General features: G+C 44.4%; 1 long non-coding RNA gene across 1 annotated transcript; it reads left to right on the top strand.

Annotated features, from left to right (window-relative positions):
- The first annotated feature begins 16,497 nt into the window (after window positions 1–16,497).
- Window positions 16,498–37,774, top strand: LOC108507000. The gene is made up of 2 exons (XR_001877926.1): window positions 16,498–16,616; window positions 34,452–37,774. It is a non-coding gene; the product is annotated as an uncharacterized LOC108507000 (long non-coding RNA).
- The last annotated feature ends 14,601 nt before the right edge of the window (window positions 37,775–52,375 follow it).

The raw sequence follows: 52,375 nt of genomic DNA, 5'->3' as shown, positions 1-52,375 counted from the left end.
TATTTATAGTTCTATTAGAATATATTCTTCAGCTTCCAGAGGAAATGAAACATCAAGAACAGAATGAGGATATGGGCAGTTCGTAGGTGGTGGTGAGGAAGGGAATGCCTGGAGATGCAGGAGGAAGATGAAAACTGGGAGGTGCATTTGGCTGTTCTGTTGCCTGGCAAAGCAGTGCCAAGATGCTCTGGGTTAGGCTCTTCCAGAGCAGCTTCAGTTACCCCAAACATACTGGTGAATCTAAAGTTGAAGCTCAGATAAGATTTGTGATTTGCATTGCGTGCTTTCAAATCAAAAGGAATAATAATGAGTGCTATTGCAGTTTATACATATATACACCTGTCTTTATTTAATAACAAAAAGCAAGGAAAAATTATAGAAGTTAAGACTAAATGTTTTACACTTGCATTTCCAAAACTTTGAATCTAAAATTTTAAGAGTGACTAATAAAGTAAGGGAGAGTAGGTTTTACTGTCGGGGAGAAAGGCAAGGTTGTATTTCCTCTGTGCTTTTGCTTGTGCAAACAAATTAAGACTAGGTATACATTCAGGTTTTGCTTTTTAATGCAGTTAGAACAGAAGCTGAATTTCTGTTGCTTGGAGCCTTCTTAACCTCCGAACTGGCTGAAGAAGCTTTTACTCAGGAAAAAAGAAACTCAGGAAAATACCAACTGCCTTTGCTGCTCATCCAGAGAAAATGAGGCAGCACGTCTTTACGGACAAAGCCAAGAGAAAGGCCGGGGTATGGAAGTATGAAATGGCACATTCTCTAGGAAGCTGATCCCAGCTGGACTGCAGTTCCCAGGCAGGATTAGTCCATCCCTGGCCATAGCTGTGGGTGGGCTGCTCCCCGTGGAGCTGCCCGGCCCCAGCGGTACATTGGACAGCGCTGGGCCTGCCGCGGTGCCTCCCCTGCTCCCTGCTCCGCTTGGGGCTGGGCAAGGACAAGGATCAAGGGCATTCTGCTGTGCTGGGGAGGACAAGTGGTGACTGGTTCCCTGGGCAGAGTTTCACAGCAGTGACACCTCAGCCCAGCTCTCAGCTGATGGTAAATGACAGGGTATGGGGGGGGGGAAGTGTTCTGGAGCTGGGTGACTGTAGGTGAAGCCTGCTGGGCACTTGCATTTCTAGGGACACACTCACAGTGCTTTCAGTTCCCCAGGAATTGCTTCACAGACAGCAGAGAGGCAAAACAAAGGGAACCTGAAAGTAGCACTTATGACTTGAAAATATCTTACCCAGTAGACAGACCCTGTCTTTTAGTTCTGGAATTTATTCTGTAACCATTTCAGAGAGAGGGGAAAACTCCCTCTGTTGATCTTCCCCACTTGCCTTTGTTCTTTACTATCCTTGAGGTTTTGAGGACTTTTTGCAGGCTCACTAAACTATACTTTTCTCCAGGCACACGTTTCCAGAAACTGGGTTTGATTGTGTTCTAGTTCTCCTCTCAGCCATTTCCAAATTGGGAACTGTTAAATTCCTGCTACTTTGCTATGGGACTTTGGGCGGGTTTGTTTTGGGGTTTTTTTTTTGGCTTAGTCTTCGTTATAACCCTAAAAGCACATCCAGTGTGGTCAAGAGAGCAGTTCTCTGAACAGATCTGGCATCGGGCTTGACAGCTCTGGAGGAGTTATCCCTTGAGTTAGGAACCAGGGAAGAGCTGTTTTGCTCCAGAATGATTAACAGGGTGATGCCATGGAATATGTGCCCAAGCAAAGGTTTTGGATACCATACATTTTTTTGCTCCTGTGACTTAATTTAGGCATTCCATGTGGCACTTCAAAATAAAGAGCACCATTATGGAAACAGAGTTTCTCTTGGCCTTTGCCCAGTATTATACTAAGTGATCGCTTTTGAGGACATCTCTTGTAGCTATTGCCTAGAAAAAGAAGTTCAGCCATAATAAATAGGTTGTGTACACATTCAACAAAACTTTAAATATTTATGCTTTCTAATTTATGGTGTGTGCTCCGTTCCTTAAATAAAGACCTATCCAGCTCCTCCTAAAAAACAAACCAGAGCAGTAACCCAAACAAAACTGTTCAATTGTATTGCTATTCTTAGTTTACCCCAGTTCCATAGTATTTAAGAGATTTCTCCCTTTTGTGATTGCTTGGTGATTGTCTCAGACCACAGCTGAGTGGTGAGAATGGTGTTTTCTAACATGCTTGTGCCTCTGAGGCTGTGATTCAAGTATGATGGCCCTCGAGTGACCTCAAGGGATCATTGCTGTCTTTATTCTCAACTCAAACATAGCAAAACAAACAATCAGAACTCCAATTTTGAACCCTAACAGCAGGTGGGTTTATAAGAATTCAGTGTTTTGCCTGCATCATGTCTACAGCCAACAGTCTCCCACAGCTTTGTTAAAGTTAATTCAAGCCTTTTACTTTAGTTTTAACGTTGTTTGCTACAAAGATAATTAATTTTTAAGTTGGACCAAAGAGGGGGAGTAAAAAAATGAGTGGACTTGACAGCAGAAGCAGGATGAGGGGATGTAATTTTTAAAAAGCATCTCTGTTTACTTTGTTCTCATTTAAGGAGACTCTCTTCAATTATGTTTGGTTTTTTGTGGCATCCTGCTTAAAAACTGCAGGCTGTACCAAGAGCAAACAATTTCCAAGCAGTGTCACAGACACCATGGCCCCTTTCCCACACAACAGCAAATTAAACAGACACTTTGCCCCTTCCACAGACTTTTGAGTCGAAAAATAATCAGACCTAGCAAAGGAGGGGGCTGCTCTGCTAAGCAGCCCAGGGAGAGCCTATTTTGACTCACTCAGTGGGCACTGTCAGGGCTGGGATGTTTTTCTTGTGCCACTGCACAGCCCTGATGGGCACGAGACACTGCAAGTTTGAATTCAGTGCTGTTCATGCTCCATTATCACGTGTGGTGTCCAGCAACTAGAGAAAAAATACCCTGTGCTTGGCATAGCACTGTTGTCACATGAAGGTCAGGTCAGATCTTGGTTCTTTGGGCACAGACATTGCCTCTGCAGCCCTGTGGGAGCTTTGCTGTGGGTTTGAGGGAAATGAGAGACCTTAAATTTGTAACAGGGTCACTGGCCAGACCAGGCTCTGCTGTGCATTTGGTGCCTGCAACCAAAGATATTCTGTGTGAAGAGGTTTATGTGGAACAGAATCTGTGGAAACACGTCCACCAGATGGACATAGGGACAGGATTTAGATTTGTGCCATGAGGATCAGCTTTTACCAGAGTCTGAGGCTGAGGTACTGCTGAGGACAAAGACACTTGTGTCTTGTATCATGGAGTAGTCCTAAGAGTTATGTTCTACTTCATAAAAATACTTTAAAAGTATTTTTAAAACAAGCTATTGTTCTATGAATAGTAAAAGCTCCAATTTACACATGCACATTTGGCTTAAAATGTATGTTCGGGCTTCCTTTTATTTAAAAGGAAGAAGGGATTTCTCTGATTTTTCATTCTGAAAAGGGGTGCTTGGTATTTTTTCCATAACTGTTGCGCTCTTCTCAATAATGACATAAATACTGTTTTTTGCTACTTCTTTTGGATTATTTTCTCTCTCCAAACTTAATTTATAGCCAAGTAACAGAACTTCAGGACTTATCACTTTCCTGGGTAACCCTTTTCTATGCCAATTATTTTCACTTACTCTGCTACCTCTAGTCACCTCATTAGCACTGTCTCCACTATGATACAACTGCTGCTCCCTGTGTTTGGCTTTCCCTGCTCATTTCCCCCCAAATAAATAAGATTAATATGTGATGGGATGATTTCCAGCCAGCATCTGTCACCTCCTCCTCAGTGTACAGTACACTGTCAGACTTGCTTCTCTGCAGGCTTTTTGGGCCCTGCTTTCTCACAGCCTGGAGGATTTGTGTTTTACAAAGCTTTCTGTTCTCATTTAGAAGAGTTACTGAGTTGGATGTGCCTGCATTCGTGCACCACATGGAACCCTCCCGAGGGTCTGGTCCTGAACGTTCCCAAGAGGAGCTGCTGGACACTTGAGACTTTTAACAGCTTCATTTATAGGTGCCAAGCCCTTGAAAAATCTGTCAAAGCTGAGTAGATTCAAAATGGGCTTGGGGACCACTTCTGAAATGAAGTGTTTTCAGAACTGAAATTCTCATTGACCAGTACTTTGACAGGAACAAAAACTTTGCTAAAGCCTGAACTGCAGGACTTAAGCCAGACTTCAGGTGTGAGAGGTCGGGACCAGGAAGGCCTGCGGAAGGTGGGAGTTATTTTATCTACTCTTTTGCCTTTGTCCAGCATCTGGTCCTGGCCATGGGCAGAGGCAGAGTGTGGGTCTGATTCAGTCTGGCAATCATGGCTCTCCTAAAGCCCTCAGCAATTTGGGGAGTCTGGTCTGCACTGACCAACTGTCACTTGTAGTATTCCCACATACCTTCACGTTGTAGTTAGAGCAGAAGTTATGTCATTGTGCTTATCCTGTAAATATATATAAGAGACTTTGAGCATCTCCCCATGACCTTTCCTGTATTTGATTAGGAACCCTACGTGAATTTTGTCTGTATCATGTCTTTATCCTTCTCCTCTAGAGCTGACATGTTACTGCCATCATTATTTTTCATGGGGTGCCAGCATAGGAGTGTTTGGCTCTTCATTTGGTGTCCGTATGTAAACCAATAACTTGTAATTACTTCTGAGAGTGCCTTTAGGACAGGAGGAAATGACACTTAGGCATCCATATGCCCTGTTTTAGAAGGAAGTGGGAAGGCATCATGCTAGTGCCCTGCTGGAACAGATGTGCCTGGTATGCAAAACGCACACGCCACATGTGGGGGAACTATGAAACAAAATTAAAATTTTAATCAAAGTCTCCCTGCATTTCCCAGGCATTCAAAGAGCAGATTGCTGGGCGTGTAAGTGGGTCACACGTGGTGTTGAGCGATGGCGCTTTGTCCTTTGCCATCTGGCAGCATGAATCAATGTCAGCTGGATGCAAACACAACTCTGCAGAGGTGACCTTGGTAACGGAGTCGGTCCACTGAGCAGGGACTACAGGAGGGTTACCTGCAATCCCAGGAACCCTTCCAGGGAAAACCCAAAAGCAAGGTATCTTGATTCCAGGAAACCTTGTGGCCACCAGCAGCAGTTTGGTTTGTCCTGGCTGTTTGTCGTGGCAGCCACATGGAGTTTCAAATCATGGATTACTCTAATCACTGTAATGGCCAAGAACCTACTGAAATTCAAAGTATAAACGAGATGGAAGATGCCAGGTAACTGGTTCATTATGGTCCATTTCTGCTAAAAAGAGAGATTCCGGATATTCCCCAAGGATATGTGTTTGAGGAAACGTAGCTTATGAAGCACTCTGTCTTTAAAAGCCTCTGAAGTTTAACCCAGCAAATGGAAGGTATTTGTAGCTCAGCTGAAATGACACTATCAAGACAAATTAAGCTGTAAGTTTTAAATCTGTGTCTGAAATACAAAAATTAATAGAAAATTCCGAAAGGAAAACTGTGTATAGTAAAGTTTCCCTCTGTTGTTTCCAACTCAAAGCAGTACAGTGTTCTCCATGTACTAAAGGCTTTGCTGGAGTGCACAGTTAACTTGCATTTTGCTGCCTTACTTTAGGTGTCAGTGTTTGGAATCTTTGGCTTAAGCATCTTTCAGAGTGACAGAATTAGAATCCGGTTCTGATGGTTCCCAGCCCCGTTTTGAAACCACTAATCCCACAAAGGAGTTTTGTGGTCTGCTCAAGCTTTCCTAGTTGCCTGCACTAACAATGAAGTCAGAGTTTCCCTTGTATGGAAAACAAAGAAGGAGACAGGCAGATTTATGGATTTCCAGGTTCCGTGCTGTCTACAAAATGGATTTAACACCTGCCAAACCTGCAGCAAAGGGCTTCACCCCTACACTGTGCTGAGGGGAGGCAGCATTTTGTTTCTCACACGGGGGAAACCCTGGGAATGATGGAAGCCATCAGGTTTGCTCAGCCTGCCTTCCTCACGTTATGACTCATGTGGTTAAAAACACCAGCACCAGATGAGAACACAGTGCTGTTGTCTGCACACAAACACACTAATTCAAGCTGTGTGTTCACAGACTGAGACATAATTGTCTTCAGCATTCAGAGTCGTTTGGCTTCTCCAGTTACAGCCAGGCCCTGTTGGAGTTTACAGCTTCTTTTATTATCATTGTTATTATTGTCATTATTATTTCTGAAAGCATTTTATGGGAGCATAAAAACTACTCTTCTTGCACAGTAAATGTATCAAACCACATTTATTTCTGTTTCTGTAGTACTAAAGCAAAGAAAATTGCTGCTTAAAAGCGTGTGAGGCTGTTGTAAGAGAGGATGCGAGCAGGAGTTTGCCAGATGTTTATACCTGGTCATTGTATGGGAAATATATTCCCAGATATTTACAATATATGAAGGAAAAAATCACATTTAGTACTGAAACTGTTAAGTAATTCACCTGAATTCCTGTGTCTCAGAGAAAGTTTGCAATAACTCACAGCATATGTCCACAATATGTGGGACAAGCATAGCATCTAGTTGTGCTTTAAGCTTTTTTTGCTTTTTTATTTTACATAAGGATTATAAATTGACCTGCAGCTCCGGGCTGCCTTGGGTATATCTAGATTTGGGATCAGTGTACAGTGTAAGTTATTTTTAGATGTGAAATACTCTTGCATCCACAAAGAGCGTGGTTATTCACTTGCTATAAATGCACTAGGGAAATAAGTTATTTCAGTGCTTTTTAGTGGTTTGCAATCATCTTCTTTTACTTTATTGGATTGAAATCTTTTTCCAGTTCTCGGGAACTGTTCAGTTGGATGAGTCTGTTTCTAATTGATCACCAAGTTCAGACATGGCAATGAGATCTCTGCGTTCCAGTTTGTGTGTCTGGTTTAATTTCAGAGACATAATTTGCAAGACTTCTCCTAACTTCATTGAGGATTTCATTGGGCCCAGGACAGAACTGTGGTTCCCTCCTGAAATTGGGAATTCTTGATTTCTGAAGATGTCGGTCTGAGTGGCAGTGTTGGAATCAGGGCAGCAGCAGGCATTTCCTAGGACATTACTGGGTGTTGCACAAATTCAGGAAGTTAGATCACTGCAGAGGCTCTTGTGACAGATTCATATTCAGAGCAGAACTTAAAACTCATTAAAGCCCGTAGTTCAAAGTGCAAGCTTCCATGTAAGCACTTGCTCATGGCACTGTGTGACAGAAACCGAAGGGAACAGTAATTCCCTAAGAATGGAACAGACTTTTGGAGCTCATGTAATTGTTTCCAAACCAGGCAAAACTGAGCAGACGTTCAGAATGCCAGACAAGGTCTGTAACACCTGGATATTGGAGATGGGGAACGTTCCTGATCCTGCTCGTGTAGGTGTATCCTCAGTCATTTCCCAGAATCTTATTAATTTTGTGGGGTTTGGATAATACTATTTACAAACCAACTGACTCTAACTTTTCTCTCTTAATTAAGCAAGTTAATTGAAAAATGTTTTTAGAAATTAGGTTTCTCCCTTGACACGCCGTAAATAAATAAGTTATGTTGGAAAACAAGAGGAAGATTAACAATGGGCTTCAACAAACAGGAACAGCTTAGTTCTCTAAACAACAAAAGTACATTTCATCCTCCAAATATCAACACGTGCATTAATATTTATATCCACTTTATTGTGATTAATTTGATTGCATTCTTTTAATAAGAAATGCAGAGAGAGTGAGTGCTGTTGCAGATATTCTCAGGAGGGAGGGAAGTGCCCGCTGTCCCTTCACAGTTCCCTGCACAAGGGTATCAGCACTGCTGGTTTTATCACCTTGCCAGGCATGTAGAACCACTGGAATAAATGAGGCTGCAGGGAACCAGAATGCTGCAGTTTGGTCAGACTTCCCAGGCCCTGTGTGGGTTGTGGTTCTTTGATCCCTTGGAGAACCGTGTCCCGAGTCACCTGTGTCCCACACCAGCCTCGGATTTCTGCCCTGCTCTTCCCTGCAGTTTGCTGGGTGAGATAAGTGACCCCCAGCTTTTCCTCCTTATTTGTGGTCCTGCCTGTTCATGTAAATTCCAGTTGGCAGCAGATTACATTAATGCACTTAATTAATTTAAACTACAGCCATAGCAAGCAGATGCAGAATCTGCTCAGCCACGCCTGCAAGAAGGGCATCATCTTTGGGAGAGCAAAGAAGGATTGCTGGGGATACTCTCTGCTTCAGCTACACCAATTGAAGTTAGCCATAAATTTGAATGGAAATGCAGCTCAGGCTGCTGTGATTGATTAAATCACCCTAAAATGAGCCTAAGCAGATTTTAGCCTTTTGCAGTGGGAATGAGGCACTGTGGAGAAGAAGAGGAAAGCTGATTCACTGCTAAGGGAAAGTACTGCACACTCTTGCTGGACTTGAATCTTCTTCCAGTTTATAAGGTTTAGTGAAAAGAGACAGGGATGGCCCAGTCCTTCTCCTGCTCCCTCATGATGGAGCCCAGCGGGTGCTGCTTTCCTGGGAACTCTGCAGTTCAGATGGAGGCTCAGACCTCAGGAACACGAGTGCTCAGGGGCAATGTACTGAAAGCACTGGGCGGAATCTCCCTTAATTCAGGACCACTCCAATATATCCTTTTTTCTTAGCTGTTCCCAAGCTTCCCTGACTCAGCTGTGTTCCACAAGTGAAAGAATTGGTCTGTATCTGCCCAGCACAATCAGTTGAAAATATTTTTGTACAGACCTGACAACAAAAGTGTGGGTGGATAAGGTTAAGCCCAGATGCCACCTGCAGATATCCCCTTGGCACACAGCGGGGGTATTATTCTCTTCAAGGCCGGAAAGGGCTGGAATTGAGACAGAACTGGGTGGTGGTCCTCAAATTTAATGTGCCAAGAAAGAGTTCCAGTCCATGTGCTCCTGGTACCTCAGGCTGGAGATCAAAGCCCAGTTAAGCCATTCTGCACTTCAGAACGCTGAGAAGACAAACCTCAGCGAGCGTCTCTGTTTTCCCCTCGTCACCTGACCTCTTTTTGGCCAATTTGTCATTGCTTAGAGGAGTTGTTTTTATAAACCTCAGAAGTAGGTGGTAAATCTAGACCTAGTCCACCAGCTGAGTCAATAACACGCTGGGTTTGTGGCTCATTTTTCAGGGTTATAATCTGTTTGGAACAGGAAATCCGTGATTTTAATTAGCAATAAAAAGGAAATAGTCTGCTGTGAATTGATCTTAAACAGGTACTGCTGTACTAAATTAGTTCAAAATAAGTAGGATTTTCCATTCAGCAAATTGATATTAAGACATCTTGAGTTTATTAGCAGTTAGCTGCATTATCTGTCTGAGGCCAACTTTGGTTTCAGAAAGGAGTGAAGCTGAAAATCTGTTCTTAGACGCAAACAAATGAGCTTATCATAGAGTACAGAGCATCAGGACAGAAGGGACCTCCCCCATGTAGTCATTTGAAGAACTAATTGTCATATGTATTCTGTCTTACAAAGTAAATGGAACTAATAACAATTTGTCAAAAAGCCCCAGCATTTTCTGTTTGTTTATTTCACAAGCGTTTAATGTTTAATGAAATTTTGGGAGGTGACGTTTTCTTGATGTGTTTGTGCAGAAGATCCTTTTATCTGACACTTCATTAGGGAAAGGATTTGGATTTGGAACATTCTTAGGAAATAAATCTCTTTTTACTGCAGAGAAAACTGTGCAATCTGCTATATTTAATACAGAGCAGGACCTCAAATTGCCTAACCTGTCACGTTACCTTTGTAAGACAGGACTATGCTATTGCTTTCAGATTCTAATAGCATTAAAATTTGAGCTAATACCTTGTGTTTCCTACAGTTTTGCAGATGGGAGAGTTGAGACCTTGGCAGTGAAATGGCTTGGGGAAAGTTGCAAAGGAAATCAGTTTGTCATATAAGACAACTAAACTGTTTCCTTTGTGTGAGGCAGTGAATCAGTGAGATGTCCATTCACCTGATGCTTACCTCAATTTCCCTGGCATTTGCTCCTAATCTTTTCAGAGATGTTACTGGTGTCACTTTGAACGTGTACTGGTGTGCTTTGGAATGACATTTCAGGATAGGAGAAGAATTTTCTTTAATTTGCAGTCTTTTAATTTTGAGTATCATTTACAGAAAGGCAATTTCTGAGGCAAGGAGCTACTGTGGAGGCCACAGGGATAATGAGGGGTCAGGAGCATCTCTCTTACAAGGAGAGACTGCAGGAGCTGGGCCTGTTTAGTCTGGAGAAGACTGAGAGGGGATCTCGTTAATGCAGATAAATATCTCCAAGGCAGGTGCCAAGAGGATGGTGCCAGACTCTTCCCAGTGGTGCCCAGTGACAGGATGAGGAACAATGGCCATAACTAAACCACAAAAAGTTTTACCTCAGCATGAGGAAGAGCTTCTTTCCACTGAGGATGGCAGAGCAGTGGAACAGCTGCCCAGGGAGGTCATGGAGTCTCCCTCTCTGGAGACATTCCAAACCCACCTGGACGTGTTCCTGTGTCACCTGCTCCAGGTGACCCTGCCTTGGCAGGGGGGTTGGACTGGGTGACCTCCAGAGGTCCCTTCCTACCCCAGCTATTTAAGATCAGAGGACTTGGTCCTTTACATCCCCTGAAGATAATTTACTTTCCAAATCTGCCTGTTAACACTTCACACTTTAAAGCAATCAAATACTGCGGTGCACTTGCGAAACTGGGGCAGTGGGTTCATGTCAGTGGGAAGCCTTCAGGCTTTACTCTCTGTGACCTGTTTAAGGACAGAGGGAAGCTGGAGCCATCCCAGGATACTGCTGCAGGCTGTGTTCTTGCAGAAATAACTGGGTTAGCTGATGCTTAGCTAAGCATCACACAGGTAGTTCCAGCTTTGGGTACTAGGTACCTTGTTTTGCATTTACGCACTGTGTGGAAAGAAAGCTGGGTTTAAAATGGAGCCAAGCTAATTTCCCTTATTTTATGGTTCATCTCAGAGAACAGAGGTCCTCCTGGGTCCTTGTCATGTTCTTTATTTATATACATTCTATACATGTTAGTCTTTGAAACACTCAAGTTTTAAAGGCTCGGTGAGAATTCATCAGTGCTTAACATGAAATATTGAGATGCTTGGTCTGTATGAGAGGAACGTTTGAATGTGTGATCAGGACAGACCGAGGCTTTACAAGAGGGAAAGTGTCCTCAGTAATGCAGATTGTTGAGTAAAGTCTTGGACAGCTGAGAGCTGTCCTGTGGTAAAAGGGTTTGGTAAGCACTTGAATGTTTTCTGCAGAGGAGCCTTGGTACTCAGGCTGCACGGGAACAGGGCTGTTGTGGGACAGCTGAAAAGATTTCATTAGCACGTAAGAAAGAAGGCAGTGACTCCTAAAGCTCTCGGTGGCCGTGTCACCATGGCCAGGAAAAGAACTCTTTGGTTATTTTAGTGCTTACTGAAATACTAACAAAAATAAAGTCATTGTTACTCCTTTGTGATGAGCATCAAGGGGTGCCCGACTTACCCCTCAGATCAGACTAAAGCAATTTGCCAAATGCATCCATGGAGTGGGGAGTGAACTTTTCATGTATTCTTAGGAAAATTCAGGCTGACTTCGAGGGGGCAGCCTGTGTCCTAAATGAGTAAGTCTTGGAGACTTTCAATTCAGGGCCTCCACTGAGACACTCACAAAAATTTGTTGGCCTCATAACCACAGAGCATTAACTCTTCGTGCAGGACCAGAGGAGAAGAGTCCCAGATTGGACTTTTTGTAGCTAACGTTCATTATATTAATGGAAATAAGCTTCTGAGGAATAAATTCCATTCTCTTGACCTACGTCTAGCTTACAAGCCAGTAAGTGTTATACTACATGTGGTAAAGGTGATAAATAACATGTTTTGTACATATAGAACTGATCCTCTGCATGGACCTTGTCTAGAGGTTTGGGAGTTTTGTTTTGAGCTTAAAGGTGCATATTCTGACTTAATCTTCTGGCATTTATGGGCCTGCAGTATCATGGCAGTTGATTTTTTTTAAAGGTAATCTATTATTGATCAAAAGTAACCAATAGCAAGCAGGAATGGAAATGTCTCGCCCGGGAGTGCATCTGAAGACTATTCTTGCTGCAGTTGGATTGTGTTTGTGTAACTTTAAGGTGAAGTTTCATAGGGATGGGTTTCCCTCGTGCTGCTGTTAAACTGGTGATTTTCACTGACGTGCAGTAGAATTAATCTGAATAATTTTTTTTTTAGTGTCTCAGTGAGTGAAGTCAAAGCCAGGACCATGTTATTCCTCATGCATTTCTCCCTCTGTCTGTTTACTTCACAGTCAGTCTTGGTCAATGGATAAGCAAACCTCCATGTGCATTGTCTTTGTGACAGGGATGTGAAGGATCTTTGCTGGTCCAGGGAAGATGAGAGTATAACTTGATTTCACAACTGTCGAAAAAGGAACGCAAGTTGCTGCCTTAAATGTTTTTCGTACTGTTTCTGTGTTGCCATGGGGTGGATTTTGTCCTAAATGTCTGTTTGTGTGACCTTGCTGTGGATCACACCCGTCCTCTGCCCTTTGCTTTTCTGTTTTCCCTGGTTTGGCAGTTCATCTTGTCTGTAGATACCTGTAGAAGAGCCCTCATGTAAAGCACATCTGGCACATTGCATTGAACAGGAACTCTACAACACACAGCACAGCTGGAAACAAATTCTGAAGAGGAGCAATGGCCTAGGAATTTCTTCTTCCATAAAGGACAAGGAAGTTCTGCTTGGTCCATTTCCCCTCAAACTGCTTTTACAAACCTCTTCTGCTCTCTGTAACCTGGTGATGTTGTGCTGCTGTGGTCTCACCCTGTCAGTGTGCCAAAGGCAGAGCCAGCAGCAACACCTTGAGCTGCTGAGCAACTGAGAGCTGTGGGAATTATCAGGAGAACTAAAGGATATGTTGGGAGGCAGCTCTTGTGGATAAGCAGCACTCCCTTTTTTTATTTTCCCTGACACAATACACATTTCTTCATTGTAGCTTTAAAGATTCATAACAGATAATTGTAAAGAACAGTCACAGTAATGAGGTTTGATGTGAGGTGTTAGATCAGCACAATTTGCTGTGGTGACTGACAATATTCTGTGCCCCATTTCTGCATGCCAGTAAGAACAGAAATTTGGACTAATTGTGGCAGTAGTTCTTTATAGTAATGGCACAGTAAGTGAGAACACAACACAGCTTTTCATGACAGCTTAGAAACCAGAAATATAAAATGCAGCCTTTTTTGTGGCCCTTTGCACAAGTGAGGACACATTCAGGACCATCAGATAATCCAGAATATATTCAACTTCAATATTTTAAAAGCTTCAACATGCACTGGATTGATTGCTGGACTTTCTCTAGAAAGCTTCTGGGATATACCAGCATTAGGTAGACAGTGACTGTGAATAGCAGATGGTGTTTTAACACTCTCCCTGTCATTAGTATTCTTCTACAGCGTAGTTTCCATGTGTGTCTACTCTAAAATGGTTATCTCAGCACTAATAAAAGCAATGGATACTTGGCTGCTGATTTGGGGAAGTATTTCCTGTGTTGTATTATCTCTGCATTGGAGATTTCCCCAAGAGCTGCTTAATGCAATGTCTGCACACACAGAAAGAGGCTGCTCTTACTGGAGTCCAGAAATACTTGGGCATTTTCAAAACCAGGTGATTTTGACAGGTACAGCCCCGACCATCAGAATAGAAAAGAGCTTGGAATTCAGTGTTTGTTTTAATCCCCATGTTTCTCTCTGACTTTCTCTTTCTTGTGCTGCAAGACCATGCCTGGAGCTCCAAAACTAGAGAGCACCCCTGTGGCAAATATACAATATATGTCTGCTGCACTGCCATCATTTGGATCAGGAGCATCCCAGTGGTGCAGGTGCCCAGACTGTGTTGTCACAAGCTCAGTAAACAGCCCAGGTTGTGAGTGGTGCATACCCTACTTACAGCTCAGGAGTTGTGTCCTGTAACCTTGAAATTCCCTCCATGTGGAACTCATGCTATCCAGATATCTCTGCTACTTTCCGTGGACTGTGTTTTGACAAACAATCAAAGGGAAGCTCCTCAGGTTGATTAAGTACGAGGGGGTTTTGTTGTTATTTTTGAATGTTGCTTTTGTTGAAATGCTCACTTATTTCTGATGTTCATCCTCCAGGTAGGTAAAATCTGCACTTTGGCAAATGTGTGCCTGCTTTACACACCCAAGTCCTGGGGTGTGAGCACTGGCCAACACTCACCTGTGTGCAAAGTACACTCACACTTTCCCAACCCAAGCTGTGTCCTTTAACAGGGAGCTGCCTGAAAACGGTGCCAGAAGTAAGGAGAAGTAATAATGTTGCACAAACTAAGGAATTCAGCAAGAGGATGCGTAGTAGTGTTTCCCAAGACTGGTTTTAAGGGAATTTTTAATCAAATCTCAACCTGCTTTCAGTAGTTTCAAGCCTCATTGAAGTAACTAGGCCAACATCCACAGTAACAAAGTGTTTGTGTGCTGCAAATGTATGTGTAATTTTGTAAAAATTGCCAATTTTATGTAATTTGCTTTATCTGATTTGTCTGTCAGTGGGAGCACAAATCCAGTGAAGTGCATAGATCAAAGGGACAGAAAAATGAAGTGCATCAGGAGAAGTGATAAGGGACTATGCAAAACAAATTAGCTTTCTTTTTTCACTTTACATTTCACCTTCTTGCTGCTACATTTTTTTCTGCTACAAACTGTCACCTTCTGCTTCCTCAGCTAATCCTTTAGGTTCATTTTGCATGTCAAAATGGTGCAAGCTGCCACAGTCACTGGCACCCATTTCCTGACTGTCTGAAACCCCACATGTATCTTAGAACACCATTTGTGTCAGTGTTAATGCTGTAGCTTTCCAGCCACTGCTGCCAAGGTGAGAAAGAGTTCGAGGAGAAAATAAATCAAATGGTTTCATTCATTTGTTGCAACACAACATAAGAAGGTGGCAGAAGTCCCCTTACACCGAATTTCAATCAAATCCAGCTAATTATATTTTCTGCCTGCATTGTGACTCAATTAGAAGGCATTTATGAATCTGCATGAAAGTAAAATGAGGACACAGTGCTCAGACATATTGTTCTGCTTCTTCACCCATTACCAAGGAAGTGACTCAATAATTATATTCAGTTTAAGAAAATGCTTTGGGAGGAAATGTTTTGTAACGAATTTTAAAAGTACTGCTTCAGTTTTTAAGCTATTTCATCTTTAAATATTAAATGAGAAGCTTTGTTTTGTGTTATTGTTTGTTTCTATTTTTTTTTTAAAGGTTTCCATTTTCAGTTTGATTTGTAACAAACGTGACACCTGAGACAAAGCACAGGTTGCCTCAGTGAACTCACAGGCAGTTATTCCATGGCTGGCTCTCACCTAGGGTGTGACACGGGATGCCATTCCAGCTCTGACTCCCAGACAGTGCAAATACAACCCTGACAGAGCATAAAGTGTATGATGTGGGAAGTGGCGAGATTTTGGTGGCACCCCTGTGTCATGAAAGGTCTGTGATTTAACTTCTGCAAACAGAACCGAGTTCAGGGACAGGCTCATGCAATTACTGTCCCTACAGAGCAGTAAATCACTTAATACTGAAATAACACTTCTTTTAGTGTAAGACAAGACAGCTACCACAATAACATAACACAACAGAGAAGGAAACACACTGCAGACACTTGAAAATGGCCTGGAAACGTTGGTTAAAGGCTGCACTTAGCAAGAACAAAAAGTCACCTTTTTTTCAGTTCCTGGCTATAATTTCATAGCCATCTTCTACTAACTGCACAAACTTATGTCTTTTTGTTGCTGCTGGATTACCTTCAGGACTTCTCTGATCCAGACCTTAGACCTCTCCAAGAGAGAGAGAGTTTAAGTTCAGGGTGCTCAGAGTGGTGCGTGATGAACCCAGTGAGTCAGCTCCCAGTGGCTTCAGGGGGGACAGTCTGACAGTCCTGCTGCTCTCCTGCACTACCAAACCCAAGTTTCAGCTCCAGAGACAAACACCAGCTCGGGATGGAGGCGAGTGAACGGTAGGAACACCTCCAGCAGCAGCGTGTCCCACCCCTTGTCCTGCCCAGGCGCTCGAGCAAGACTGACCCAAAGGGAACAGGCTGGAGAAGGAGCAGCACCACTCTTGGGAGCACTCGGGGGTGTCCTGGAAGGTTTTCCATCCAAACTGCCCTGAGTTCCTGGGATTAGACCAGAGCAATCTCCTCAAGCACACACTTAGGAGGCGTGGCTGACGCTCATTTTTCCTTCAAGATGCCCTTCTTTCCCCTTCCCAGAAAAAAGTGACACTTCTTGCAACGTGCAGAAGCTGCAGCTACACTTGGATCTCCCACATAACACAGCTGAAATATTGTCCTTTTTTAGCACGGAGTGACAGGTTGTGATAAACAGACTGGTTTCTCTGGCTTACAGGTGCCTAGTCAAATATTAAAGAGCCAGCACACAGAAGCATGAAGTAATCTTTTGTTTTTCATTAAGTGCATAGATTAAAGAGATGTTGTTTTACTGTAATGCACAGAATTATGTCATTTCAGCTTAGAGTAATTGTTCATCACATCACATTGAAATGATCCTTGGTTTTGTTTTAAAGAGCATAGAAGAACAAGAAGTAGAGGAAAAACAGAAGTAGAAATGGAATGTGAGACTATAGTGAAAGTGAGTGAAAAATTCCCCTTTTTATCCAGTAATGCTGATGTTGTTTTCATTTTACATGTCAAAACTTTAAGTCAGGAGCATCCACAATTTACTGCCTGGTGGTTTTTCTGAAATCTTTGAGCAATAACAGCCCTGATTATTACCTGCTAGCTGCATAACATAAGCTGCCACTGACCATTACATCCTTTTGATACCGTGAAAGCAATTTGTGGCTTCTTCCTATCATACCCCACCCCATTGTCTCCCTGCCTGTTTTATTTACTGCTGCTTTTGCCCCACCTCAGTGCAGTGGTCAGGGGCTGTGTGTAACAGCATGATTGTACCAGCTTCCTTGGCACAGCCCTCTGGGTCATGGGAATGTCCTCTGTTCTCTGCTCACAGTAGCTGCAGTACTCTCAGGTTAGAAAACCAGGCACCACCAAACATCTCTCTGAAAAGGTAATTGATGTGGGGGTAGGAACTGAGAGCTTCTGAATGTGGAGGTATGAGATGGGCAAAGGTATTGAAAGGTAGGAATTCTGGGTACCTCTGAAGATTAAGCTTTCCAAGCAGATAAATTAAGGATTTGTCATCTGGGACACCAGAGTACAGGGATAAAGAAGGGATTAACCAGGGCATCACAGCAGAAGGAAGAATTGGGGTACAAAGAGAAAGAACTGATGAATGTGAATCAGTAAAACAGGATTAGTGAAGCCTAAAGGGGAAGATTTAAAGGTAAGAGAGTGAGTTTTTCAGGGAGGGGGAAGGGAACAGAAGACAACTGGGGAAAGGCAGGCAAAGCCTGGAAGAAAGATTAAAGTAGATTAAAGCAAGAGAGTTTCTTTCATTGCTTTATGGAAGGCCTAATGATTAGAAGATGCTGATAGAACAGAGTATTATTTCAGGTGTATCTGCTATCAGGAGGCATGATTATGTGTAAGCAAACTTCCTGTATCCTCCTGTAAACACAGCCGTGCCAGGAGGTCTTGGGCTTTCACTGTCAAGGGGGTAGTGCTAAGCCACTCACCTTTGTCACTGAATCAGGGAATCCTGCTTGGTTTGTATTTTTATTTATTATTTCACTTTATACTGCTTTCTTCTGGAATGCTTTGAGATGCTTTGCTTGCCTTTGAGGAGAGAACCACCACAGTTCTCAGTGAGGGCTGTGTTTGGTAACAAATCCTGCCTTCCTGCTGCGGTTACCTGGCTGCAGAGGATTTTGGTTCATTGCCAGGCAGGCAGTGTTTGCATTTCAGTGTCCTGGGGTGCAGCTCACTCACGTGTGCAGGAGGAACAGGAGCCTTCTCAGGAGAGCTGCAGCTCCTCCTTGCTGTGGAACATCCCCCTGTGGCTTTTCACCCCCTCCCACAGGCTGTCCTGTAATTCAGTCCTTCCCAGGGACAGCTCAGGCTCCGTCCTGGGAACTGCTCCTCTCCCTGGGTGCTGCTGGTCCCAGTGTGAGCAGGGAGGGCACAGGTTTGCTGGGAGCCCTGCTCTGCTCCCTGGCCAGCACCACTGTGGGGGTTCCTCGGGCTTTCCCCTGGGTTCTTTTATTTGCCTGTCTAGGGGGGTTGTATTGGGGGTTTTGGTTTTTTTAAATACTTACCATGTCTGTATTTCTATGGACGTGTGCTGGTAAGAAAGACAGAACCAGCTGTGACTTGCACAGTACAGATTGACTTCTATACTTTACTGAAAGGCAAGTGCTAAGTTGGATTTATAAAGCAACTATAACTTGATTTGTCAGGCTTTTTTTGCTGTGAATCACCCTTCTCTGGCCACACAAACCCCCACGTGTATCTATACACACCATGACATGCTTATGGTTTATTTGAAGGTTTTTACTGTTGCATAATAAGGATCGTTTTTTTCAAATGCTTGTTAAAAATAACACAATTGCAAATGTTGTTCAGTTCTCTCATTGTGGCAAGGTTAGAGATTAAAACTGTGAGGTGGGGCCTTGATTTCATGTGTTGTTTTCCTCTTGGACACAGGCAAGGCAGCTAAAAGTGTGTGTTTCCCGAGCACAGTAGTTGTGACAAAAGAAAACAGAGCCCATAATGAATATGTTGGCACCTTGACAGTATTCAGAAGAGAGACTTACTGAAGATGGCAAAATTAAACTGGCAATTGCTCACTAGGGAACTGGGATTTCTTTGTTGTTTGTGTGTAAGTGACAGGAGAATATTGATTTCTCCTCCTGAGGGATGTGCTGTCTTCCTTTCCTGAAAAGCAGGAGGATGGGAATAGAGATGAGCTGCCTTGAAACAACTCACTGAACATTTGAAAAAGCAGAAGTACTTGTTTTAACTCTGTTCTCCTCATACATCCCTTACACTTTAAATAATATGAGGCCAACCTCACATCTCCTGCCTGCCTCAAATTAGGATATCTTGGGAGGATGGTGGGGACCTGGGCAAATCCAATTGCTCCTGCCCAGTTAGAAGGAAATCAGACCTCAGAGAAGAACCTCCTGTGGCAGCAGTTAACCACTTCTGACACCACTGGAGTTTTTCTGTCCTCGGCCTCATCCTGCTCTCAGGATTTCAGCCTTATAGACTGTGCAAAGGGAATGGTATTAGGAGAAGCTCTGCATGGTGGAATTACCATTCAGTGTATCCGATGTATGCAAGGAAACTGGGAAACAAAATGGATTGGCACCGAGTACTCAGGGAGCTCTGAAATGGGGGGAAGGAATCCATCATGCCGAGGTCTGCCTCGCTCCAAAGCAAATACGAGAATGGTATGAAGAAACATTTTTTTTATTCCACCCTTTTGTGCTCTAAGCTCTCACTGCTGCATCCACAGGACGAGGCATCTGGAATGCTTTGAAGTACCTGGACAGGAGAGGGCAGGCAGAGAAGAGAGTCAGTTTTTCCTGCAGGCCAGAAAGGAGTGTCTCAGCTCTGGCTCCGGTGTAGAAAACCACTGGCTATGGGCTGAACAAACTGATGACCTTAGAGAATATTTCTGTGCTGGAAAGGCACAGAATCCTTCTAAGCCACAATAATAGCTGGGCAGAAATCTAGAGAATTGCCTGAATTACAGCTTCATTCAGGAACTGTTTGAATCCTCTAGTGACTACATGTTAGAAAGCTACAGGAGGAATTTAGTTCACAGTTTTGTTTGTCAGCAGTAGAAACTTAAGATCAAATTTTGAGACAGAAAATAAAAAAGAATGTAGAGTTACAAGTCTGGTCTTAACATGCAACTTTTTTTTTAAATTCTGTGCAAAATGGCTTTTCTACGAGGATGTTTTTGCCAGTTCATCAGAACTCTAAAAAGTAGGGCCTAAAAAGCTACTGCTGCACTTCCCTCACCCTTTAAGCTGTTTCATAGGAACAACTTAAGTGCATGGTGGCTTTCCAGCGGGGCTCCAGCCATGTGTAGGTGTTGTCTAGACTGAAGCTGTCCTTTGTTCTAAACCTGGAATGTTGGAAGCCTTTTGCTGGCTGTTGCACACAGTTCAGCGCAGTACAGTGTCAGCCTCCACGTTTAATTACTGCATGGCCTGTGGGAATGGTGCTGCAGTTGTGGAAGCTCACATTCCAACAGCTTTATTTTCACAGAGTAGGTGTCAATGCCTGAATAAAACATACGGTGTGGAGCTCATGGGGGCAAATTATTTCACAGCCTGCTGATACCAAAGGTTAGTATTTCTAGAAACAGGTCACAGTCACTTATCTGTGGTCCTTCTTTAGATTATTTCTATTAGTATATTTAGAAGTGCCTTGTTTGGATCAGGGTGTTATATAGGTTGGTGAGATCTCTGTAGTTAATATTTCTGCTCTTAAAATGCTCCTTTCTGCTGAGAATTTTGCAGGTTCAGTTTTCAGGGCAGAGTTCAGGTTTCAGAAATCAGTGCTCCTGATGGGACTGATGGCCTTGGCAGCAATTAAATGTTTCCCTGTTCTTTTACTGACACACTTTATATCCCATAGCTTGGATGCTGCTGGAGGTGTGAGAGACAGACGAGCCTGTAATGCCAAACAACAGGGAAATGGCAGGAGCTCCTGGGAATGATGGCTCACTGTCAGTCTTTTTCTCAGGGAATCATTGTAATTCCAAGCAGGGGCTCGTGCTCTCCATGGCATAATGGAATAAATCCTGCAGTAACTTCTCCCCAGTTCCATGTCAGTGTTAACATCTCCTCTTGGCCTGGAGTACCCTTCATTCCCATTTGTATTCAGACAGGCACTACTGCAGCTCCCACTTGAAAATACTAATTGGTTGAAAATTAATTCAAATTTTTAAATTATTACTTAGCTTTTTTACTTTTGAAGTGGTTTTTGGTTTTTTTTAAGGACTGGAGTTAATTTCTTGTAATATCAGCTGCCATTTAATGATTGCAACTCATACACAGATTTAGTTCAGAGATATAAACCCGTGCTTGAGGATTCTAATTTCTGTGGAAGGAAGACACCATTCCCAAGATGTGTTTGAGCCAGCTGAATGCTGCCTTTGGCTCCTCATCCATGCTGCAGGCAGAGAGGATTTGGGGAAAAAACACCTATCGGTGAATGGCTGCACTTTTTAAAGTAATCCCTTCCCTTGGTCAGGCCCTGAGGACAGGCCCACGCTGTGCCTCTGGCAGGTGCCAGCAGGAGCCAGCTGGAGTGGTACAAATGCCAAGCTGTAGTTCCAGTGTTATCAGGGAAGCAGTGTGTGACCAGACAAGAGAAATCCAGTTGTCCTCAGATCTGCTCTGCAAAGACAGCAAGACTTAAAAGAGTGGTTTGAAGGCTTCTTGGAGAGCCTGGAGCCATAGCAGCAGGAGAGAGAGAAGCTAAAATTGCTGTCTTCTCCTGATGTATGGACCAGGTATTCCTCTGCATCCAGCCTCCCCCTGACTTCTGAAGGAGTAACTTAACAATTTAAATTCCCCATCTGTTGCATTTGTAATGATCCCATTGCAGAATCTCCTTAAGCAGCCCTGCTTTAGGTTATGTATGTTGCTGTCTTTCCTTTGCATTAATCACTGGAGTGTTTTTCTCTTGTGCCTGGAAACAGCCACAGTGTTGGCTCAGGAAATGAATGCACTGGAGATGCACCCCTGCAGGTTAAACACGTGGGTGACGGGTTGTGGCCTCAGCAGTCGGTGTTAACACGTGACAAGAGAGAACAGCAAACTGAGAAAGAGCTCCCCTGGGAATTCAGTGCCCCCATTAGCTCTCCTGCCTTATCCGAGGGGCTGAGGAAACCTTTTTCTGTTAGCCAAGGCAGCTTGGTGCTTCAGCTTAATTTTCATTGCATAATTTTAAATACAGCTCGTGCCAACAGTGCTGCAATTAATGGATAGCCTAAAGTCTTATTATTTCAAACTAATTGATATGCAAGGAAGTTTAAATAACATAAGTGATACGAATTTTTTAGGAATAACTTCTGTAACTAACTCAGGATAATCTTTTTACTGTTATTTGGAGTATCAGATGACTTAATTATTTACTTGCCATCACTAAATTTAATGCCTGTCGGTATTTCTATAGTTCTAAAATGCATTTCCATGAGATTGGGAAAAGATGACATTTTATAGTCCTTGTTCTAAAAGGGGGTTTTGCAATTTAATACTCTCATTTATTTCTGGTACTTGTCAACCACCCTAGTTCCAGATGATTTCTGTTGTCCTCAACAAAGATGTGTTCTCTACACATATTTTAAACAGAACTTTAAAGCAAGCAACCCATGTTTTTAAAGTATTCTTTTGCTTCTTCAAATCACTTGATCACTTATGAAAGGCCTTTATTTTTCTAGCGTTCATTAAGCTTATCTTCAACAAGATTGTGATCAGAATTGGCATCAGAGAATACACTGTAAAGCTGTAAGGCCTCTCAAGAACTTTTTAATGCTTTTGGAAGATGTCAAGTACCGAAATAATAATAAAACACTGATAGAGCATTAAAAAGATAAGTTCTTATAATGAAAAGAGGGTTTGTTCTACTGCCAATTTTTTTTTCCCTTAAATAAGGTTTCGCACGGCACAAAACTTTTCCAAGATAGAAGCTACCAATAGTGATACAGATAAATGAAATCAGATTAAAAACAAAGTGGGGCTCTGAGGGGATCATGTTAGGCATTTTGATGGCATGCCTCTCTGTGGAAAGAAAAGCAAAGGGCTTAGTGGAGTTCCATGAGATTCATCTCAGCTCGGGCTTGACCCTCCAGTGAACTAAACTTTGATGAACTGTGTTAACTCGGAAGGAGAGAAGCCAGGGACCAAATCCAGCTCACGCTGATGTCAGGAGAGCAGCTCCCTGTTCCTGCAGTAGGGCTTGAGGTCTGGGTGAGGCCCCAGCGTGACCTCCTCGTGCTGTGGCCACTGCTTTTAAGTTGTAGTACCCCCTATTTTCCTGTCTCTGCTGGCTTCTAGGGAATTTGCCTATCCCTTTTCCTGGCCACAGTAAGGTCTGAGCACGCAGCTCAGTGGTGCCTTTGGCAATATCATTGAGAGATCTGTTCATGAGGACTTCAGGGTGTGCAGCTGCCTGGCAGGGTGGCCAGAGTGCCACAGCACAGAGTCAGTGCTGTGACACACACGTGTCCTGTGGGAATTTGTTATCTCTACCGGTCTGTTGGAGCTTGGATTTTAAGCAGCAGCCTGGTCCCTTTTCCAGGCTCTTTCATGCTTTGCAGTTTGCTTAAATTGCAAGACAGTGAAAATCCCGAATGTCAGACACAGCTTTTGCACCTCTCTTTTGTGAGGCAGGTTACCCCCAGATCTCTGCTGGGGAGGGAGCATGGACTTCATTCCATTTTGTGCCAGTGGTTCCTTCAATTGATCTGGGCAGTTTGCATCTGTGCTGATGTGGTTGCCAGGACTGTAGACCCAAAACCCATCAAAGCCAGTCACTGTCCTGAAGACTGAAGTGAACTCTGGGGATGTGCTTTGCCAGGCATGAGTTCGAGCTGCTCTGTGCAGCAGTGGGACGGGCTTTGTCTTGTTTTTCTGCCCGTATGAAATTACCTTATATGTCAATTTTTGCATTGAGGGATACTTGCTGAGCATCACTGAAACAGTTTTGTGCATGGGTCATTTAAACTTGATGGGTAACCAGAGAGTTGCTGAAGTTTGCAGTAGTCAGCGTTAATATGACCTTTGGAAAAAATGTTTAAATAAAAAACAACTGAACTGAAATATTAATCCCTTGAACTTAATCATGAGGATGGCTCTGTTAACCTTCCATTGCACAGTACTACTTAATCCAGTAATAGCAGTGCAGGCAAGAAGAGGAGGGGTTTTTCCATTTAAGTTTCATTGTAGTATCGTGAAGTAAAAACCTTCAGGCTGTTTTTAATTAGGTTGAACCTCTGGGCAGTTTGCTCTTCCATTAAGCTCTAAAGTTTTTAAGAGTTGCAGTTTAATTTGACTCTGGTTTTGCTTCACATGTAAAAAAAACCCAAAAAACCAAACAAGTGTGTTGTGTAATGCAGCATGAAATGATGAGAAGTGGTGGAAATATGGATGAGCTCATGGTGGAAGTAGAGAGATGTGAGGATAATCGTAGTATATAAACACAGAGCAGCCATAAACATCCCAGCCTCAGAACCCTGAGTAGCAATGATGCATCTCCATTTGATGGTCATTAGATAACAATGAACATATACATCAGTACATAAATTTGAATCAGGTCCCAACTTTTTGTCATTGTTAAAACTCAGCCTCAAAACTTTCCTGACCCTTGGAAGTACAAAGGCCAAAATACCGAGCCGTCATTTCTGGAAAATGGAAAATGAGGGATAGTAGCTCTGTCTCTGCTGTTAAATTTCTGCCAGGCTCTGGATGGATTTTTTTTTTCATTAGCTTATGTAAAAAAAGAATGGATCTGTCACTAAATTGGCTCATCATTTGAGGAGAGCCAATGCACATCTCTGCTAATAGTAAAGAGGAAGCCAGATTCATGTTGTTAATGAGTTAGGAAATATTTTGGAATAGCCTTCGTTGTTACAGGGGATTACAGAACCACAACTACTTGAAAAGATTTTCAAAGAAACTTCTAAGGCTTTGATCTTTATTCAGAGTGTGCTTGCTTCCTAGTGTAAAAACATCCATTTTTAACAGGATATTAACAGAAGGACTGACTGCTCAGTAATTTTCCAAGCAGACTTTTCAGTGAGGCTCCATCCTGCAGAGGCTTTCTGACGTGGAGAGCCACAGTCAGTGGCAAGGTAAACTTCAAAGTGCAGCAGAGGGTTTTACCAGTGGGATTATTTTTGAGCCTAGTGATGGCTCGCTTCTAAACCTCCATGCAGTTCCCTGGCAATTATCAATGACATGGAAATTACAGTGAGCCTGTACTTTAGGAAAGATGCCTCCTCGAGATACACAGACCTCAGTGTGCCATAGGAGCTCTTATTACTCAAAACTTGAGAGTCAGGGCTGAGTAGGAAGGGCAGAGCAGGGTATGGCAGGGAAAGGAGGAGCCAGACTTAACCAAAGGGTGACTTTTCCTTTTGCTTTGAGTAGCACAGTGATGCCACTGGAGAGAGACAGAGAAATAGATTATTTATTTCCTTCCCCGTTGTCGTATTTGAGAAGAAATCTCTGTGCTCAGAGGGACTTTTCTGTGATACTGATGGGCCCTGTTGGAGATGTCCTGCCAAGAGTCAGGCACAGGCAACACTGTAATTCTCTCTCAGCAAGGTGGATGGAGAGACTGGAGAGCACTTTGTCAAACTGAATTCAGAGTTCAGTTAAACTGAATTCAGAGTTCAGTTTAGTCAGGGATCCACCACCTTTTTTTCGGATCAGCTCCTGAGCCCTCACACAGGAGGCCTTAAGCGCCTGAAACTTTCTTTTCTTGTCCCTCCTCTTCCAAAAATAGCCAGAATCTCTCACTTTGCAGGACAGCACTACTTTTAGGCAAAACACATTATATGTAAAGTGGTCCTGTGAATTCCAGGCCCCCCCTGGGGGGGACATCCTGCTCGGCTGCCATGGTGCTGCACAGCTCCGAGTCCCCCGTCCTTCGCTCCTCCCGGGATTTGAAATATTTCTGGAATATACTGTTGCTGTTCTAACCTCAAGATGTCATTTAAAAGGAGTTTCCAAGGGACTGTTATGACCTCTTGAGATGAGAGTTACAATACTGCTGCTCTTCCAAAGCCTGTGCTGTTGGACAGTCAGCTGCCTGTTCACAGGCTGCCTTGGAGGCATCTTGGAAGTGGAAAAAATCGCTCGTTAGAAGGTAATGGATGCACTGATTTTTTTGCTCTTGTTTGTTTTGCAGACAGTGTCCAAAATATGGACAGCACTTTAAAAAAGGACCAGTTAAGAAGCTCTGTTTGAGCTCTGTCACTCCAGTTATTTACCTTGGATCCACTCCAATAAAACAGGGGCAGTATCTGCTGATAGATGAGGCTTCAGTGGAGTTTCTCTGGATTTATTGCATTGAAACTGATGAAAATGAGAATTCTCCTTTGCTTACAGTGAAGCTAACTTACTCTAGTGATGATGAAAAGGAGCAGAAGCTAGCCTTAAAATGTTATATATGCTCAAAGAAAGGGGATTTTTTTCCCCATTCATACCAGCTCAAATTATCTTTATTCATATGCATCATGAGATGCATAGGTCACGTATTTATGGAGTCATCAGAGAACCACTTGACAGCTTAAGAAAGCATTTTATCCACAAAAGGAAACTATTACATGGCATAGTGATCAGAAGGAAGAGTAATTCCAAGTATACAGGTTGCAAGACACAGAGCAGGGCTTTGCATGAGAATAAACAGCTGTACTTTTGGAGGAACGGGAAACAAGAGTTCCTGTGGAGAAAATCCTCCCACAGAATTCACTATAAGCTATAACCTGGGTAGCGCTGATGGGCACCTCATCACTCAAACATTTACTTTTTAATTAGCTCTTGGAATAAATGTTGGTTTACTGCACAGAAAGTAGATACAGGTTTCTTTATGAGAGCATTAAAATCCAAGAGCCCAGGTCCCAGGTTTCCTTGCAGTCCCATTGGTTTAATTGAGGTTGCAGTTAATAAAGGTGGAGACAAAGATTGATGAAGGCCCTAAGGTTGCAGTCTAGTGCCTTGAGACAGCAGGTATGAGAGGGACTCATTTATATGGGGACTTGTTGTACCTCGGGGAGGTGGTGCAAATCACCTCTGCTTTAATAGGAAGAGACAGCGAGCTGAAACATGGCAGATAAGGGGGGAAGCTGAAGAGGGAGTGTATGTGTAAGGCAAGATAACACAGTCTCTGGTTTCTGGACTCCTTGGCTTGTGACATGCCTCAAGTGTTACTGATTTTTTTCAAGCCTGTCTCGGGACAATTTCTGAGGGAGAATATCTGGGCTGTGCAACCTGTTGCCACAGGAAGGCAGGCAGGGGTGGCAGCAGTGGGTCAGTCAAAATACAGCTGCTCCTGGACAAGTGCCCCTGCCAGGTCTCAGGAATAGAGACTTTGTGGGGTGGGAAGAGCTGCTTGGTGTGTTTGACCTTGTGTGAAGGACTAGGGGAGAAAAGGGGTGTGAGGTGGGGCTGGCAGAGAGCAAGTCCTGGAATTGGTGTCCTTGTGTCTCCCACAGACTGAAAAGTAACCATTGTTTGAAAATGCAGTGGTGGGCTCACACTGAGTGGAGACGTCCTTGTCTGAGGACAGGGATCACTAATGGGAGCTTTCCTGGCAGCATAAAGACATTTCCCACCCTGGCTGTTGTTACCCAGTGCAGGGCAGTTCCTTGGGCCAGCTCTGACACCCAGTGCCCTCAGGCTTCCTTTAATGATTCCACACTCCAGCGTCTTCTGAGATACAACCTCAGCTACCTGAACAGTTTCATTTCAGGCTCAGCTTGTTGTCCTTGAGCAGCTTTGTTAAGCCCAAATGTTAAAGTGGTAGCACATCCCTTTGTGCACTTGCTTGATGTCACTGGCAGAAAAAGGGGAGCATTTGGTGCTCTCTGCACATGTAGAGTTAACTCCTTTCCCAGGCCTGGACAAACGGCTGCCCAAGAAACTGCTGTTCCCAGCTGCTTTCTTTGGGCCATTCTCCCAGACAGCAGAGATGGGCATATCAGTTTTGGAAAGGTCCTGCAGAGGAGTCCCACATTGCCACCTGAAGTCCCCATCCCCAGCTAAGTGCTGCAGAGGGACTGTGCCCGTGGGGCGTGAGGGCAGCTGAGCAGCGGTTACTCCTTTGCCTTCCCAGCAGAAATCTGCCCAGTGGAGGGAATAACATGGTCCTTAATAAGAAACTCCTACTGCTTCCAATTAAACAAAAATTGCTGCCTATAAATCACTTGATCCCTGAGCTCTGTTCCTCAATTTCACTCTCCCTGTTATTGAGCCTCCATCTGCTTTTAACAAGTTCTTGCTGCTCATGTATCTTTTAATGCTGCATCCCTCCAGAATGGCTTTCTAATTAAGTAAGCTCTGAAAATGAAAAGCAGAGGAACAGCAGCTTTCCTGCTCTCTGTACCCTTAATCTGGGAGTCCTCTATGTGCTATTTTGGAAGCTAAATTGAGGTCGCTGACATTACGCATATTTGTTGTCTGATGCAGGCTTAAAAGCCCCAAATCCTCTATTTAAAATTATCTTTAGGCTCATGGGTCAAACATTTGCAGGAAGAAAAATAAGTATTTGTAGCTTTAGCACATTTAGAGAAAGAGGGGAGGAGTGAGAAAGGGGCCCCAATCTCTGACCAGTGTTTCTGTTGCAATGTGCTTTCACTGGCCAGTGAAAAGATGAGTGTTACTGGCGTTAACAAAATAAACATTTCCAATGACATGGGATAAGGAAAACGGGAGTTTTCCCAAACAGAAATTCCCTGTAGAGGTTGCAGCCCCCCTTTTGTTAGGAATTGTGTAGTGACCAGTTACTGCCTCTTGCCAAAATACATTGTGCTGAAATTGCACAGAAGAAATGAATGTGGATGAGTTTCTCATCAGTAAGACAAAAAGAACAGGTACTGTTTATGTGGAATTAAATGTTATCCTGCATGTGGGCCGTGCCATGGCAGTTATGGATACAAATTAGTATCACATTTCAACTGGTGAATAAATGCAAGAACCAAATACCAAAAAAAAGGCAATTTTTAAAAAATATTTTGCTGCCCTCTGCCTCAAGGGGAAATGGCACAACTTCGAAATGTCTCACATTTGGAATCTCAACTCGAAAACTGTGAAAAGCCTTTTTAAAAACTTAAGAATAAAGAGTTTGCTGTTGGAAATTGTCAGAGACTGTTGAAGATAGCAAACTGTTCAGTCCTCAGAGGGCATTTTTACCTGGGTTATTGATAATTTTCCTTTCATAATTTACTGCATTATTCAGGGAAAGAAAGTGATTGGGGAAACAAAATAAGGTAGATTTAAAAGGAAAGATAACAGAAACACAAAACTCAAAGAACTGGCTTTACAAAAAAATTCCCAGTGGAATGGAAAATCTGAGACTTAAAAAAGTGACTTATTTGGAATCATATCAAATTTTGGGAGAGGAAGAGCTTCATCAAAACAAATATGGCCACGCTTAATGTTTTTGATTCAACAAAATGGCATTTTAGTGAGGTTTTTTTCCCCCAAAATGTGTAACCAATTGTATTTCACACATAACTTCCTCAAAGCATTTTTGGTTGAAGATTAATTATTTAGATGCTTCTTAAGTGTTGACCCTTACGTTATTTTTGAGTTGAAAAAATATTTTTAAAAAACACGGGAGCCGGAACGAATCCCAGCCCGTGTGGAAGCGCGGTGGGTTTGCGTCACAAAACTGCCTCTGGCAATGGGATCTCACATCAGGAGAAGGGTGCACACCAAGTGTGTGGCATCTCCAGCTGCTCGGGGAAGGAAGAGAGGGGAAAATTGTTTGGAAAACCACTTGCATTACTAACTTCCCAAACGCCCCTTTCAAGGTCCAACGGGAAGGAGCAGCGACGTTCCCATTAATGACTTCAAAGGTGTCGCAGGAAGGGAGGTGGGTTGGACATGTTTTGCCCCAGAGTTTCCCTTTCCCTTGGGCTGCCGGAGTGGGGGGAGGAGGTGGAAGCAGGGCTGTGTATCCACCAGCTGTGTATCCACCTCTTGTCTTCGAGCCCTCCTGGTGACTCGTGTTGGCAGCACACTGAGTTTTCCACGTGATCATTTTATTTTTGTTCTTGGTGGAAACAGAAGTTCATTAGATCATGGTGCAAGTATGTGAAAGTCTACAGGGGCTTGATCAGGATCATCTAAAACCACAACCTCTGCCTCTGTAATTCTTTATTGATCCCAGTTGCTGGTTTTAGTGCTGTGTTCTGCTGTTCAGTTGTTAGTTTTAACAACAGCAGCCAGGTTATTGTTGTAATTTAAATGTAAATAGTTTTAATAATCCCATCTGTTTCCTTTTCTGAGTGCCTTTTCCTTGCTTTAAACTGAACAACCATAGTGATTTTCCCCTCCCACATTCCAAGGAAGGGTTGCAAGGCCTTTTCCTGAGTGATGACCCTTTTTGGAGAGCAGTTGTGGTGGAGGATGCCGAAGAGCCCTTTGAATTGGGAGGGAGTGTGAGCAGATCAGCTGGCTGGCTGCCAGGAGCTCTGGAGTGTGAAACCCTGCTCCTGGTCTGTCCCTGGAGCTCCCTGGAGCTCGGGGCTGTGCTGGTTCTACTCAAGGTGCAGGTGATGGCATTTGCCCGGGGCACGAGGGGGCACTGCCAAACTTCTGCCTGGGCTCAAAGGGATCCCTCGGGCATGGTTTCCCTGAGGAGCCCCTTGTGGGGTTCAGCTAATGGAGGCAGGGCAGGCACAATCAAATCCTCACCGTATCCAGTGGGAGATCCATGGAGACCCAGTGGTCTCCGGCCTGTTCCAAGCCTGTGCTGGTCTGTCTAGTTTGATAAGTGATCATGTAAACAGAGTGGGGAGAGCCCTTCCAAACTGGCACCTCGAACTGGTAGGTTTGATCTCTACCTACTTTAATTTCTTTTGCACTTTGCAGATAATAAAACTGATATTTACCCGGGTTTTGCAAAGCTGATGTGAGCATCAGCTGATGATCTTTAACTGGCACTGTCGGGTAAAAAGATAAAGGGTAGGTAGATAGAAGCACACACTCAGGAGTTAGAGCTTCTGGCCACAGCTGTCAGCAGTGACTGACACGTTCATCTCCTGTCCCCAAGGACCCCACTTAATGACGGCTCCGAATTTTAAAGTATTAACTCGTTGCCTGTAAGTAAAGTCCACGGGAGTGAGATTTACCTGAACAAGAAATACTGTGGCCAACTGCTCCTGGGATCCTGAAACAGAGTGGAGGTGACATTAATGAGTTGTTTTTGCTGGGGGTTAAAGGGAGGACAGAGGATCTATAAGAGGGCAGATAGTGAGATAACAGAAGGAAGGAGGCTGTTGTGTGTTAATGAGGACAGTGGTCCAGATAACGATCTGCCCGTCTAATCATCAGTCTCAACTCCCCCCCTTGTCTGACTCCAAAATCCTAAAAGCAAGTGTAGGTCACCTTGTTTAGTAGCTAGAGAACAGAGAAATTGGGGTAGGTGGACTTGTGAGGGGAAGCAACCCAAGGGGACAGCAAACTGAGCAGTAAGGCCACGCCGGGCTGGAGCCTGGTGGTGCTGGTTGTGCAGAGAGGTTTTGACTTACACACACTAACGTGGCACTTTGTCTCGCTGTCAGCGAGCCAAATAACAGATGTGTGTGACTGCTGCTGCTGCTGCTGCTGGGAGGGCAGCTTTCCACTCATTTCCATGAACTGTAATGTCCCTGTAAAGCCACAGAATATATAGAAGGGCACTGAGGTTTTTAAAAGAAAAACAGCTGGATTCTTTTGGGCCAGCTGGTTTTAAGCAGGCAACTTGTTTCTTTAACCTTGACCCTCAGCCGTTTGCCAGTGTTGTGCCAGGAGCTGATGGTTTGAGGAGGAACATAGTCAAGGCACTGTGGGAGTGCCCTGGGTTTGGGAGCCCCAGGCTCCCTGAGGAAGTGAGGGCTCAGGTCTGGCAGTGGGATGGCTTGTTGTGCTGAGGCTCACCCCTTGTTGCAGGTGGAGTCCTGTGTGACAGCCTGGGGGTCAGGGAATGAATGGGATCTGAGGGGCTTGTCAGAAGCTGAGCAAGGGGAAGTGACAGTGCCTTTGAAATCAAAAAGAAAACTAATTTTTACCCACTGTTGCAGTTTTAATCAACCCTCCTTGTCTACTGTCTGCTCCTTCCCAACTAAATTCACCCTTCTCCTGATTAGATATCTATATAGACTGTCTCTAGAGACACTGAAGAGAGAAAGGTAGTTCCAGATTTGTGTCATTCCTATTAAACACTCGACTTAGGGGGGATTATCCACTGGAGGCGCTTTAGGAGGTGAATATCAGACACAATTGTTACCTAACAACATGCTTATGGTTGCACTGGGTTCAGATAACGTTCAGTTTCTGAGGGATTTCAAATATTTCTATTGCTCTTAAACCTAATTAAGCAAATCAAGGTTCTGAAGGAAGTTGAGAGCCAGGAGACTTTCCCTGACTTACAGTTTTACACACCTCCTTCTATTCCTGAGGTGCCCAAAACTCACAAATTCCTCGTGTGACAGTGAGATGAGGAAATGCAGCAGCCCATCTCTGGCTTGGACAGTTCTCTGTAAGGAAATTCATGCTGTTTTAAAAAGCTCTGTATTCCAGTGCTCTGGAGCCTTTTCCACGATTCCTAGATCTATAAAAACTCCTGTACCCAGAGCTGCCTCTCCCTGCAGGAGCTCTGGCTTTGTGGGGTGCTCAGCCAGGGCAGCTCAGAGGCTTCAGAGGTTCCTGAGCATGGGAAGGCAGCAGCACTTGCTGTGTGTGGCACAGTGAGCTGGAGCCTCTGCCAGCGCTGCTGTTGCAGAGTCATCCAGGGAATGCTTTGTTCCACGACTGGCATAAATCTCCCTCTAACTGCGATAGCATCTTTGGGTAATTGTCACAAATACACAGAAGGACTCTCCTTCCCCTCCCTCCTCCCTGCTGTTTGTTAAACAAGGCCGGTATTTAACCATGAACTGTGACCCAAAGCACAATCGCACCGCAGAGGTAGAGCTTTTTCCCTAGGGTTTAATCCTTGGATTTGCAGTGAGTGCCGTGCTGCCATCACTCTGACCAGCGTGGATGTGGTCTCTCAGGGGCTGAGGAGCTCCCCGGGCTGCAGGAGATGAGCCGGGCAGGGAGGGATGATGATCATTAGGGAGTTTTCCCTGCCAGCCACGCTAGGGCACTGTTCCCTCTGGTAACGCCTGTACTTGTGGAACTGATAGCACAGTGCAGACAAAAAGAGCATCCCTTCAAAAAATTGTATCTAGACATAAAGCCAGAAAACAAAAGAAGAAGGATGTTGTGGTAGTGGCTAACAGTTGACAGAATTATGTATTTTAGAGGCAGGATGTATTTTAATGGAGCCGTTTGTGCCTCAGACTTGGGTTTTATCTGAGGTGCAGAACCGAGGCCAGAACATCAGGAAAATTGCCAGAAACAAGGCAGGAAAAGAGCATTAGCAGGGAAACCAAAAGGAAAAGGCAGATCTTAGATCCTGAGGAAGAAAAGCTGCAGAATTTGTCTAATTAAGGAATGTAGAACTAGACCGGGTGAGCTGAGGACATTGATTTGCACATCAGGAGAAAGGAGAAGAGGCCTCACAAAAATAAAGTCAGAGATGCAGGATGAAAACCAGGACAGAAGCATGGGGAATGGGATCGGAAGGGCTCAGAGGGAGGGGTAGTGGTAAAGTCACATGCTGTGGACAGGTCAAGGATGGTAAAGACTAGTATAGGTCCTGATGCTCAAGTGAAAATTTGTATTGCCTGGTGAGAGCCGTTGCAGTGGGGTGAAGGAGACCTGGAACTACGTAGGAGGGACTCAAGCACAGAGCTGAAGGATCAGAGTTCATAGCACCTTTATCCTGGAAATCCTGGAAAAATACATAGCTGAGAATACAATTACCTAAGGAATTATTGCAAAATTGCTGCAGCTACAGTTAGCAGAATCTGACTCCCTCTTTTTAAGAAGGTGGGTAGATGGATGGATGGATGGATGGAGTGGATTTGGCTTTGGAACTCACCCCTTTTGCTTCCTGCTGTGCTCGTATTGGTCATGATGAAAAAATTGGCTTTGTCTTCAGTGGAAACCTTCATACACGTTAATGTTTTTTAAATCATGGATCGTGCAGATCCTAATATGGGCACTAAAAACAAAGGCTGTACAAATAAATACTGGGAAAGGACCCACTGCTTCCTGAAGACCGATAGCCAGATTTCTTTCTGCATGCCTGTTGCATCCTGTTGATGATCCGACACTTTTTCCCCAGTAATGTCCAAGACACATACTGCATTAATCAGATAATGTAACTTTCCATGATCCAGCCCTAAGAAATGTAATTTAAACTTGTTTTCCCTCCCTCTTGGACTCCCTGTGACAACTGACTTTTTCCTAATGGTTTCTCCTCCCCAAGAAATCTGGCAAAAGTTGTTATATTGTTCTGAGAGCAACGTTTGTGGTGTGATTAATGTGTGATTAACTACCTGGAGCTTAATAAAGGCCTTGCTCTTTCCAAGGCTTATCCGTGATCCATACTGCACTTGAACTGGGTCTTGTGAAAGCCAGTGGGAGTATGGACACCAGTACAGTTAAATCCACATAAGTTTGAAGGATTTGGGTACCCAAGGGTGGTACCCAAAACCAGCCTTACGCACAAACGACCGCACGTTTCCTTAGCTTTGCAATGACTGCATGGAAATTAATGGGAGCTTTGGATGCTTGGTGCTAATATAAAAAACCAAAAAGGAATATAATCTTGAGTAGTGCAATAATGTGTTATTAATTATATCCCACTCCCTCCTGGTGTGGTACTTTCCCCATACTGTATCACATCAGATACACCTGAAGGCAGCTTGTCTCTTTTGTTGTAGTTGCAGGTGGAACTTGATCAGGAATATCAAGACAAATTCAAAAGACTGCCTTTGGAAATTCTGGAGTTCGTACAGGAAGCCATGAAAGGGAAAATCAGTGAAGATGGAGACCACAGTTCTGCCCCCTCTTCCCTGGCATCCGACAGTGGAAAATCCAATCATAAACCTCCGCAAAGCGAAGAGGAATTGGAAGAAGAGAATCCAGAGAAAGTGTTTGATACTACTTTTTAACTGCCCCAGAAACAATATGGGTGTGCCAGGGCACACCGCTCCCAGCTGCCCGGCTCCGCTCTCCCGGGGGGAGCTGCCACCGCAGCGCTTCGGGAGGCAGGAGGAATCTGCATTCGAGTGCACATTTCCCCAAAGGAACACTTTATGAAAAGTATCGTGCAAAGGTCTTCATTCTCATTCTTCATCTGATTGTTATTCTGAAGCGTAGTGCAGTTGCAATGGGAAAATTAATATGTTAACCACCTTCTCCTCTTTATTTTTCTTTTGGTTTTTTTGGCCCAGTTTACAATGGGTAATTTTCTGGCCATGTTCACTGTTAAGAATGTTTAATGAAGACCAATGTATTGTACAGAGACAAATGTGTGCAGATTTCCTTTTGAAGTGCCAGTGCAAAGTGCTCCAAACTAATAGAGATCCCGGAGAATATTATAACAGTACTTAATCATATTTGTTTCCTTCTTTATAACTGCACCTTGACAGCTGTACCATCATTTTACATTTGCACTGAAACATTTAATCCTTTTTAGCTTTGCAAGCACTGGTGGCTTGCTGTCTTGATATTGTTGTGTTTATCACATGGAGAGACATGTATTTGCTGCTGAAAATCCTTGGAACTGTGGGGAGAAGAGGAAAACGGAGAGAAGAACTCTGCGTGGAGGTTGTCGGTGTCTGTGTACCTCTGTGTTTGTTACACTGTGTGAGTGCATATATGTTTGTATATATATATATATATATATAGCTATATGTGCACACACATCTGTCTATATACACACACACAGCATGTTTCTATTTGAAGTTGATGTGGTCTCCTGGCCAAATGAGATGTTTCAGGGATGCGTGAGTAGAGCGAATCTTTCTGAAAGCCGACATCTGGGTTATACTGCTATAGAATAATCATTGGATCATAGAATTCTTTTTGTGGTGTTAGTGTTGTAAATCAAAGTAGTTTTAGAATATAAATTTGATATATATTTTGCAGACTCAGAAGTATTGATTTTAAGTATCATATTTTAAGCTTACTGAATTTGATAGGATTATGAAATGTTTAGGACTACAGTATTTGAAATCTTAACAGAATCTTCCATTATTTTTAAGACTGAGGTTCAGTTTTACTGAGGTCTGAAATTTAAAAGCAAAATATAAAAAACCTGATCACTGTTATTTAAAAATGTATATTAATCCGTTGAACTGACTTGTTAAAATAAGAACAATCAAGGTGAGTGTACTGTGTGATAATGCGTGAGAGAAGTAACAGCACATTCTGAGAAACTTATACCAGGCAACAGAGAGACATTGTGAAAGTCAGGATATTTGAAAAGGTAAGGAAATGCTGTTCTCTGGATTCCCATACTGACAGGAACAGGAATTACGAGACGTGTCAGACAGATTATTTGTACCCAAGCCAATGCAGTCCTTCCCCTCGGCCTTAGGGCAAAGGAGAAACCAGCTCAGAAGACACAGATTTGCCTCAAGACGCTTGATCCTGCAAACTCATGTTTTCCTGGGCACCCCTGGGCTCAGGAATTGTTTGGGGAGGAACGTTCACACTCACGTTTGCAAGATCGGGGCCTTACTTAGTATTGAAAAGCAATCGGAGAAAGCAATCGATTACATGGGGAGGCATTTTAACACAGTGTAACAGTTAAGTTACCTTACTTCCAATTCCCTCAGGATTTTAGTACTTAAACTAACTTATTTTATTTAAATTTAAGCAATAAAATACAAATCGAGCTTAAGTTTTCAGTTAAATAATGGTGTATATATATATAAGTTCAAATCTTGGAAAACAAACAGTATTTTGGTGTTTCTTTTTTAAACTCAAGAGCAGAAAGAAAGAAAAATTGCACATTGTTTGGAGATCGTATTTTGAATTAAACTGCTCTGGTTTATGATGATGAAATCAGTGCACATGAAATTCAAAAATCTGACTTTCATCTTAAAGCTAGGAAAGGTGAATCCTCTGTTAACCCTTGTTTTGCACTTTGAAATCAATCTTAATCACTCATTGAAAACGTAGAGAGTCGAGATGTAATGCTGCATTTTATAAAGTACAAATGACATATTGCCTAAATTATTAAAAGAGTAAACTGATAGCAGTGTTCACACTAAAACTGAAGGCTATTGCATTATAGAAACAGTTGTACAGAACAGGCTTCGTGGTAAAATCTTGGCTCCTTTGGATCCCAGTGCTACGCTCCCGTGGACTTCAGCGGAGCCAGGACCTCACCACAGCCTTCAAAGAAACTCGGGCGAACGCCAGTTAACCTTTTCTTTATATTTAAAAATAAAATAAATCTGGATTGAGTAACCTCTCAGCTGTAGTCATTTTACAGTACGTTTGTATTTGACCATTTCCTGTACTCACATTTTTTATATCTGTACAGTGCCACTTTCTGCAGGTGTAGGGTAGTGTGTAATCCTGTACATCTTGCATTGTTCAAACTATTTCAGTGAAACAGATATCATTTAATATTGATATTACTTGAACTAGAGTAAGATAATGAAAAAAAAAAAGGGTCTTTATGATGTGCAAGTCTTGTGCCTTTTATGTATTTGCCTTGTTCCGTGTTGAATGTGTGGAAATGCTGTATTGTGGACTTTTCTGCTGTATAGAATAGAGCTGTCTATATTAAACTAGGTCGTGCACTTCAGATATCTTTACACTACTGAAAATAGCTTGGTTTTGGCAGTATAAACAGAATTTTAAAAATTCTTATGAAGGCCAGACATTTTAGATTTAACATGTTCATAATTATGTTAATTAATGCTCATGTATTAGCTAAACATTCACTGAAAGATAACTAAAGGGACATCATTGCTTGCCTTTCTTTGAAATCAGTGTTGCTCTTGTACATTGTATTAATAGTGTCTGTGATTGATTAGTCCTTGATAATTTGCTTTCAAACTAGGATGAAATATTCCAGTTAACATGTACATATTTTTTCGGTTCCTCGATCTATGATTGTTTCGGAGGCATAATTCACATTTTTGTAAAAATTCTATGCAATTTTGTGGCATGATGTTTCTTCCACTTGTAATTTTATGTGCTTACATTACAGATCCAAAGGACAAATAAAAATTTCTTAACACAAGACGGGTTTTCTCTGTTCCTTGACTCAGGAGCCTCAGTTGACTCAGGAGACCTTACCCTGACCCGTTTGTTCCCGGGAGGGCCACTGCCACGAGAAGTCAGTGAAATCTCCCCGCAGGCTCTTGTGTTCACAGCAAGAACAAGAAATTTCACATGCCTGTGCTTCCACCCCCTGCCCCTCCCAGCAAAATGTGTGTTTGCTGGTACTCTGGAACAATGGGAAACAAAGTGCACAGGAGCCAAGGAACTGGTAAGAAAATTTATCGGTTTACAGGGCAGGCTTTTGTAGAACAGCTGGGGCATGATTTTCAGCCCTACTGATAAACTGCTTCCACAAATTACAGCAGCCTTACTTCTGTTCCACTGCCCCAGCTGCTTCACTAATCATCTATGCAATTATATATGTGCTCTGAAATGTACTTTTGCAGGGCCTTCCACTGAGAGCATCGAAAAATAAATCTATTCCTTTGGCTTTTGACTTTCCTCCCCTGTTTAATTTACGGTGTAAAAAAATTATCTCTGGGAGAAGAGATAAGCAGGTATATTAATCCAGGTACTAAGGGATACACCTGTTAAAACAGTTTCCAAGGCAGCTACAGTCACATTGCTCGCTAGAAGAGGTGTGGGGAAACGGGGTCTGGCACAGGGGTAAGGGTGGGCAGGGAAGGGAGGAACGGAGCTGAAAGCGGAGCCTGTGAATTTGACAGACGGGCCTAAGACTGGGACAGGAACAGGGGAGCGGGGAGGAATCAAAAGAAAAGAAAAATGGGTACGTGTCCTTCCCTGAAGAGGAGCAGCAGGGTGTGAAATCAAGAGCGGGGTTTGTGAAGGCCCCACGAATGAGCGCGATCGTGCCGTGACGCAGGCGAGGGGATGCAGACGGAACCATGGGGCAGGGACACGGCGTGGCAGCAGGAAACTCAGTGGGACAAGGGAGAGATGGGGATGGTAGCACAGAGGGAAAAGCCAGGAGGCCACGGGAAGGGCTGGGAAACAATCCCTGGCTCCCCCAGGGCTCGGTGAGGCAGGGCTCTCACAGCCAGCTGAGCATGACCTTGGCACTTGTGGGACTTGGGCCACGGGAGACTGACTGGGCTGCTGGGGAGGGAGAGCGACAGGTTGGGATGTGGGGAAGAGCTGTTTGGAGGCCGAGCGACAGGTTGGGATGTGGGGAAGAGCTGTTTGGAGGCCGAGCGACAGGTTGGGATGTGGGGAAGAGCTGTTTGGAGGCCGAGCGACAGGTTGGGATGTGGGGAAGAGCTGTTTGGAGGCCAAGTACAGGGAAGTTGGCGTCACAGGGGCCAGGCAGTGGGACCAGAGCTGCTGTGAGAAGCCTGATGGGCTGCTGAGCTTCCAGTGGATTCTGCAAATGCTGCTGGTGATGGCCAGAAAAAAAGCAGTCCCACCACAGGAGCAGACTTCCCCACCACTTCCCCAGTCCCCCACCAGCTGGGGAAGGTGATCAAAGACTTCATTTTGCCCTCAAAGTGTATGCTTTGATAACCAGTGCCAGTGCCAGGTTCTGGCACAAGTAGTTGATCCTCAGCTTCGTGAGCCTTACATGGGTTCCTCCAGCATGATGCAGCTTCCAGGAGAGGGCTGGAGGGTGCCCAGATCCAACTGAGATGTTGGGATTGGTGCTGGGGAGCATCGCTAAGTGGGACAGGAGGAGTCTGGAGTGGGTGAGCAGGCTGAAGGGGTGTGCAACCGGGTCCCAAAAAGCTGGGCCTACACTTGAACCCAAGGAAATAATTTTCAGGTAAGCACCTGTACCTTTGAAAGACATAAATGGAGATTTAAACTCACAAGGACCATATACCATACCCTTGGATTTTGGGAGAGCTCTGTGCACCAGTCACATCTGCCAGCCCTGTCTAAAGCACCCAAGCTCCTGAAGCCACTAAGTTTCAGCTGCAAAATTCAGGTCATCATTTTTTATTGACACAGTGGATTCAATGACTGCACTTGGGTTGTTTGGGTGCTCATTCAAAGACCTCTTTCTCCAGTACCTATGTAGGGAGCGTAACACCCTAATTCTAAAGCCAAATTTCTCTTCTAACCTCAGGCATCAAGGAGTCAGGTAGTTCCTGCCTGTGGTAACATTAATTAGTGGGAAAACAGCTGAGTTCTCTCCTGGATTTAGCCCTGGTCATACACAGAAGACACCAAATGCCAAGTGAGACCAGGGAGTGAATGCCATTTCCCATGGGAAGGAAACAGTTAATTCTGACTTCCCTGCCCAGACATGGAGCATCCCTTAAATTCACACAGCAGGATTCTCTTGGCCATCATCAGACCTAGTCCCTCCTCAGAGTGACGGCCCTGCCCTTGCTCTTCTCTTCTTCAAGGGCTCAGCAGGAGAAAGAAAAGCTTAGCAAAAAAGGCCAGGGCAGGAAATTAAAGCCACGTGCAAAAAGCAGCAGGTGACGGTCGCTAATGAAGTTAAGGAAGCCAACTGCAGAAAGGCATTCTGGAATTAAAAAGGGTCCTCTAAAGAGAAGGTACCTGCTGCCATGCACTGGTAGGAAGGACAGTGGGCAGGAGGAAAGGCTTGTGGGTTGTGCTGTTTCCCCAAGTGTGGGTCCATTTTACATTTTCTCAGTGGAAGGGATTAGAGGCTCAGTTCACAGCTTCCTCAGGATCAGTGTCATGGGGTAGCATGATCAAAAGGAGGATCTGAGGGCAAAAAAACCTGAAGAAATGAAAACTCCCGAGTGTTCAGCCTGCAGACAGTAAAGAAGAAAATATTGGAGGTAACAGATTAACTACTGTATAAGTGATATGATTTTAATGGGCTGGGGTTTGTGGAATGGTTGGGCTGCAAAACATGCTGAGGAGACCATGGTGTGCTGAGAGGTGCTAATCTGGCTGGATCCCCCTCCAGTTAGAGGGGCTTTAACTTGGAAGAGCCAAGCTCTAATTAGGAACAAATTGAAGCCAACCTGATGAATGGGAAGAGAAGAAATTCTAAGCCTGCTGCTGTATCAATGGAGGAAGGCTGGCTAATGAGCAGGAGGGCTTGGCAACTTCCATAGCCCAGAACTGTAATGCAATTAGTGTCACTGAGCTGCTGTGGGATAATTGGCCTGTTCAAATAGGTGATTACAGCCTCTCTAATGGGGATCAAATAATTTAAAAAGAAAAAAGGGGAGTAAATCAAACTCCGTTCTATTCTTGGGAAAGATGAACTTTAGTTGGTAAATGTTGCTGCATTGATCTAATCTATGGATGGCAGGAGCTGTGAGCAGGGCAGATGAGCTGCCTTCAGCTGGGAAAGAGGTTACAGGTGTGAAATACTCTGTCCAGGTTTTGCACCAGCACTTTCAGGAAAATGCAGAGAAAAGCCAGCTCTGTACACTCCCTGGGCTGCAGACCGAGAGCTGAGAGCTGGGCTTCACAGCAAAGCTGCTGGAGGCTGCCAGATGGAAGCCGGAGGAAAGCAAGTTAAAGAGAGACCATAATCTCCTTTATTTTCTTCCTTTCTGCATAAGCACACCAAAGATGATTAATTGTAGGTACTAACAGGAAAGGGGGATGATGCACTGCCTAGGATGGTGCCACATCATGTTACTTGTGCCACGCGGTCCGTGTGGATGCTGCACATCCTTGTGATGGACAAGCCAGACCAGATGATCTCACAGTGTCTCCTGGACTTAAGGGCTGTTGCTCTTAGTATAATGTTCTTTTCTTGGAGGGCTTTTTTTCCCCAGGAGGGCACTTTCACATGTGATCACTCAAGGCTGTGATTCCTTTTGGAAAGGCTTTCTAATATCCTCTTAATTGCCAGGGTCAGTGAAGTAACCCTGAGCACGGTATCTGTGATTCAGCCATATGGGATGTCTCCCAGCAAACGAGTCACCTCTCTCCAAGGGTGTAAATCAGTGAAAGTGTGGCATCCCAGGAGTCCTCAGCAATAAATAAACTCAACCCAAGTGCTCCTGCAGCTCGCCACCAGCTGAGCAGAGCAGATGAACTCCCTGGCTGGAAGCAAACCCAAGCCATAAAGTCTGTGGTAAGATGCATCTCTGACTCATCAGAGCAGCCTGTCAGCCTCAGGGAAACAGCTGGAGACAGACCAGCGAGGAGGAGGCAGTGGCTGCTTGTGCCATGATTCCATCCAAGAGTGCAGTGATCTCAGCAGAGAGCTCAGTTCCTCGAGCTTCTGTCTCCATCTAGGTGAAAAGCCTCTCCCCTTGAGAAGGGGCTTCTAGAAGTAGGAAACAGCCTGTATTCCTTTCAGTAAAGAAATGTTATGCCTTGCTTTCACTTTGCTGCTGCAGAATGCTCCCTCTGAGCATGAAAGCCCGAGACCGTCAGCAGGGCTGTTACCGCCGTGATTTAAGGGCTGGGAGAGACCACAGAGGCCCCTTCGTGCTGCTGCTGCCTTCTGTGCCTTGCTCAGAAACCTGCAGGCCCAGCTGGAGAGGAGGGAAGGGAGAAAGGTCCTTTCCCACTCCCGAGGAGGTATTTTCCTGCACCCGTGGAAGTGCTGGGCGGGCAACAGGTGCCCCCTGGGCAGGGCTGGAGATGGTGCAGAGCTGGTGTGAGTGGCACCGGCTGTCCTGTGTAACCTGGGTTTGTACCATACAGGGATGATGCCATGAAATGCCACTGTGCCCTGGGAACCCAGCCCCTGCTCTCTGCACTGCTGAGAAACCCTGTGCTGCCTCTCTTGTGCTGCAGGACCCAATTTAGCTCAGTGCATTGGAGCGTTCACCAGTGAGCACCTCCTACATCTTGCTGCTATTAAACTCCTTTTATTATATCAGGGGACTAGAAATAGGAAGAAAACACCCTGGTATCGCCTTGATAGCAACAAAATAATTACTCTGCTTTCCCTGAGGAAATCCAGCTTCGGGCGTTTGCTCTCCCTTTGAGCTGCAGCCTTCCATGAAAAGCAACTCTTTTCTATTGCCATAATTTAAAACCCGTATCTGGCTTTACAAATTCCTGTTCCCTCAGCCCAGTGACAGATTGGGGAGCTGTGATAACTTTCTTGTGTCAAAGTAACTAATGAGAAGGGAATTATCTCTCTCTCTCTCTCTGTGGAAATGCCGCTGTTCCCAACTACCTGAGGAATGCTGCAGCTCCCCACCGATACTGGGGCTGGCTGTGGGCCGGGGGTGCCAGCGGTGCCAGGTGGGGTCCAAGGCACGGGGACAGGCATTTGCTGACGTTACACACGGTGGTAAAAATCTCGGGGTTTAACTGGCCCTGCTTCACTATGGGTTAAGGTGAATCTGACACAGTTGTCCTTATCTTGTTTCACGGAGTTAATGCAGTTAAATATTTCCTTTGTGAATATTCCAATCACTTGCAAGTGCTGAGATGGCTGCAGCAAAGCGCCCTTTGGTGATACACAGCACTGCCTTAAAAACAGTTGCATGAAAACCAGCACAGGACCTGCACACGAAATGAGAAGGGGTTTGTTTCTACACAGAACGATTCCTCCAGCAGGTCCCTGCCTTTCCCTTGGGTTGCACTTTCGTTTTCCAAGCCTTTCCCAACCGTTGGCACTAGCTGACGCTCTGCAGCAGCCTCAGGAGCTGGAGGAGGCGAGGGGCAGCCTTGCCATCCCCAGCAGAGGACAACCCTCAGGCAGGACCAGGCAGATCCAGTGGTTTCTGGTCCTGCTCCCCCAGGCAGGGAGTCACACACACTCTCTGCCTGACTCGCTGCTTTCAGCCTCAGCCCGAAAATGCGTAAGAACTGTGTGATGTTTGATCTCATATATCTTCAGTGGCAATGTGCACTGCACCCCCTAGTTCTTCCCTGTTCACTTGGTTCCTGAGCACCCTGGAGGACTGCCGAAGTAAAGAACCAGCTCTACAAAATAATGCTTACAGCTTTTTGTTCCAGAGGGTGATTTCTTCAATATTTCTTAAAGAAATACAGAGGCCATTTCTTGAGCAGCTCATCTAATCCAGTGTACAAGGAGGGTTCAAACCACATACATTAAACACTCCCCCTTCTTCCTTCCTGGGACTTGCTACCTGGTGTTGTGTCTGCTGCTTCCCCCTCAGCAGGACCTTGGTCACTGACAGCCACCCCCCGATCCCCGGTGGGCAGGGGAGCCCCTGTGGCTCTGCCTTGTTTATTCTGGGTTGTGGTGACACATTCCCGTAGGAACAAAGGAGCCTTGGCCTCTCCACCCATGCACATCTACCTGCTGACAGGTATCAGCACCTAAGGAGCATCACCAGAGCACCAGAGCTCTTGATCCCCTCGTTAACTCCACAGCAATTAGTCCTCAGTGTTGTGAGCTCTTTGTGCTACAAACTTCTTTAAGTGTCAGAATTCACTGGACAGGTATTAATATTGATTTTTAGCCTTTCTGGAATAGAGAGTGAAAAATCCAATACTGGTTTTTATGAAGAGCCATTTCATACTTTCATAATAGATGTCATAAAATTCTTTCAATTACTGGGGTCTCTTCAGGGGAACTAATTATTGTGCTATGCATACCTAGTCTGAAAACTTAATAATATCTCCAGATGCTGCCAAAAGTCCTTTGGAGGTCTTACGGCCCACCAGGGAACCCTCTGCTCTGGTTTTTCTTTTTTTTCTTTCTTTTAAATGAACTATCAAATGTTCAGTGAGGGAGATGGACTGGAAACCCTGCATTCACACGAATTCAGGGTGGTACTGTTCCTGTAAGGCAAGGAGGGATGATGTTTATTTTATTTTTTAATCTTTAGATGACCTTAGATTTGCCTCAGGTCAGCTATTTAATGGTGACTGCCCAGTACCACACGCTAAGGGAACTGCAAGCAGATCCCTCCATCTCCTGTGGGAATTGCCCCTGTTGTAGGAATTAACAGGCAGCTTTTGGGGTGCTTTTCTAGGGGGGAGAGGTTATCCTGGTAGAAGGTGAGCACCAACAGGGGCAGAGCTGTCTTAGTGGCTCCTTGCACGAAAGCCACCAGATGCTGGGCATTTTTTCCACTGACAAACGCCCACCAGAGTGGTGGGTTCCACCCCAGCACAAAGGCATTTTGGATGATTGTGATCACGCTGGGGAAGGTGCTACTGCAGTTACTTCCCCTCTTTCAGAGCTGCAGGCACCAAGGCCCGTTGCAGTCCGTGGCAATATCAGAGAGAGAGGGGCGTGGTGCGAGCTCCCAGCACAGAAGGCTGTGAGGCCTCAGCCCTCTGCAAAAGCCAGAAGTGTTGCCCATGAGGAGTCAAACCAGAGCCATGAAACAAGCTCCCACCTTCCCCCATCTTCACATCCAGATGGCTGTTGTTAAAGAAGGAGGCATGAAGTGCCTGAGTCTGTCTCAGATGACAAAACCATGCTGGTGGATCATGCTAATCCCTTCATGTCTGAACCCCAGCTCCTCTTGGGTGCATTACTCATCCCTGTGGCTCTCCAAAGAACTAGATTTTCCTTTAGATGTCTGATTTTGCTGAAAGATCTGAGAAATGCTCAAGGGCGTAAATTATTCTTTCCATAGCCTATGATAATGTATGATTCTTAAATTGCCACCAGATCTGCCTCCTTCAGATAGTGGAATGAAAACAATATTGTGCTCTCCCCAAGCCAAGAGGAGGATCTGGTCCAAACCACGTCGTCTTTCAGCAACCCAGCAGCATCATGGATGCAGATGGTGCAAATGCCTGGAGAAATGCAAGCGCTGGAGGATCAGAACTCAATATCAGCCACTCAAATTAATCTCTTATAACAGTCCTCAGAATTGGGGCCAGGTTTGTAAGGCTGTTAAGTCTGTCAGTATGGCGTAAATCAGTGTACACTGAGGGGTGATGGAGGAGTGGTGTCAAGTAGAGCAGGAGCTGGTTTATTCCTCGGTACTACCACCCACTCAAAACCTAAACTGGGACAGTCATGAAGCTTCATTTAAATAAAAATTGCATTTTTTTTTATTTCTAACTGTAAGAATTATCCCCACTAATATTACTGGTGCTTACAGCAGTTACCAGTTGCATGTTTGCACCTCCCTTGCCTGGCAGCAGAGGTGGCACCGTTTCTGAGCTGTGAAATGGAAACTGTTTTCACATGACTGTAGGAGATGATACTTCCAAAAAAAAAAAAAAATCAATAAACATCAGAATACCTGTGGTAAAATCAGAGATAGCAACCCTAAATCACTAAGGCCACAAAACCACTAAGACAGGGAGCTATAGAAGTCAGGTAACAGATTAAAAGCATTCAGTATTTATAGAAAGGGAGGGGAAAGGCTTGGAGGATGTTTCTATACAACCATTTTGGGCTATCTGTCTGGCTAGCATTCCTTACCACAGCAGAAATACAGGCAACAGCCAACAAGCGCCTGATCCAGCTTTTCCTGGCAAAATTGCAATCTGCCACCAGTTACAGCGGGAAAGGGACTCATCCTACAGTAAATCACATCCACTTCCCAGGCAGCTTTTCTGGGAGCCACACTGTGGCTTTGATTGCAGATGAAGCCTATTCAGGCACGCTGACAGCCAGGCACTCATGATCCCAGCGGCTGGATTCGGGATAAATCCGTGCTCTCCCTACAGGAGACTTGTAAGGCAAGAAGCACAGGCATCCATACACTATTTGGGCAGGGTCTGCCAAGGCTCTTCCTATTGCCACAAAGATGTTTCTGCCACAGGGGAGCCAAAAAAATATGGAGGTATATTAATTTAATGATGAAATAGCGAAGGCACCATCTTTTTTTATTGTAACTGATGAAAAGCCTGTAATGCAAATTGTTGTGCCAAGTTGCCTCTTCTAGCCAATGTTTTGGCATGTTCCATTCCTATCTAGGCAGCTTTTAATTATTAATCGCTTAAAGTGTTTTGAGAACTGGGTTTCAGTGGATTTTAAGTGATGGATGATCAGGGATATCAAATACTGAGCCCAAGTCTCAATGTGAGGGTGTTGGCGGTGATCTCACACCATTACTTGTGACTGTGGGTGGCTGCAGAGATTGACAGCTGAGGCTGCAAATGTGAGAAACTCTGTTCTTAAGTGTGTCTCCATATGAGACAGGCCCTGTGGGTTCACATTTTTGCACTGCTATCCATTACAGCAATTGATTCTTAGCCAGTGTCCTAGATTAAAGCAAAACAAAAGCTTCTGCTTTTCCCACATTCACTTCCAGAGGTTTTGAGATGTCCTCTATCATTCTGAAGAGTTTATTGTCGTTGGCCAAGTAGGACTTTCCATGGATGAGAGAAGATAAATCTGGAAACACACAGAGCTCCTCATTCAACACGAAATGATACCAATAACATGGGATGGCTTGAAATGGATCTCAGTATCAGTGGATAATGGATCTCAATGATCATGTGCCTGCACTTGAGACAGTGATTGATCTGAAAAAGGATACATCCACATTACCCTGGGATCACGAGTGTTTGCACTGACTATATTTTGAATTCCTCGTCGAAGCTGAACAGTATCAGCTCTAGAAACTACTGATAGCATACGATCATTTCAAAAGAGAATTATTTTGCAAGTCTTTTATATGTGCATTAACATTAAATCCTCTGGAAAATTTCAGAATGTGAGTTTGCAACGAGTCCCCCATGACAGGACATCCCCCATGAGAAAGAATGAGAGGGGAGAATGTAGCTCAGCAAAGCTGACAGTTTAAACATCCCCAGAGAAAAATATAACCAAGGAAATTATTTTTGTGTATGTGCTTCGTTTGTTTTATTAAGCAAATGACCCATGGCACTTCTGCAGAGAAGAAGATATATTTTAGATAGCAAAACTGCGCTTCTTACTTGGGATCATTGGGTCTCAAGATTGTTGGAAGTTACAGCTTTTAAAAGATGCCTTGGTCCTGTGCTCAGTCCAGATAAATGACTTGGGCAGTCAACCCTGGGACTTTACTGTGTATGGATGTATGTCGTGAGGAAGAAAAGAGCCTGGACTTATCTACAGAGACTTGGAACATTTGGGGCAAGTGTTCCAAATTAAGAATGAAAACATTCCATGATTTACGTCAAAACTATAAAAATAAGCATTTTGCACAGCTCATGCTCTGACCGAAGTCAGCATCTCTCATCCAAAACACACCAAAATTACTTTGAATTACTCCAGCTCATGACAAATGGAACTCTCCTTGGTGTCCCATGGCTAAAATACCTGCCCTGTCTTGATTTTCCTGTAAGCAATCTCAGCTACAAGAGGTGCTGTTATAATGATTTCAGAACAATGCCATGATATCCATGGCAGGGGACACAGGAAAAGGGGGAAGGGAGAAAGCAGAAGGCATTACTTGTAGCTTTTACTATATTAATGTTATACCATGAGCCTCCCACGAAGCTCCAGCTAAGCCTGTGGCCCCAGCGGACTAAGTGCTGCCTTAAAAATATGTGCTCAAAAAAGGCAAGCAAGAGAAAAGGGCTGTCCCTGTGACAGTGTCACTGTAAATGCACTGCCCAAGCACAGCAGAAGCTGTGGGTACAACCACTCCACCTGTAAAATCTGGGCTTGGAAGCCAGAAGTGAACACTGAGCTTCATTCTATACCAGACCTGCTCTAACAGCAAATTCACAACCTTCTTCCTGAGGGATGGATATACACCAACCTCTCCAACATCCAGCATCTGGGAACCTGACTGTCATGCACCAACAGCACAGCACAGCCCAAACAAGGGGCAGGGCCATGCCAAAGCACAGCCCCCCGTGGGATGAAGCTGCTGGTGGTGCTGCAGATCTGCTGCACACCTGTAAAAGTGGCAGGAGAAGCACTAAGACCAGTATTAACAGGAATACCTGCGTGTCAAAGGAGCAGGATGAGGGCAACCTGAAGGCACCTGTGTTAGTAGGCCATGAAGAGCTAACAATCCACAGGCAGCTGCTGAGGCCACCTGATGCAGGAAACAGGAGAGAGTGAGTCAGATGGGATAGGGTGGAGGGACTGACCCTCATCAGCTGCAGGGGGGTATAAAAAGGCAGCTCTGAAGCTAGGCTGTGGTCACCATCCTAAGAAGAGTCTGGGTTGTTTTGCAGTGGTCATCCTTTGCCCTCCATGGTACTGTGAAAGCTCCTGGATGTGCAGCCTGGACATAAGCATCACACAGCCCTGTGGTTTTCAGCTGCTCACGAGTGAGTAAATGAGAGTACAAATGAGTGAAATCGTGTTTTGTTTCAAACTGAAATCACATTCTGCTGGCATCCAGGTTTGCTACAGCAGGATGCAGTGTTCCTTCCCACAGCTGAGACTCTGCAAACTGATTTCCTGTGGAAGTGTTTGATGGTGTCATTGGTTTGTGAGTGGAAGAAAGAGATTTGGTATATCACTCTGTGCTGTAGTTAAGGCTTCTCTAAGCTGCTGGTGAGGATGCCTCCTGCCAGCAGCACTTGGGTGTTGCTCCTTAGGTTGAAAACTTTCCTTTTTGCTGCAAGGGCTTCTCCACAAGAAGTGCCAGGTGCAGAGTGAAGCCCTTGAAGGCATTCCCTTGACAGAAGGGTGATGCTGATTGAGCACAGAGTACAGCACCAATTTTCAGTGTACTGCCTAAGAGAAAAGGTACTTCAGCTGGCAGAATAATTTGCAATAATGAGGGATGAAATCTAACCTTTGCAGTATATCTCTTGTCAAACAAAAACGTACCAAAGTCACAGTGTGTTCCTGGAGTACTTGACAGGCATTTCTTCTGGGTAGGGCCCCATAACATAGACTTGCCTCACAAGCCATTTGTTTTGCCTTACAAACTGTCACTGTTGAGGTAATGCCTCCAGAAGCTGGAAGGGAGCGTGAGTGGAGCTCCTCCATCAGCATTTCTGCTTTCCCTCCCCAAGGTGGGAGGAGTGGCACATAAGAGGAAACTATATGTCTCTGTGGAGAATGCCAAGGAGGCAATATAAATGAGCAGTATTGTTTGTGTTGGGTTATGAGATGGTGTTGCTACACAGCACTATGTGCTGGTTAAAAGGAAAAAAAAAGAAAGAAAAAACTTAATACTGGGTTTTTGGTGCTAGAGTGGCCGGGTATATCTGCTCCAGGAATGTTGCTGGATTCGGAAGATAGATCTCTAGCACCCAAAGGTGGGCAGAACAAAGACCTCTTCTGGTGACCAACCCCTCCAGGTGATGCTCCTGAAGGAGCAGAGTGATGGGAACACATGATTTGTGTCCCAGCAGGGCTGCCTTGCTTCAGTCACATACTGGGCTGAGTGCCTGACTCTTGTTTGCTGCTGTAGAGGTTATTCCAGACAGTATCAGGTTGTTTCAAGGGCTGCTGTGTTTTCACATAACTCATGGCCTGTACAGGATTTGACACTTGTTAAAGCAAGAAATGCACCTGCCTTCCCCAAACCTCTCACTGAAGTCCTGGCATGGACGTGCACAGCAAGTACCAGCATACAAGGGTTTTGTGTCAATGGCACTTGGGTAGGAAGTCACTGTGGTATCTCCCACAATCTGCACTACTTTGTGTGGATGTAGAGTTGAAATTTAACACTGAGCATAGCCAGTGATTCCTGGGATAAGCTGATTTGGCTTTTTTTCTAAGAAAGGCAGCTTGGCAAAGGGCTGTTCATCCCTTCCCTTTAGCTGGGGCTGAGGTCTTCATATGGTATGAAAAATGAATTAATCCCCTGGGGGAGAGGGCTGCTATGAAATAAAAATCAGATCCATGAACCAGACAGGCGTAAGAGGAGAAACAGTGGTTTGGGGGTGAACAATAACCACCTCTGGCCAAAGAAAAAGCCAGGGGAAGAACCCATTGCATATCTTCATTGGCATCCAGTCGTCTTCCTCAGTGAAAGTTGGCATATTGCAGAACAGATGATTTCCCTGACTTTTTTTCTTTTCAGTGCTTTACACTTCCCAGGAGTTGTTTCTATATGACTGTAATAGAGCTGTCAAAATAACAGCTTGTGGTGGAGGATGCAATCACACCTCCCAGCTCCGTGCTGCCCCCTTCTCCTGCAGCACCTGCCTCTAAGGAGAGGCTTGAGGATGAGGCCACATGAAGGTGACACTGGCTGTGAGCACAGGACATGTCTCAGTGCCCATCTGGCTGACCTTCCCAGCAGAGCCATGGCCTTGGGCTCACCCATGCCATCCTTGCCAAAGCTTTATAAGCCAGGCCCCAGCTATGGTGTCCTCTGCTCTGTGACCTGCAGAAGGCCTTTTGCACCCAACAGCCTTGTCGTTCCGCATCCTGCCCTTCCTGCCCAGCATTTTCAACCCTGCCATGCTCTGCAGACAACACATGGAGCACAGTCTCAGCAGCAGCCAGCTGATGGTGTGGGGTTTGGACAACTGCTCTTCCACTGCAACTTGAAGGGTGATGAGGGTGGAGGTGGGACAAGATCTGCTCCCCATCTGCTGTGAAATGGCTGTTGAGTAGGATATTGAATATACTTCCAGGAGGAATTGTATTAGGACCATCTGGCCAGGACTGCCTGGAGGGAGGCAGCATCTTGATGCTGGGGCAGTGATGGCTCTCCCATGCCTGGGGAAAAGGGTGGTCGTTAGGAAGTGTCCAGCCCTTCCTTCAGGAAATACTTGTGCAAAGTTGAACGGGTGGCAATATCAGACCAAAATATTAACGAGGGACTGGACTCACCATCCATCAACATCCATTGGTGTTCACTTGGAGGCATCAGCATTTTTCTCCCTTCTTTCATCAGACATCTTAAGTCACCTACAGGTTCCTGCTTGCAAGGTCAGCATTCCCTATGCATGAGAGCAGTAGCTCTTGCAGGCTGAAGCTCTAGGCTGCGTGGGTCCGATGCACCAGCTCAATCAGATGTTTAAGTATCTCTGCAGGAATGATCACTGTCATTTAATTTGCTGATTAGTGTTGTCATATCTATTTGTAGGATACAGTATAATTTATGGTAAGATCCCTAGAGGATCTTCAGCAAATGCTACAAGTAATTGAATCTGCTGATTTTGAAAGGTCAGGTGAAAACCGAGCATTATTATGACACAGATTAGGTGATGACAACACCAGGCAGCTTTACCTTTTGAATGTAAAAATTTGGGTTTACTGATTATCACTATATACCACCACTGTGGAAGAGGAGTGAATGATCAAGAAGCACAACTTCTGTTTTGAATTCTTTCAGTAAAAGCAATGTAGTTTTTGAATAGAAGAAAAGTAAAAGGGACTTGCTTTTTCAAATCAACGGGTGGGGGGAGAAGGATTTCAGAGAGAAGTGATTAGGGAAGCATCAGGAAATTGTTTGGGTTATTTTACTGAAGAAGTGGCTCACTGATGAACTCTGAGGCTGAGTGCTGCTATTTCCAGCCCTGGCTGTGTATGATACCCTGAGCTGGCACAGCCACTTCCCGTCTCTCTTCCAGCAAACAAGCGGATTTCCCTTATCAGCAGAACTAATTCTGTCTGGCTGACAAGTTATAAAAATGAAGTCTTTTAATTTGGATTGTACTGTCTTTGGAGCTCATGTCTGTGGAAACACGGGAGAAACAGAAGGAAGGTGGTCTGGCAAGCAGCAGAGACAATCAACTTTTGAGGGCACCAGGCTACAGGAGCTCACCGAGGGAATGGTTTGCCCAAAGAACAAAGCTGAAGAACCAGTAACACAAAGCTCAAGCTGGGGTGCTGGTTTGTCTGCACTAAAAAAGCTGCATGCTCATAATAAGTAGAGATTTCTTTGCAATAAAACCAAACTTTCATTTGTTT

This window comes from Lepidothrix coronata, unplaced genomic scaffold, assembly GCF_001604755.1.
Source record: "Lepidothrix coronata isolate B3197 unplaced genomic scaffold, Lepidothrix_coronata-1.0 Scaffold234, whole genome shotgun sequence".
NCBI lineage: Eukaryota > Metazoa > Chordata > Aves > Passeriformes > Pipridae > Lepidothrix > Lepidothrix coronata.
This window is presented reverse-complemented; position numbering and strand designations above follow the sequence as displayed.